Here is a 72089-nt window from a genome sequence, read left to right as displayed (position 1 = left end):
GCATGACTTCTATGAAGGGGTGATAAAGCGCACGGGCGACATTGTTATAGAGAGAGCGAATGATTTATGAATCGACTCCATTACTCCACCAAATAGCGGCTAAGACGCATTTCACAACAGAAACGACTTTTTTTCTTTCTTTATTTCGGAAAAAAGCTAATATTTTGAAGCTGCGAAGTGGGGGGAGGGAGAGAAAGAAGAAGTCTATCGGTTTTAGCGAAGAAAAACACTTTAAGAATAAGCAAACGCGCTGGAAACACGGCAGACGAAAGTAATCGTCACATCCGGGTAGCTGGTGACATATTTGTGACTCGCGCGAGTCTTTTAAGACCCGATAATTCTTTATCGAAGAAGGGACACTTACGGCGTTGTTCCCCCGATGTATTTCGCCCCGAATAAATGGCGCATCCCTCGATGGAGCTCCCCCACACGGACGATTCGCGATTTTTCATCGCTCCAAACGAAATACGGGAACGCTGAAGTTGGGATGTCTTTATTTTTATCATCTCATCGATCTCCGCCACGATCTTGACGTTGGATCGCAGTCCGTCGGATGAAGGAGCAACATCCGGCAAAAGATTTACGCGTTTCTTGTTGTTGTTGGGTTAATAAATGGCGTTCATGGCTCTTCGAAAGATCTTTTATCAATTTTGTTTGGAGGGGACCCCAATAACGCCTCTTTACCAAACGAGTTTCAATTAAACGTTTTTGATCCAAATTATGTCGATTTCAGTGTTGGCAGATTGCACCTGAAGAAAGTTTCGTTATTTTACTATCGGAACGTCCATCGGTGTGAAGATTTTGTAGTTGAGTTAAAAGAGGGTAGTGGTGGTGGTGGGTTAAGGGGGGGTTTCAAAGCACTTCAGTTAGCGCAATTAGAGGGCTTTGTCTAATGTTGTTTCCGTTGTTTTCTTTCTTTGGGTGTGTTTGGTGTTTTGCAGGCAGCAGCAAAGGTATTTCTTAAAACGATTTTCTGTCTGTTTATTCCCTCGGCGGCTTCCCCTCTCCCCCCCCCCCCCAAGGTGCGTGAGGTCCTGTTGCCCTAAGCTGGCAGCAATTTTCTAGAATGCTTGCTTCGCGCGCTGCACGGCACGTGATCTCTTCCGGTGATGAAATCTCGATCGGTAAATAAATGAAAATTGCACGCGTTTAAAAGAAAGACAGGCAGAGAGAGAGAGCGAACAATATTCGGTGTGCCGTTATACATTCGTAATGCACTGATGACATGACCCTTCCTTCCAGAGCTTTCAATTGGCAGCAAGAGAAGGCCTTTTCTGCTCTCATTTCTCCCTTTTTTATTCCCTCTCTCTCTCTCTCTCCTTTCTTAATTTTATTCCTCTGTTCATGTTTCTTTCTCAATTTCTCTGTTTTCTTCGATATCTTTTCGTCTCCCCCATTTCTTCCCCTCTCTTTCTTCCTCACTGATTTTCTTTTTCTTTCTTTCTTTCTTTCTTTCTTTCTTTCTTTCCCTCTATCTCTCTGTTCCCTTTTGAGTTCTTTCTCTATTTTCTGTTTATTAGCTTCCTTTTTCTCTTTCTCTCTCATTTTCTGTCTCTCTCTGTCTCAATTCCTTTCTTTCTTTCACTCTCTCTCTCCATAAATTTTTGATATTCTCTCTTTCTCCATCTTTTCTCTTTGTCTCTCTCTGTCCTCTGTCTCTTACTGTCTGTCTCATACTTTCTTTCACTCTCTCTCTCTCTCTTCATAAATTCTGGACATTCTCTTTCGCTCTCTTTTCTCTTTGTCTTTATCTCCCTCTCTTTCTCTATTCCTTTTTGTCTCTCTGTCTCACTCTCTTTCTTCCCTATCAATAAATTTTTGACATTTTCTCTTTCTCTTTCTTTTCTCCTTGTCTCTTTCTCTTTCTCTGCTTTTTCTCTGTCTCAGTCTCTTTCTTTCGCCTCTCTCTCTCTTTCCATAAAATCTTGATATTCTCTCTCTTTTCTCTTTGTCTCTCTCTTTCTCTTTTCTTTGTCTCTCTCTTTCTCTTTTCTCTGTCTCTTTCTATCTGTTTCACTCTCTTTCTTTCACTCTCTCTTCATAAATTTTTGACATTCTCTCTTTCTCTCTCTTTTCACTTTGTTTCTTTCTCTCTGCTTTTTCTCTGTCAGTCTCTTTCGATAAATTTTTGATATTCTCTCTCTCTGTCTGTCTCTCTAATTTCTCTTTCTCTGTTCTATTTCTCTCCATATATTTTAAGTTTTCTCCATTTATCTTTTTTCTCCCTCTTTGTTTTTGTCTTTTATTCTTTCTCTTATATATTTCTTTCGCTGTTCGCTTCTCTTTCTTTTTCTGTCTTTCTTTCATTCACTGTCTGTCTGTCTATCTGTCTGAACGTCTCTCTGATTTTCTTCTCATTCTCTCTCTCTCTCTCTCTCTTATATTTTCTTCATTCCCGATTTCTCTCTTTTTACTCCATTTCTATTTTTCTCTTTCACTCATTCTTTCCCAATTTCTTCAATTTTCCCTTTTCGTCTAAATTTCCCCCGAGGTTTCTTTTCTGTGTCTCTCTCTCTTCGTTTAAAAACTTGCTGCTTCTCTCTTTTTCTTCCTTTCCTTTCCCCCCCCCCCATTTCTCTTTCTCTTTTCCTTCTTGTTTCTTTTTCTCTTTCTCCGTTTCCTTTTTTTTCCCTCTGTTTTTCACTCCATTTTTCTCTCTCTCTCTCTCTCTCTCTTTCACCCTCTTCAGTTTCCTGTCTCGCTCTCACATGCAAAGAGAAAGAGAGAATGAGAAAGAAATATAAAATGTTTCAAACAACTCAAGTGCCTTTTCGATGCACGTTCACATTCTAATTATAAACAAACAAAGAACATTGTGGTGAAAGACCCAAACGAACAATTCCCCCCCCCCCTCCGTTCTCGCTTGGTTAGTAGCTCCGAATGAGTCACCCATCCCTCCTCTTCCTCCTCCTCTAGAAACCCGAAGAATTAGCAACTCGCTACCAATCGGAGACCCGAAGAAAAAAAAAAGGGCCTCCTCCTCCAGAGAGCTTGTTATAAAGGAGGTGAATGTGCACGAGCCGCTCCTTAAGTAGAGTAGTAAATAATCAATTGTCGAAGCAGAATTCAATTCTGAGAAACCAACAGAATTAAAATCTAAACTCCAACTTCCAATTAAGCCCTTTTAATCTCTTCGATGGCTTCTTCTCCTTCTCTTTCAGTTGGCAGCGGGGTCAGAAGAAGAAGAAGAAGGCAAGTCGAGGGGAGGGGGAGGGTGGACGGACGGGGAGGGTTGTTTTTAATTAAAATTACTCGGAACCGGATTGGGAAGCAGCATGTGACAGACGCGTCTGTAATAAATTGGTCCCGAAGAAGGCAGAGAAAGAAATTAATTCAACTTCTTCGAGATTATCTTATTTATGTTTTTCTTTCCATCTTTAACCCTCGAAGAAATAGATTCCAATCATGTATGCAGAACGCGCGCGTTCGTGTCACATGAAAGCGATCGCTCGTCCGAATAAATAACTCGGCCACGATTTAAGCCAACACGACTTCCAGGGCCCCAATCTAAAGGGCCAATCACTTTTGCGCATTTATTAAAAGTCATTCGAAATTGTTCCAGACGCGATTAAATTCGAGAATAATTTGGGGGTGGCGCAAAAATTATCATATTCGCGTTGCAGACGACATCCGGTTTGATGGAAAATTGAACTTTCCATTTAAAACTCAACTTCCTGAAATGGACACGTAATTAGATCCGGGTGATTCATAACGGGGGGGGAGACGATCGGAGCGCCCTCTCGTGTTTCATTTCGTACAATTCTTCGCAAAATTAAAAAAAAAAAAAAAGCCGGCGTTGTAGAAAGTGGGGAGGGTTGAGTTATGGGTTTGTGGAAGGGTGAAGAGGTGTGGTGCACCGGAGGACCTCATTGAAGTCGCCGATCCTCATAAAAAGTGAATGAATTAATAAGCAAAGTTTCCGATGGACGGACGAAGTGGTTTTCCAGACGGTGTATCGGTCGGAGAGGGGAGGGGATGGGGGGTCATTGCGGTCATTAACATTCTCGAGCAGATGTTACTTGGGCCATGGAAGTTTCCAGCGACCCGGATGCGTGGGGGTAATTAACCTATCAGAGAGCGCGGTGGTGTTGTAATGACGTGTTAATTGCGATCTTCGCAGGCGTCAGAGTGTGTGTGCCGCCCCTCCTCGGTTTATCTTGCGAACCCCGTCATTGTGGGGTGATAAGGGAGATTAAAATACTGACAGCTGTCATCTGCGCGATGCCAGCGAAACAGGCACGCCCTTGATCGTATCGCTGTGCGACAGGATGTTGATGGTGGCGGCGATAGCCCTCGGAGGGACCCTGCCGGAGCGTGGATGATTCATTTTTACACGCGTCTGCTTTGATTTCCGCCATTTTGTTTGTCCTAATGGTTTTCTGAAGCTGCGATCATTGGTGGTTGAAAGTGTCCTCTCCAAAATGAGGATTCGTCTCAAGATTTCTATGGAATTGTCCGTTTGAATTGCTAATCGAGTTGATATCCCCCGCTTTCTTTCTCTCTCTGTCTCTCCTAAATTTTCTTCTGCCTATATACCTTTTGTTTCCTTTCTCTTCCTTTCTTTCTATCTCTTTCTCTGCTTATTCATTTTATCTTACACCAGTCTGTCTCTCTTTATGACTTTTTTTGTCTTTTTTTTTATTTCTGTCTCTTTCGCTCTTCCCATTCCCTCTGTTTCGGTTGCTTATTCTTTCTTCTTTTCATTCTAAATATTTCTGTTTTCTTTCTCTCTTTCTTCTTTTCATTTTAAATATATTTATCTTCTCTCTCTCTCTCTCTCTCTCTCTCGCTCGCTCTCTTCTTTTCATTCTAATTATTTTTTCTCTATCTTTTTCTACATGTTTCTCCCTTCTCAATAACTCTCTTTCTTCTATCTATTTCCTCTGCTTATCTATCCCTTTCTCTCTCTCTCTCTCTGTCTGGTTCTAATTTTTTCTATCGTTCTACCTTTCTCCCTATTTATTTGTTTTCTTTCTTTCTTTCCCTCTCTAGCTTATATCTACAGTTGCTTTCTCTTTCTCTCTCTCTCTCTCTCTCTCTCTCTCTCTCTATATATATATATATATATATATATATATATATACCTCTCTTATCTTCTTCTGTCTATCCTTTTTTATAATCTTTTTCGTTTTCTTTCAGAGAAGGACCTAACCAACTATCAGAAAGAAAAGTAACCTTTCTTTCTTTACTTATTCTCATACTAACCACCAACCCTACTAATCTATAGCTGTCTCTTGGTCACTTGGTGGCACCGCTCTTGCCTCATCGTGGCGGGGCCTGAAAGCTGGGAGTTGGAAGGCACACTCCTAGGGCTAAAAAGAGCAAAACATGAGTAGTAAAGTCATAACTTCCCAAGGGACTTCAGAGAAGATCTCACTAAATCGAACTGCTGACGATCCTGAAAATACTGCCAAAAGGCAAAGGACAGAAAGTTCAAAACCAACACCAATGCCCTCATTCCTAATCACTCACTGGAGAAGAGACATTGGGAAGGAAATCCCCATTAGTTTTTACACTTACTCCAAGCAAAGCAATAAGATGGACATGAGAAAACAGTAAACACGCTGATCTCAATCTCCTCAGACCTTGCAACAGTGTAAGAGCAATGAAGGACCAGGAAATCATGGCCCTTCCTCCGAATTTATGGAATTTGAGAAAACAGGGAAGTTAGACGATGAAGCGTTGGAAGTCCATGCTGAAGAAGAAGATATGGATACAGAAAACCGGTATTTCACAAAAGAGATAGAGTAAGGACAAAAACACAAAGGACATCCACCCAACGAAAACAGCTCGAGGGGCTGGGCAAATACAAATAATAGATAAAATTATTCAGTGGAACTCTCGAGGATTACGCACTAATTTTGACGACGTCCAGTATCTTGACGACATAACCCTTTGTGGGGATGCTGAGACTACAACAGAAGAGGACGCATCATTGAACAACTGCTAGATAACCACAACCTCTTACTTCTTAACGGGGATTACCACACTTGCTTCCACTTTCCAACTGGAACCACCACAGCTATAGACCTTACCACTTTACGCAGCATTTAATTGGGAAGTATTCGAGGATCCTCTTGGTAGTGATCATTATCCGGTCATATCCACACTGGTAAGTGGACATCCATATCATACCAGAGGAATCCCCGCTGGAAGATAGAAAAATCTAATTGGGAAGCATTTAGGAGGAAAGCGCTTTTCAACACAGCATCATTCAGCAGGAAACAATAGACGTTGCACTAGCACATGCCACAGAAACCATACAAAACGCAATCAAACTAACGATCCATCCCGAAGACTTCATGAAGTTTCCCAAACCATCCGAAAACATGGTGGAACAGTGATTGCACTGAAACAAGAAAACAACAAAACAGGGCATGGAGCCGATTTCGCAGATACCCCACAACAGACAATCAGATTGAGTACAAAAGAATGCGAGCTGCAGCACGATTCACTAGGAAGCAGAGTCGAAGAGCAACGTGGATCAAATTCACATCAACAATAAACAAAATGCTCATCTAGGAAAATGGCAGGCAAATATAGAAATAGGCCATCACCAATACTGGTCTGCGATGGAATTAAAATAAAAATAAATTTTCTGTTTATACTCCGGGACGACCAAACGGTCAGAGGAGTTTACAAGATACACAGAATACAAGAAACAGCACCGTATTCAGCAGTCACGGGCATTAGTTTGTCCGAACCTACCGTTATTGCAAATACATTGGGGGAAATCTTCGGAAAAGTATCAGCGAAATGTTCATACCATCCCGAATTTCTGATCCAAAAAGGAAAGACAGAAAAGCATAAGATTAAATTTAAATCCAAAAAGGTAAGGGCCCTGCAATCAAACATTCACAATAAATGAATTTTCAGACTGTCTCAATATACATATTTGGGTCGAAAACAGACACTTTACTGGAGCAGCTCTCTGTCTGCTCTCTTTCTCTCTCTGTATCTCTTCTGTCTGCTTTCTCTCTTTCTTTCTCTCCCTGTATCCGTTCTGTATGCTTTCTCTCTTCCTTTTCTGTTTTCTCTCTCTCTCTCTCTCTCTCTCTCTTCTGTCTGCTTTCTCTCTCTCTCTCTGTATCTATTTTGTCTGCTTTCTCTCTCTCTCTCTCTCTCTCTCTCTCTCTCTTCCTTTTCTGTTTTCTCTCTCTCTCTCTCTCTTCTGTCTGCTTTCTCTCTCTCTCTCTGTATCTATTTTGTCTGCTTTCTCTCTCTCTCTCTCTCTCTCTCTCTCTCTCTCTCTTCTGTCTGCTTTCTCTCTCTCTCTCTCTCTCTCTCTCTCTGTATCTATTTTGTCTGCTTTCTCTCTCTTGCTCTCTGTATCTCTTCTCTCTGCTTCGTTTTTTTTCCCTGTGTTTCTGTGTGCTTTCTCTCTGTCTCTCTTCTGTCTTTCTGTCTCTCTGTTCCTCATCTGTCTTTCTGTCTGCTTTCTCTCTCTCTCACTCTCTGTATCTCTTCTCTCTGCTTTGTCTCTCTTCTTCCTGTGTTTCTGTCTGCTTTCTCTCTGTCTCTCTTCTGTCTTTCTGTCTGCTTTCTCTCTCTGTATCTCTTCTGTCCTTCTGTCTGCTTTCTCTCTCTCGCTCTCTGTATCTCTTCTCTCTGCTTCGTCTCTCTTCTTCCTGTGTTTCTGTCTGCTTTCTCTCTCTCTCTCTCTCTGTATCTCTTCGGTCTCTCTGTCTGCTTTCTCTCTCTCTTTCTCTCTCTGTATCTCTTCTATCGCTCTGTCTGCTTTCTCTCTCTCTTTTTCTCTCTCTGCTTTTTCCCTCTCTTTCTCTCTCTCTCTGCTTTCTCTCTCTTTTTCTCTCTCTATATCTCTTCTGTCTCTGTGTCTCCTTTCTCTCTCTCTCTGCTTTCTCTCTCTTTTTCTCTCTCTATATCTCTTCTGTCTCTGTGTCTCCTTTCTCTCTCTTTTTCTCTTTCTGTCTGCTTTCTCTCTCTCTCTCTCTCTCTCTCTCTCTGTATCCCTTCTGTCTTTCTGTCTGCTTTCTCTCTCTCTCTCTCTCTTTCTCTGTATCCCTTCTGTCTTTCTGTCTGCTTTCTCTCTCTCTCTCTCTCTCTCTGTATCTCTTCGGTCTCTCTGTCTGCTTTCTCTCTCTTTCTCTCTCTCTGCTTTTTCCCTCTCTTTCTCTCTCTGTCTGCTTTCTCTCTCTCTTTTTCTCTCTCTGATTTTTCCCTCTCTTTCTCTCTCTCTCTGCTTTCTCTCTCTTTTTCTCTCTCTATATCTCTTCTGTCTCTGTGTCTGCTTTCTCTCTCTCTTTCTCTTTCTGTCTGCTTTCTTTCTCTCTCTCTCTCTCTCTCTCTCTCTCTGTATCCCTTCTGTCTTTCTGTCTGCTTTCTCTCTCTCTTTCTCTCTCTGTCTGCTTTCTTTCTCTCTCTCTCTCTCTTTCTCTCTCTGTCTGCTTTCTTTCTCTCTCTCTCTCTCTCTCCCTCTCCCTCTCTCTCTCTCTGTATCCCTTCTGTCTTTCTGTCTGCTTTCTTTCTCTCTTTCTCTGTATCTCTGCTTTCTCTGAAATGCAAAAAAAGTGCATTATTCGTTTTCTCCGTCTTGCTCCTTATTTCGCAATCGCTTTTATTTCTCTCTCTCTCTCTCTCTCTCTCTCTCTCTCTGTGTTCGTCTATCTCTTTTTTTCCACCCCTCTTCCTTTGTATCCGCTTCCCCCTATTTGCTCCTCCCTCTCCATCTGTGTTGTTCCAAGCACTAAGCCCATCTTTCGTTTATCTCACACACGCGGGGTATTTATAGAAGGCCTCTTCCAACCCCCATTCCTCCTCAGTTTCACCCCAACATAATTAATCACCTCATTTTTCCCATTCCCCCAACAAACATTCTCACATAAAACGTACATTTTTCTACTTAACTGAAATTGGATAAATCTTTCGAGCGTCCAGGAGAAGGCGCTCGATGCAACAGGTTCTGCGCGTGAGAACACATCGGCCTTCAACAAATGTTCGCTTGACAAAACACCCTCGCCAAAATACATCGCTAATTGAAAAGCAAAACACGTAACGAGCCCGTCCATAAAAATATCCCTCATTCCAAACGACGCACCCGAGCGATCAACAGCGCCCTCTTTCAACGAACAATGAAAACTTTTCAATAAATGTAACGATTGGGCGCGAGTCTAAACATCCGGTAAACAGACGAAGCTCGTTCGGAGAGACTTAATTGCGTGTAGAAAGCAAAAGTCGAACTGTCATCAAAGTGGTGTCAATCCACGGAGTGGAGGGCGCTTAGGGATCGTAATGGACAGGGACACCAGCCAGCTACGAAGACAGCGCAGATTTGTCAGTGGCTAATTCAGTTACACGCGCAAGGGAAGCCAATGAAATGTACTCTTCAAATTAAGCTTCCATCAGTTGGAGGAAACAGCAAAATTCCATTACGGACTCGACGTCAAAGGCACGCAGTTCGGGTCCAGATTAGATTATCGAAGCCGAGTTGTGCGTGTTCCTCTTATCTGTCATCGCTGTACACAGCTCGTCAATTATCGACATGCTTCAAAGACGCCATTTACCAAGACAGAACTCGAACGAAAATTTCTATTTCTGCCATCGAACTCCAATCGTCTGCTTGGACAATGCACGCGGGGCGTCTGCGTGATATTCGATTAAGAAATTCCGACAATCAGGCCACGGTTGAAGTCCGGCGATGTCCGAACAATAGTCCGTCGGTTGAGAATCCAATGCAGGTGTCATATTTCGTCGTTCTCGGATGAATGAAGACGTTCTAGAATTGATATACACTGCCCTGCCATAAAAATAGACAACAATCATTGTATTTATTTAAGCGGTTCTCCAACGTTTTGGTCTCAGGACTCCTTTACACTCTAAGGACTTCAAAGTCTTAGTGTTATTACGAAAATAGTTTTGATCTCGCGGATCCTCTGAAATGGTCTTGAAGGGCACAAAAAAGGAGATGTAGAGTGGTGTCCAGCCACCACTCTACATCGAAAGAATATAAGTACTGATTCATGACCTTCTGGTTCTACGCAGGCAGGCACCCGAGATTTATATTGATATGTCTGAGCCGATACGAATGCGTGGGACCTTGAGAGGTGTACTCATACTTATGGTCATATAGTGTGGACTGACATACCACGTGACCTAGTCATGGTCTCCTTCATTTGACGTGAGATGTATATTCAAAAGTTCCATTGTCTAATAAACTGGGAAGGTAGTGTATACAGAACAGTTGCTCCTATGATAGATCGCTTGGTAATGCATTGGACTGATAAGTAACGAGGGGGGGACGGGCCAGGGTTTATCATTGTGTTCTCGATAAATACTTTTCTTAATTTTAGATTTTCTCTATCTTAAAACTTCGTGGAGAAAAAATCCTAAAAAGAAAAAAATAAGAAAGAAATAAAAAAAAATTGAGACACGTTCCCATTAATATTCGATAGAGGGCGTATTCGAAAAACACGCCTCCACTGTCACCCTCTTCCAGTTTTTGTTGATATCCGATTTCTTCTTCTTCGGGGTTTAGGCGCACTAAACCATCGTGATGTTGCAATAAATTTAAGAAGGAGTCTTAAAGGAGCATACGCATTTGCTTATTGCAGTAGCTTGCTAGCGGGGCCCCCCTCAACCTAAGAAATATGGTTGTTCGATTTGAATAGTTCCGTCGAATATCGATTATACAATCAGCAGACGCTGTACTGTTCGCTTATAACAGACGCATTAAAATTTTAGTACAGTTATTGGAGAAAGATGCAAAGTAGGGGACCGCCTTAGGGGAGGAGGGATGATCGTTTATTTTTAGAAACGGGATTCGGTGATAAATAACACAAACGTGTTTTTTTTTTTTTTTTTCTCCCACTCCATTCCTTTATCTAGTTGATTTAAACGATTATGAAAAGAAGAAGAGGAGACACGAAGGAAGAGCTTATTTATTTCGTAATTCATAAATATTTCTCTCCTTGAACCCATAAAAAGCGCATGCGCATTTACATTTCTCTATTTTTTTTCTTTATTTAAACGCGGATTATAAATCTAAGTTTAATTAAAAACTCCTTTTGGCGATTTTTAATAAAAAAAAAATTTTAATAAATTAAATCAATTTCCAAACGACCGTTTAATATTTATGTGTCACGTGCACCAAATCGCGTGCAGCTGTTGAAATGAACGTGTTTTTTTTTTTTTTATTGTTTGAAATCTACTAGAAAGTTAATCGCGAGATTCCAACAATGGACATCGGCGCGTGAGCGCGCGTGCAATTCTCGTGTGGCTCTCGAAACGTACAAGATTTCAGTGTTGCGTAAAAAAAAAAAAGCGCAAACCAATGAAGAGTGGTGTTCTAACAATGGAAACACGCAACAAAGCTAGTGACCACCAAAAGAACTTTTCGTTGTTCATTTTTTTTTTTTTTTTTTTACTTTTAGTGTTACTAAAACTTGGAGCTCGCCAAAATGAAAAGCGTGCCTAGAAAATGGCATCACGGAACCCTCCAAACATTTTATGATCGACAAAGAACCTCAACAATCTCTACTAAGCACTTTAGGAGGTATAAGGCGTAGGAGAGAGAGAGAGGGAGGTGCAAGGGGAGAAGGAGAATACTTTCTTCTAATGACTGCGTCTGAGAATGGGTCTTCTAATCTTGTTACGCTGCACTTCAGTTTCGCCATTTAGCAGTACCTGTTATTACGTAACGGAGGAGATAAATGAAGGCGCGCAGGTGAGTTAAGGAGAGAGAGAGGAAGGAGCAAAAAAAAAAAAAAAAAAGGAGAGCGAATGGAATCACGGATGGGATATAAATACGAGGATTCGTTGAGGCGCTTTCGTGTGTTCTAAACTTCGACATTAGTTGGCGAGGGTCCGGTCCATTGTGTTTTGATGATGTCGGCAACAGATGGGATGAATCGAAATCCCCGGGCGTAATCTGAAAGTCCAAGGGGACGAAGATGGAGCGTGGAATTGTGGGTAATGATAGACACACGTGAGCAAAATGTGGTTTTAATGGCACGCGCTTGAGTATTTAAGAATTACTTTACATCGAGCGGGTATAAAAAGAGCTTCTTAAGGGGGAGGGGGTTGTTTTCAGCCGAAACCTGTTGAATGTCGCCCATTAGGGCGTTTAAGCTTCTGTGTGTGTGGGGGGGGGAGGGTATTGCACTTGTGGACTTTCATCTGGTGGTGTGCCGCATGGTCGGTACTCATTAAGCTGGTGGATGTTTCGGAAGGGGGTGGGGCGGGGGTGTTGTGGTGAATTTGGTGTCAGGAAGACGTGGATGGTGTCGAGGGCTACGAGATGTCACTTCCGAGGAGATGTGGATGAGAAGCAGTCGGTGATGAATGAAGGGTAGTCACACCTGCGTGAGTGCTGTGATCACGCGACAGAAGAGGCAGAAAGACAGAAAGAAAATGAAGATAAACTTATGGCATGGCATGTATGAAATCATAGAAAGAACAACTTTTTTACTTTCTTCCCTTCCCTTCATTCTCTCTCTCTCTCTCTCTCTCTCTCCGGTCTGTTTAATTTCTCTCTCTCATATTAGTAGTGGAGTTGGTGATCAAAAGGGTGAAAGACAAACAGGTAGAATGCAGATGGTTAGAAGGTTACGGGGAAAGAAGGATGGGATTAAGAGAGAGAGAAGTAAAGACGATCGGTTCTCCTATTTTCACCCTCTGCACGAGATGGAAAATGGGAGAACCAATGATGAGTATTTAGGCAAATGGAAACCGAATTACGAACAGCACTCAAAGGTTATGTACGTCGGCAATGAAGAAATAAAAGCGCCTAATTTTAACAATGCCCTCCATTTTGAGGACAAAAAGGGAAAATCATGAAAAAAAAATCTTTACTGTGGTATCTGAAAAAGACATTTATAGCTTATTGAGATGATGGTCACTTGAAAATCGATACCTACGTAGGCGTTTCTTCACATTTCCCATTGAAAATGCATCTTCACTGGAAATGGATCTTCATTGGGTTGCACGTTGACCGGCAATGGATCTTCGTTGAATTACATTTCATTGGAAACACATCTTCATTGGTTCGAATCATCACTGAGAATGCATGTTCATTGACTTGATTGAAATATCACTGGAAATGCATCACCATTGGATTGCATCTCCATTGAGAATGCCTCTTCACCGAAGGGCATCTTTATTGGGTTAATATTCAAAGGGATTGCATCTTCATTGAGTTGCATCTTCACTGGAAATTGAACTTTCTGGCGTTATCTTCACTAGAAATCCACCTTCACTGGGTTGCATGATCATTGGAAATGCATCTCCATTGGGTTGAATCTTCATTAAATTGCAACCTCATTGAGAATTCAGCTTCATTGAAAGGACTGAAACTTCTCTGGAAATGCATCATCATTGAATTTCATCTTCTTTGAGAATACATCTTCATTGGGTTTCATCCTCACCGGGAATGGATTTCATTGAATTGTACTTTTGCTGCGGTCCTCGTGGGTAGCACAGTTGACAGAATCGCCATCCTTCCCACACCGGATGGAAAAGACCCGAGTTCGAGTACGGTCGATGAAGGGAGAAATTTTTATGGGCCTTTTTCACAATGTAGCTGAGTTAGTCAGTCTCAGGCGAGAGTATCATGGTTTTTCTCCGAAAAACTCGGGTTTTTCATCCAGTAAACAGAAAATCGACCAAAGGCGTCCAACAGATGCATCGGTGATAATTTTTACCCTTCTGTCGGGGTGTTGGATGAGTTCTGATCTCATATTTGTAAACATTTTCTATCATCAGGTGCCATATCGAAAAAGAAACAGTCTCCTCTCAAAATGGCGCATCAGGAGGAACTCAGAAGAACGAATTGTAATTACTAGTAAACACAGTGTTTTGGTTCACTTCAAATGCGCCTGATTAATTTAAAATGAGTCAGAGCAGGAATTAAAACATTGGCGATGAGGCACGCGCCTTTAATTAGCTCTCCTTCTTGGCTTACTACATGAAACATAATTCAGAAGGAGATGATGAAACATCATTAGAAAATCCCGTCTTGGATTTTAATTAAAAAGTGACAGTTTTTTCGCTTTTTCTTTCTTTCTCTCCACACGAAATTCTAGAACAGAGAGAGAGAGAGAGAGAGGCTTAATAAAGAGCAAATCTATTTCTTTTAGCAACTGGAATTACGCGCTCAGAGACAAACATACGCGCGCGCGCGCGCATAGATTTGTTTTCCATCAATTATGGCCTTGTAGGATCACGTTTAGCTTTGTTCATTTCTTTCTTTCTTTCTTTCTATCTTTCTCCTGCGCGCGTGCAAAAAAAAAATAAAATAGGAGCACGCGAAATTAAACGTAACAATGCGTGCGTACTGTTCGAGGCACGGGGATCTCCTTGTTTAATACAGCGCGTCTTAAAAGATAATTAAGATTTCATAAAAATCTCAGTGTTCTTGAAAACTTAATTTGTTCCGTATGAGGGTACTCCTGTTAACGTTAATTGTCGCGCGACGTGGGTGGTTTCGAGAGTGGCGATTGCCTAAGAGACGCTACCACCGCGTCTCTTATGGTTGTCACCGCTTCCCCCCCCCAAAATAAAATAAAGGTTACAAAAAACTCGTTTAAAAGATGAGCCCAACTGCTAACAAGGTGATGCAGTTAATGTTACGCTCCCATCCATAGCATAAAGTGCGCATGCGCAAAAAATAATTTTCCCCACGATCGTTTGTCTTTTAATCCCTTTAAATAGGCACAGGTGGTGCCCTCTAGTGGATCTTAATAGTTTCGTTTTGAAACGTAACGTTTACTGACTTTGTATACACTGCTTACCAGAAATATAGGACCTCTGTAGAGTTTTGATGTTGTGTAGCTGAGTCTACACGTACACTACTCAGCAAAAATATTGGCCGTCCCGATGGCTTTGCTCAACGAACCGTGAATTTCGAACACAGACGTGTAGACGCTTTTAAAGCCACGTTACCTGAATCAGTATACACTGACGACTAAAAATATTGGATAACGCTCCATTTGAATGGTTTTTGGCCCATCCGGAACGGTTGATGTAGGATCTTAGGCGCATGAGCCGTGTATAGTTTCTAAATGGCATATGTTTTATGGTCGATTTGGCTATTTGATGAAAAACCCAAAATTCCGACAGAAAAAACCATACAACCTTCACCCGAGACCTACTAACTCAGCCACTTGGAAGAAGGTGATAAAAATCTTTGTGTCATTGACGAGTCCATTGCGCATGCGCTATGGACTCATCAAAGAATTTCCCCTTGATCCTTTATCTTTTAATCCCCTTAAATTGCATTCCTTCACACAAGTGCTGCCCCCTAGTGGATCATAATACTTTCGTTTCGCAGTGTAACGTTTACCGACTTTATGTACACTGCTTACCAGAAATATGTGACTTTCTGCAGAGTTCTAAAGTTGTGTAGCTGAGTCGGCGCATACACTACTCACCAAAAATATTGGACGTCTCTCAATTCCCGATGGATTTGATCACATATAACTGTGAATTTCAAACACATTACGTCTAGACGCTTTTAAAGCCACTCTTACCTGAGTCTGTACACACTGACCACTAAAAATATTGGATAACGCTCCATTCGAATGGTTTTTGGCCAATCCAGAACTGTTGTTATTGTAGGATTTTAGGCGCATGAGCAACTTAAAACCATATTGAGCCGTATATATTATCTGTGATTTATGGTAGATTTGCCTTTCTATGATTTATGGTAGATTTGCCTGTTTGATGAAAAACCGAAATTCCGGGAGGAAAAAACCATGCATCCTTCACCCAACTACCTCAGCCACGTGAAAGAAGCCCATAAAAATCTCCTTGCGTCATTGACAAGTTAATCTTACCCTTCTGTCCATAGCATAAAGTGCGCATGCGCAAAAAATAATTTACCCCATGATCGTTTATCTTTTAATAGCACTGCTTTACAGAGGTGTTGCCCCCCCCCCCAGTGGATCTCAATAGTTTCTTTTCGCAATGTAACGTTTACGGACTTTATGTACACTGCTTACCAAAAATATGGGAACTCTACAGAGTTTAAGTGTTGTGTAGCTTAGTCTACGCATGCAACAGTTACCAAACAGAAAAGAAAAACAGTGTACAAAGTGAATGACAAGGCTTTATTTCAGACACTGTTAATGAACTGTACATTTGAAAAGAGGTTTGTGATCAGGCGTCTTATTATTATAATTTTTTTTTATTTATTTTCCAAAATAAGCTATGCGAGAAAAATCATAAATAATTACAATAATGCAAGCAATTTCCAACAATGTATACATACGTGTGTGCAATTCACACATATGTATACATAATATATTATGTACAGATTTCTCGGCATTGGAAGGTTCAAATAAACACCACTGTGCACTCTATTGTTTGGAAGGTGCAGAAGACGAGGCATGAGTGAAATCAACAATGTAGCTTCGAACACGTGGCGCGAGATCTGATCGAGTGCATTGTTACAAACGTGAAACAAGAAATCTCTTGCTCTTTTTTTTTTTTTTTTTTTGTTAAATTCACGTGCGTTGCTATGGTTTCCTTTGTTGGAAACGTGCTGGAATGTTGGCGCATATTTTTCCATGTAAAACGAATGTCTTTTGGTTTTCTTTTTTTTTTTTTTTTTTTTATTCACGGAAAGAATTGCGGGAGAAAAAGCCATGTACAGTTGTATTGTCCAATGCCTGCATCAGAGTTCATACCGGCATGTTGTGAAGACAATTTCTTCTTCGCCTTCCTCTTTGGTGTGGCAAAGTAACTATTGATGGTACTTAGGCGCATCTAAGATCTAGAAAAGACCTATGTCATCCTAGCGTGTATCACTTCATCCGGGACTTTGAGTTCAAGGTCCAGACGTCATCGTATTAGCGTCACAGTTCATTTATTTTATTTTTTTGCACTAAGATTTGAGTCAAAGCCTAAGTGTCACTGAACTTCCCGAATATATGAGTTCTAAGGCCCATCTTTGGTCACGGAGAATCCTTCAATCTTTTGGACTCAGGCACCTAGAGGCAACTGGGTAAGCGTTTCTTTGTGGAATGCGGTGTACTCTTTCCATATTCTCAGTCCTTCGATGTATCACCGACTTTCACAGTCCACCTTCAACTGGTGCGTTCCACTTCGTGGCGCTTTGAACGGTCTGTATCACCACTGTGCAAAATCATTATTTCCACGTGCATGTCCAAGCTGCTGGAGCAACTTTGTAAAACCACACGGTGAGGAAAGATGGAGGTGATAAAACCCGATAAGTCAGCAAACTATCAATAGTATTAAGATGGTCCCTAAAGTCCACCATCGTAGTAACGTCAGAACTCCATTATGAACTAGAAAAAAAGAAAAAAAATCAGTGTAAAAAAACTGGGCCAAAATATTAATTAAAACAAGCAATTATTATATTTGTGGCCATAAAAAAATTTATTTAAAAAAAAAAACCTGAACTAAATTGAACAAGTTTCATTTTTGGGCTCATCTGAAAGTTGCATGGTGCAAGAGCAGGGATAATCAAAATAATTTAGAATTCTCATAATTTTCGCTTTAATTAATACATTACAACGAATCTAGAAGGCGCTGTGTACCTGATATCCTATAATAATTTCTTAATGAGGAAATCAATAATTTGAGGATAAGAGGAATTCCCATAAAAACTAATACAGTGGCTGAAAAAAAGGCTAAATTTCATTCATAACTATTAAAGGAAGATTTTCCATCACCCATTTATTCCTTCACCAACAGTATTGGATGCCCTGTGAACTACAGAAAAAGTTCGTGAAGAAATGCGGATAGAAAAGAAGTTAAAACAAGGTGTGACAATGAAGCCCCCTTACCTGATCCCCTATTTACCGGCACGTGCAGACCAGAGCTTCGATGATTACCGCCTGCGACCGTCTGCACACTACTAGTGTTGATGATTCGTGATAGAGTAGCCGTACATTTCATCCGTATCTCCTCGTTCCGAAAGTGCTCTTCTTGAACTCTGAACCTCATTCCCAGCACTGATGACGTCAGACCATCAGGGTAGACTAGCGGACGGTGATTGACTAGGTATTCGGGTGTTACCTGCAAGGAGAAAGCGACAGCTGTAAGGAATCGCGATAGAATCCAATCAATAGTCCAAGAATTATGTCGGTTTGTTTGTACTGAAGTGTTCTTTTCTTCTTTTCGTCTGCGTTCTTAATGTTACCATGCGCAAAATAATAAAAGTATATACTTGCGATAGGCGCATAAAGAACACATTAACCATGCTCTATTGTTTTAGAGCTATATCTTACACATTGCCTTTTGTCTGCTAGAAAGCGACAATAAACATGCCATTTTAAACAATGAGGAAAGTAATTTTAAACAATGACTTCCGTCTGCTAGAAAGCAACAATAAAAATGTCATTTTTAACAATGACTTTCGTCTGCTAGAAAGCAACAAGAAAAATGTCATTTTGAACAATGGTTTTCGTCTGCTAGAAGGCAACAAGAAAAATGTCGTTTTAAACAATGAGGAAAGTCGTCTAAAATGACATGTTTAAACAATGACGAAGGTAATTTTAAAAAATAACTTCCGTCTTCTAGAAAGCAACAATAGAAATGTCATTTTTAACAATGACTTTTGTCTGCTAGAAGGCAACAAGAAAACTGTCGTTTTAAACAATGAGGAGAAAAAGCAACGAGGAGATTCATTGTTTAAAATGACATGATTATGCAATGACTTTCGTCTGCTAGAAATCAACAATAAAATGCCATTTTAAATAATGAGGATAGTCATTGTTTAAAATGAGATGATTAAACAATGATTTCCATCCGCTAGAGAGCAACAAGAAAAATGTCCTTCTAAGCATGAATTTCGTCTGTAGAAAGCAACAATAGACAATGACTTTCGGCTGCTAAAAAGCAACAATAAAGAAGCCATTTTAAACAACGCCTGCTTTGTTTAAAATTGTCTATTGTAGAAAGCAACAATAGACAATGACTTTCGGCTGCTAAAAAGCAACAATAAAGTAGCCATTTTAAACAACGCCTTCTAGAATGCAACAATAAAAATGTCATTTCATAGAATAATATGGAAAGTCATTGTTTACAATGACATGATTAAATAATGACTTTTGTCTGCTGGAAAGCAACAATAAAAATGTCGTTTTGAACAATGAGGAGAAAAAGCAACGAGGAAAGTCATTGTTGACAATTACGTGATTAAGCAATGACTTCCGTCTGCTAGAAAGCAACAAGAAAATTTTAAAAACGAGAAAAGTTCTTTAAAATGTCACGGTTGAACGATGGAGAAAGTCATTTTAAACAATGATTTTTGTCTACTAGAAAGCAAGAATAAAAATGTCATTTTAAATAATGAGGAAATCAATGACATGATTAAGCAATGACTTTCGTCAGTTAGAAAGCAACAATAAAAATGTCATTTTAAACAATGACCTTCATCTGTAGAAAACAATAATAAAAATGTCATTTTAAACAATGACTTTCGTGTGCTAGAAAGCAACAAGAAAAATGTTACTTTCCACATTTTTAAAACGTGGAAAATCATTGTTTAAAATGACATGATTGAACAATGACGAAAGTCATTTTAAACAATGACTTTCGTCTACTAGAAGCAAATATAAAAGTCATTTTAAACAATGAGGAAAAATAATGATATCATTAAACAATGAGGATAGTCATTGTTTAAAATGACATCATTAAATAATGACGAAAGTTATTTTAAACAATGACTTCATTCTCCTAGAAAGCAACAATTAAAAAAATGCTCATTTAACTTTATTCTATCCGCGCAGCACATGAGTTAAGCAACAATGAAACATGTGCAGCAGAAAGACATACTATGTACAGGGTGGTTATAAAATCGTTTCCCAATTTTAAAAATTAAAAAAAAAAAGAATAGTTCCAAGTTCGACGATGGGGGGGGGTTAAGATTTATTCACTTCAAAAAATTTTAAAAAGTTGCTCAAAGACAAAGCAGTTATTACACTTAAGATTAAAGATTGGAACAGCAAAACTATCAAAGCCGTCGTGACTTCCCCCAACAGACGATTGACACAGTTGAGCTGGATCCAGAATGGTTATTTAGCATCGTATGGATGGACGGATGAAGCATTAAGCACGTTTACACCTTGATGGATCTATGCTAACCACCAGATTATAGAATTTGGTGTACAGAAACTCCTATTTGCATATTGAGGAATCATTCCACCCATAAAAAGTATACGAGCACTTTTAGTGTACTGCGAACCAAAATTATCCTAGGGATTAATGAAAGTTGTTTAAATGGAAGCATAATTTTATGCGTGATGGCGGTGCTACGTCAATAATAAAGTCAAAAAGCTCCAATGAAAATCCTTCACGAAAAAGTGAATTATCAGTCGCCATTTTCTGCATTCCTGTCCTGCAACATCGTCCGAAACACAATATCCTGTCTTGATTGTTCATCATAAATATTATTCATCAATAAAGATTGGTGAATAATTTACGGTTTTGTTATTTTTCCAAACTAATCATCCCCCCGTGGTCAAATTTCGAACTAATTTTTATTGTTTAAAAACTAATTTATGGTATTAATTTTATTCTACAAGGATAGATATACTGATCTCAATAATAATTCGAATTTTTTACATTTATGTATTCAATCATAAAAAAACCAACAGATTTTAAAGTCGACTGTTAAAGCAAGAATAAAAGATGTCGCATGTTTCATGAGTTTTTCTATCAGTTACAAGGATCAGCAGACCCGTGAGGTTGCTGTGTGTGCGCGCGCACACACACACACACACACACACCTAAGGTAGCGTCTTATAAGAGCTTATCTAGAAACAGCAGATCCATTAAAAGTTAAGAAGACGTTTCCTGAAACGAAAACAAGACATCCATTTGAAATTAGGCACAGACGAACAAATAGTTAACTGAAAAAAGTTGGCCTCCTCCTTGAATGAACGCAGCCAAAAACCAAGACAAAGTTTAAATTACTTTAAATAAGTAAAGATGGTTGTTTTGTTGGGCATTTTAAATTTATCAAGGATGTCAGAGGTTTCTAACCATGTCAAAAGAAAAAAAAAAAAAAGCTGATTTCTTTTTTTATATTTATTTCAATTTTATTTTATTGTTATTTCAAATCTCGAGAGTTTTCATATACAAACACTTGTTCATTTCACAGAATAAACACTCGCGCGCGGACTAATATCGACAGACGACACTGACACGCGCTTGTTCATTTCGCAACACGTGCGCGTGCTACAAATGAAATCTGACATTTTTTTTTTTTTTTCAATCGTCTGCTACACGCGCACTGATTACATTGTTACATTTCATTGTTCGCAATTCTTTTATTCCACGCGCGCTCTTTGATTTCATTGTTACATTTTAGTATACATTTTAATATTCGTAAATTTATTTTTAATTTTATAATTTTTTATTGTTATTCATTTCACTAAACCTTTTGGACCGGGAAAACAGATTTTATTATTATTTTTAAAATCGTATGCGTTCCAAGCGCCTTGTACCGCGCCTTCTAAGTTACACAGTATTCTATTTTGGTGCTTAAAATTAATAATCTTCTGCACTTCGTGTTTGTTCCCCCCTCCCGTCGATCAACTCTTTGCCTAAGCTACTTTAATTAAGTCTATAAATCGTTTGGCAGGAATAAATTGTTGGCGTTGAACTGGGCGACCTGTTGCATAATTACTTCTTTTATGCGTGTCGCTTACTACACTTTTATAGTTTACAGCGCATGTTTAACGGCCTTATTCGGTTAACTTTGCTTTTTCTTCTGCTTTCTCTGAACTTTGTTTACACTGTTTACCTACGCTCTGCTGCCGGCCCTATATTATTTATTCGCAGACGCTCTTTTCGGATGTATCATTTGCTGAAGGTGTCTTATTATCTCATAATTTATAGCTAAAAGCACTGCTAAGAAACGCCGGCAGATGGCAGTTAGATTTATTGCAATCGAGAAATAACGGACATGGCGTCTGTCTTGCAACACGCAGGTGCCACGAGCTCTGGAAATGAGACATTTTTTTTTTTTTTTTTTTTTTTAATACTTGTACATTTCGCAGAATGAACGCGAGACGCTACTGACACGTGCATGCGCGTGCTCGAAAAATGTAATCTGACGCTATTTTTTCAATTGTTTGCGACACGCTCTGTGATTTCATTGTTTACATCTTTAAGGAGCTTCTGTCGTTTGGTTTGAATACACGGCGTCTGCTCACTTGCTTGTTTAGAGATAAAAGAACGCGAAGGAAACCGTACTTAAAAGAAATACAGTTCTTCGGAGATGCGCTCGGGGGCCCTTTTGGAGTCAGAAAAACAAACGCAGCGAGTGAGTTCCGAAATTGCTCGCATAATTTACGAGCGGAAACGATAAATTCAAGAAAGGATTTCGGATGTTCATCTACACTACCTCGTAAAAAGTATTGGGACATTTTTCATATTCCGATTGCTGTTAATGGTTGTGTTTTTTTCTTGACGATGATTGCGTTTGATTTCTGTAAACGTCGTGCATCTGTCGAGACGCACGTAAATGCCCGCTGTGAGACGACCTTTCGGATGTCGCCTCACGTAGCTTTCACTTTCGGGGTCGCGCGAGTATCTGCATATAAGAAATTGAAGCAAATTGAAGAGGGAAGAAAGAAAAGTTTGTCTAACACGCGGGTAAACAATAAGAGCACGAGAGTTGGCACTTACTTCCTGGTCGTTGATGTACCACCTTAAGTCCGCTGTCTGAGTCGATTTAGCGGAAGTACAATTGACATCGACGATGTCTCCTATCTCGTATTTTGGAAGATCGCCAGTTATTATAGGTCCTTCTTCACCTGGCGCCACGTGTGACACTGGAGACAAAAGAAAAAACGAAGAGAGAAATAAGCATTTCTTAAGTAATAAGAAACAGTGCAAAAGTGTCTTCTGCTCGTATTGCAAAAGTATTCTTCTGTTCCTTGTTTTATGAGAAACAAGAAACGGAATAAATCTCTCTCTCTCTCTCTCTCTCTCTCTCTCTCTCTTTTTCTCTCGTACTCGTATATTTATGTATATGAGAGACAATCGGAGATAAACAAAAATATAAATAAAAATATAAATATATTTAAAGGAGGCCGAGCCCTAATAATAATTGGACTCAGCTGGTGGCCATTTTGAAAGATATTTGAAGTGGAAGATTTCTCTTCTTTAAATCGGTGTTTCGCTGTAGTCAAAGAAGATGTGATTTCTGAGAAGCCAGTCCGTCTGAATTGGTGCATTGAAAGAATGAAGATTCTTTGGAGGATCCCCTCTTTTACCACCTCTAAACGATTAATCTGTGAGGGGGAACATCGGCTTCTGATTCTCAGGTACTTTTCGACACTGCCTAGCTACAATGAAGGAGACTGATAATTGTGAGGCGCCCCTCTCTTGAAGGAGCTAAGGAGAAAGAGGACATACCGACAAAGTCTGAAGGAGAAGTATTGAGAAAATGGGAAGAAATATGGGTTGATAAATTAAGAGGAAAAGGAAGGGGCGAAGGAGAGAGAGAGAGAGAGAGGTGAAAGGAGAAAGGGAACGAATAAGAACATGAATGAGAGAACGAAGGAGGGAGAGAGAGAGAAAATGAGGAATGAAGAGGAAAGACAGAGAAAGAGAGGAGTAAGGGGAAAGAGGGAGAGAGAACGAAGAAGAAAGACAGGAAATGAAGAAGGAAAGAAAAGAGAAAGAGAAAGAACGAAGGAGAGAGAAATGAAAAAGAGAATGAGGGAGGGACATAGAGAGAGAAAACGAATAAGGGGAGGAAAGAGAGAGATAAAATGAAGGATAGAGAGAACGATGAAGAAAGACAGAAAATGAAGAAGAGAATGAAGGAGGGAGAGAAAGAGACAGAGAGAGAGAAGGAAGCGAGAGAAAAGGAGAAGGAGAACGAAGGAGAGAGCAAGAATCAGAGAACGAAGGAGGGAGAGAGAAAACGAAGAATGGAGAGGAAAGAGAGAGAGAGAGAGAGAAATGAAAAAGAGAATGAAGGAGGGAGAGAGAGAGAGAGAGAAATGAAAAAGAGAATGAAGGAGGGAGGGAGAGAGAGAGAGAGAGAGAGAGAGAGAGAGAGAGAGAAAACGAATAAGGGGAGGAAAGAGAGAGAGAGAAAACGAATAAATGGAGGAAAGAGAGAGATTAAAATGAAGGATAGAGAGAACGATGAAGAAAGACAGAAAATGAAGAAGGGAGGAAAGAGCAAGAGACAGAGAGAGAGAAAGAAGCGAGAGAAAAAGGAGAAAGAGAACAAAGGAGAGAGCAAGAATCAGAGAACGAAGGAGGGAGAGAGAAAACGAAGAATGGAGAGGAAAGAGAGAGAAAGATAGAGAGAGAGAGAGAGAGAGAGAGAGAGAGAGAGAGAGAATGAAGAAGAAAGACAGAAAACGAAGAAGGAAAGAAAAGAGAAAGAGGAAGAACGAAGGAGAGAGAAATTAAAAAGCGAATGATGGAGGGAGAGCGAAAACGAAGAATGGAGTGGAAAGAGAGAGAATGATAGGAGGGACGGGGAGAGAGAGAGAGAGAGAGAGAGAGAATGAAGAAGAAAGACAGGAAACAAAGAAAGGAAGAAAAGAGAAAGAAAGAAAGAAAGAAGAGAATGAAGGATAGAGAAAGAAAGAAGACAAAGAAGAGAATGAAGGATAGAGAAAGAAAGAAGACAAAGAGAGAAAGAATGAAGGATAGAGAAAGAAGAACGAGTACGAAGGAGAAAGGCGAAACAGAACGAAGGATGGAGAGAGAAAAGAGGTGCAAAGAGAGAAAGAAATCGGAGAATAGAGAGAACAAAGAAGAAAGAGAGAAAACGAATAAAGGGAAAATAGAGAGAGAAAGAAAAGAGAGAGAGAGGAAAATATAAAATGCAGGGTTATATACACGAAGGGAATGTTTCCACACTAATATTCGACACGCTGTCCCCCTAGCGGTGAAGTCCGGAACCCTGGCATCCGTTGTTAAAGAGATAAGCAAGCAAGATGAGGAGGAATTTGACGCTAATCTGCGCACCACTTAATAACGATAAGAGGCGCAATTAAGAGCCATTTGTCAACATGCTTCCGACATTAATGTGGTGATGGCTGCTCTGCTGTCCTCCACTCAGCAACAAAGAAAGAGGGAAGGAAGGAGCACGAGGCGAGCCAGTTCATTACACACAATCGCCCGGAGGATTGGCAGAGTTCACCAACTTCGGATCATTCGTCAGCCGGAAAGAGACTCATTGATTTGGAATTAAGAAACTCATCTGGCGGTTGTCTCTTTCAACAAGAAACTCCCCCCCCCTCCTCCATCATCCTTTCCGGCCCTCGATATTACCTCATAAATGAAGCAAAACGAAATTTGCACAGATCTCCTCCAAGGAACCATCATCGAGGTTAATAAAATCTTACGTTTTTATTGTGACTCATGTACGAACTATATAACAAAATCCGTCGGTGTCTAGCCATCCACTGGCTTTGTCGGCTGCTATTTCTCCTTCAGTGACAAGACAAGCCCTAAAGACGATTTCGAATTCCGTTTAAATTTATATTTCTTTTAGATTTTCCTGAAAAAAAAATGAACGCAGTAGAAAAAAAGTGGCAGATTATTAATAGAAAAATAAAAGAGGAACTATAAGTCTGTTAGGGTTGCACAACCTGCATTTGTGGCCCTGTTTTATTACGCGGAGACACGCCAGTCATACAGTTAATATTTGATTTCGTTTCCGAAGAACACACCCAGCGTCTTTGTGGTAATTCTGTTCGGAGTAATCAATCGGTTGCCCCCCTTTGACGACGGACATTTCTTTGGCTTCTCAGACACAAATCTCTTCTCTCGCAAAGAAACTTTCCTATCATCAAGGCTCTTTAGCTTCTTGCGTCGACAATATCCAAGAAGCACACACACACACCTGCCTGTTCTGTATCACTGCGCGAAGGTTTTGCTCAGGTGACAAGCTCAAAAAAAAAAAAAAAAGAAAAAAAAAGGGAACTGGGTTTGTTGCTTCGAATCGATCATCCATTACAAGAAAAATAGATCGATGAGTTTTTTTTTTTTTATTCCCTGTGGTACGTGGAAGCCTTTTTTGGCGTTCCCTTTTTTTCCATCGTCTGATTGTTTTAACTTGTAAGGGTTCTCTTTCTTTCTAGAAGTTTGGATCACGCAGAACTTCCAGACATAGATCTTCATTCGGGAGAATTGACTTTCTTTCAGTGTACCAACCACTCGATGACGTCATCCACACTTGGTCGTGTGACTAAGGCAAAGTAAAGCGTTTTTACTTTGATTCGTCTGTCCAATTATGGGCACATTTTAATAAGAGTGCCCATCTGAATGACTTTAGAAACAGCCCAAGACTCATTAAATTTTAATAAAGAAAGAATTCACTGCATGCTTTCCTTATTTCAAATGGCAGATGAAGTTCCATCATGTCCAGAACTCAGTAATACACCGGAACCAACACCAACAATTGTCTCAGTGCCGTCCAAGATGAACAGCAATTTCACAAGTGGCTATCAAACCTGAAAGAGTCCACCTGTACCACGTGGTTCCAACATCCAATTGGATATACGAGTTCATCACTCGTCTAGGTGGTGTGGCCATCTTTTTAAAACTCTTTCTGATCAACTGATTCACCAATATTCAATTACTTTTCCCTTTAATGATAATGTGTATCACCTTCACCATTCCAATGGACTGGACCTGCTTAAGCAAATCCCTTTAACCTAAAATTAATTGCCTAAAATTAAAAAAAATAAGAAAGCCATGCATCCAGACTGTATCGTGTCCACCACTCAGAGTGATATCATGGAATGGAGTGTGTTCTCTTGGCACGGACTGGGTTTGCTCATACAGTCAGAAAGCCGTGTTTCCTCCAATGAATATCTTTTTGTCGTATTGGTAAAAATGATGCATTTTACAATTCGATGGATTCTTTCAAGACAACTCAACTATCCACCGTTCAAAAATTGTATCTGAATGATTGGAGCAACTTTCCCAAGATGGTCAAAATCTACTCTGGTCGTTGAATTCTCCAGATCTGAATCCAGCTGAGAATGTCTGGGATATGCTGGAAAGGGCAAATATCCTCACGAAAGAATGATTAAATCAGGAGCCAGACTCCTTCACACACCTAGATCCATACTACATCGAGTACTGGCTAGAATTCGGGCAAAAGGTGCCCCTACTATATAATGAACAAAGATTTGTAACTTTTTGGCTAGTGAATGTAGTAAACAACTATCGAAATACCTAGAAGGGATGCCTCCAGTATTCGTGAGAGAAGTCACTTCTATAAATTTTCCTTGTGCTGTAAGACATCCTATACTCCTGTGAAAGTTTATACAATCGAACTCTTCCTTGGTTTTCCAGTAAGGTTACCAAGTTTCATCATCCCTCTCTAGAGTTATTAATGAAGATCGGCCAACATGACATTTCCTTTAGTTTAAATCGCTGCATGTTCTCTCAGCCTGATCGACAACCTTAATACAGTTTGATTTGTTGATCCATCACCGAAGTGTTATTGGAATCTTCTTGGAGCAGAAACAATTGAATTCCCACTTCTGTAGGATTCAATGTTGCCAATGATTTTATACTGTGTGAAGGAATACACGTTCAGCTGTCGAATATATACACTTAGTTATCACTGAATTATGACCAAATACCTAACACTGTGTTAGCTCACCGTTAGTCTACCCTACCCTATGGAGTCCATATGTCTGAACTCCATAGGGTAGCTATAATTCAGTGATCGAGTGCAAGTTTTTGTTTATGTAGAATGATGCTTGTACGAATCTTCTTTTTTACCTGGTAGAGCTTCTTTTTAACCTGACAACGAATCGACCAATGGTAAATTGAATCTAAATCCAAAGACTAAACATATTTGACCCAATTCTTGACAGGAAGGCCCTCTTGGGTAGCACAATTGGTAAAAACCCTGTCCTCTCCACACCGGCTGGAAAAGACTTGAATTCGAGTCCCTTCTATGACGGGAGAAGTTTTTATAGGACTATTTCACAACATGGCTGAGTTAGTCAGTCTGACGGGAGGGTATCGTGGTTTTTCTTCTGGACAGTATACATGGAGCAATAGGGCCTTAGTTGCCGATGCTCCTAAAACCCTACAACAACAACAGATGTAATTTAACCAGAAAGGAACCGTGCATTTAGGTAGATATTTGGTTGAATTCTCTTTTTTTTAATTTCCTGGATAATTTTTGGATCAAAGTTTCCTAATGTTATGCAAAAATCGCTTGTAAATGACATATGCAATCTCTCAATTGATTGATTGAGCCATTTTAAATATCATTCTCTCGAAAAGAAACCTTAAAGTTCTTCCAGGACTCAATTCATATTGAGATCTGCTTCGATCACTATTCCAAACCTTTATATCGACTTGATTTTTTGGAGAGAAATTTATTGAGTTCTCTCATAAATTCTTCAGAAAATTTTCGAATTCCGTATTCACCATATTTTTGGAAACAAACTTGGTTATCTTTCTTGAACTGATTTTAGAACCTTGTTCGAATGTATCCGTGGAACTGCTAGTACATCAAGTTCTATTACTGCAAAGGTTGTCCAACTTTTCAAATGACAATTATAAAGCCAAATCTCTTGGTGTTGGCTAAACGACTTTGGCGTTTATATATCATAAAAAAATCTCAGACCAAAGCGCGGAGGAACCTAGAAGCATCCCTTGTTAGTCAAACACATCATCAATCTTTATTGAGACAAACTCAATAAATGCTTCATTGAAGAATATGGCTCGCTTTCAGAACCACTCAAAATTTCTCAAGCATTCTGTTGTATATATAAAAAAACATAATTTTCAATAAGTAAATTGAATCAACTTACTTCTTTGGGGATCGATGCCCGAAGTGCTATCACCGACTATAATCTCTTCGCTACACTTGGAGTAAATCTGGGATATGGACGCTACACATTCAAGACTTAACGCTCCTTGCCATAGATGGCTGGGATCCACTACAAAATTCAGTCTGACCTCGCTGCTGTAGAGGTTATGTTTTGTATCTATTAAGTGCCTCGTGCCTGGATACTTTGTTGTAAATGCTGGTGGAGCCTATAAAAAAGAAACACAATCGATAAATGTGGATATCTTCCAAAAACGAAATCAATAAACTTTATTTGAAATTTAAGCCAACAAAGATTTAAAATCCCAAAGATGGCAATGGACGCTTGGACTTACAGCGTTAGTTTGCTTTCATCTCGAGAGGTGGAGCCACCGTTCCAAAGAACCGACATTGGACACGAGAAAGTGGTCCATCATCGCGAAGTCCTCGAAAATGGTAAGTGCACGGGAGGCAAATTATCCCGTGGCGATCAATTTGTTTTCTCAGTGTACAGCCACTGTACCCTACCCTCAAATAAGGGACCAATACGGTTTAAAATTATTATTATGAAAAGCAAGTGTGCGGGTAGCCCGAGCTCCACCTAGCTGTCAGTGTGTGAAAGTACCGATGAATTAAACATGGAGGGGAGTAAGTGATCTTGCAGTCCACACACATACACATGCATGCGATCGATCTTACATAATCCTTTCGTGTCAGGATCGGGGATTACTGGTCGTGCGATGTTGAGTGTGGCGTGTCTTTCCAAAACAATCACCGATAGAGTTTGTGTTCCTTTGCGTGTACAATGCCCTTCCTGAGTGGGCAAGCTCTTTCATATTTTTCTTCTTCAGATATATATTTTTTTCTCAGGTGTTAAAATAAGAAAAGTACCCCTTTACTTCAGGATGTGAATAAGTGTAGGTTTATACAAGAAAGGGCGTGTTTAAACTGAGATTATAGATTGGTAAACGTCAGCCTGTAGGGTTCATTTCTTTTAAGAAATTTCCAGTTTGTGAAACATATCCCCGAAGTGAATTAATTTTACTCGAGAACAATGTCTTGTTTATAATTTTCATTTGTGAACGATGTCTTCTTTCTATTTTTAATTTGTGAACGGTGTCTTGTCTCTAATTTTCATTTGTGAACGATGTCTTTCTAATTTTTATTTGTGAACGGTGTCTTGTTTCTAATTTTTATATTTGAACGATGTCTTATCTCACCTTTAAACGATACACTGGTTTTGGCAGATTTTAATAATTGCCAAATCCATTACGATAGGCGAAATTAAATTTATAAACAGTGCCTTAGATGTTGTCCTCAGACACATTAAATGTTTATCATTAATTTCAGATTTTTGAATTAGTAATTAAAAGAAAAAAAATATATATATATAAGCCACGTGACCTGTCTTAATTCTTGAATAGATTCTAAATATTTTGGCTAAATATAAATATACGTTCACAAATTAAAATTCACAAATTTTAATTTGTGAACGTATTCCTAATAATTCGGCCAATTTTAATTTGTGAACGGAGTCTTAAACCATCTCCAAATTGGATCTTGGACGTGGTTTCTTCATTGTTGCTTATTATTATTATCTTTTATACGTATTCAATGATCTCTCTTTGAACACTTGCTCAATGATGGTTACTGTAATAATATGATGCTTTGCCCACAGCACTCCAATCAAGGGTCATAAATGAATGCACTTTACACAGAGTAGTTCAATATTCGCATGAACACAATTAGTCCCTGATCTCTCCCCTCCACCTCCTTTCAAGGATCACTGGCGCGGTTCCAATCAAACACTTCAGTGGAAACAACGTTCCTCTAATTATTCGTAAGATGGGCTTGGGAACTCCAAAATAAATTGGTTATTGGCCACTCTTCTTAGCTGGGGAAGGAAGTGACTTTCTCCAATTATAAACAATGAAGTTCTCAAGAAATTCTTTGAAATTGCGCAGATCTTGCACACGCTGAAAGCCATATTTTCGTTTATTGGTGTATAAAAAGGGTTTTTGGGTTAGTCTGATGGTGATTTTTATGGTAGATAAAGAAAGATACAAAATTCTGTACAAATAATTCTATCAAAAATCTATTTGCTATAAGCAAAGCATCTTGGGTGATATTTTAACCATATCGATCTCGACCCATAATTAGTGCAGTTTAATTAAAACCGCATGACGTCATCTGGTTGATCTGTACATTGTGGAACCAACTCCCAGGCTATGTTGGGTGGCATCTACGATGCTAAGTGGCAAATGAAGGTACGGGCAGGAAACTATGTCCACTTTTTTTTTTCAAAGGAAGATGCTTCAGAGGTGGTGTCTTTTGAGTCCCAAGGCCACTTATCCCATTATAGCTAAGGCTCTTTGTTAACATTTTTCAGAAACTTTATCGAAGGTTGTCTCTCTATGGAGCTATAGAAAATATTGATAAAGGCTCCGCACTGCCCGGGGTCCTTTGAATGCGTTTAGGGATTGAAGCTAACTTGTAATACTGTACGGGACATCAATAACGATAGATAAATAGCCCATTACATAATTAACTATCTCCTTGTTCAGCTATTAATTAATGCCAGTTAATTTAGATGGGCAACGAGGATGTTCGTGATCATGTTGAGTCGAAGTGAGTTTCTGAATGCGCAAGATAAATGGTGGCGAGATTCGAAAAAGCAGTAACCTCGACAATTCTTATTAGCCGTACAAGTAGTCACTTTGAATATGCTTAAATCTAAAGTATTATTGGATTACTACTAGCAATCCAATTTAACATTTACCAACTTGCATTCATGAACAGGCCCTTAATATTGAAACCAAATTTAAGATTGGTTTCAGCATTAACCAAATTTCAACCAAATCAAACTAGATTTAAGAACACATCCTTAGTGAAACCAATTTTAAGTTTTGAACAGATCCTCGTTGAAACCAATTTTAAGTTTTGAACAGATCCTTGTTGAAACCAAATTTAAGAATACATCCTTCTTGAAACTAAATTTAAGAACACATCCTTAGTGAAACCAATTTTAAGTTTTGAACAGATCCTTGTTGAAACCAAATTTAAGAATACATCCTTCTTGAAACTAAATTTAAGAACACATCCTTAGTGAAACCAATTTTAAGTTTTGAACAGATCCTTGTTGAAACCAAATTTAAGAATACATCCTTCTTGAAACTAAATTTAAGAACACCACATCCTTAGTGAAACCAATTTTAAGTTTTGAACAGATCCTCATTGAAACCAATTTTAAGTTTTGAACAGATCCTCATTGAAACCAATTTTAAGTTTTGAACAGATCCTCATTGAAACCAATTTTAAGTCTTGAACAAACCTTGTTGAAACAATTTTAAGTTTTGAAATGGTTTCAACACATCCTTGGTGAAACCGATTTCAAGTTTTGAACAGATCCTCGTTGAAACCAATTTTAAGTTTTGAACAGATCCTTGTTGAAACCAAATTTAAGAACACATCCTTGTTGAAACTAAATTTAAGAACCCATCTTTAGTGAAACTAATTTTAAATTTTGAACAGATCCTCGTTGAAACCAATTTTAAGTTTTGAACAGATCCTTGATGAAACCAAATTTAAGAACACATCCTTATTGAAACTAAATTTAAGAACACATCCTTAGTGAAACCAATTTTAAGTTTTGAACAGATCTTCATTGAAACTAATTTTAAGTCTTGAACAAACCTTGTTGAAACAATTTTAAGTTTTGAAATGGTTTCAACACATCCTTAGTTAAAACCAATTTCAAGTCTTGAACAGATACTTGTTGAAACCAATTTTGAGTCTTGAAAAAACCTTGTTGAAACAATTTTAAGTTTTGAACAGATCCTCATTCAACCCAATTTTAAGTTTTGACCAGATCCTTGTTGAAACCAATTTCAAGTTTTGAACAGATCCTCGTTGAAACCAAATTTAAGAACGCATCCTTAGTGAAACCAATTTTAAGTCTTGAACAGATCCTCGTTGAAACCATTTCAAGTTTTGAACAGGTACTTGTTGAAAAATTTTAAGTCTTCAACAAACCTTGTTGAAACAATTTTAAGTTTTGAAGAAATGCTTTGTGAAACCAATTTTAAGTTTTGAACAGATCTTTGTTGAAACCAAATTTAAGAAGAGATCCTTGGCGAAACCAAATTTAAGAAGAGATTCTTGGCGAAATAAAATTTAAAAAGAGATTCTTGGCGAGATCAATTTTAAGTTTTAAACAGATCCTTGTTGACACCAATTTCAATCTGCGAAGAGATCCTTAATATTTGGATAATTTTGTAAGATGGTAGATATTTATACAATTTTGAACGGATCCTTATGTCTAGACTAATTTCAATTTGAGTGATCACGCAAGTTGATATTGAAATTGATATTTATGCCGATTTTTATCTCCAAACGAATCCTCCTTGTGCATACATATTTTTATTCATAAACGTCGTCCGTCTTTACCTCCCACATATTGCCACGCCACTCTTCCGGCTTCTCTGTCCTCGCAAAATGTTACTCCTACATGCTCGCAGGTAACAAATTAAAGATCCTTTTTCAATCTCCATTGCACGAGTTGTCATTTATTTCTAAAGATCCATTTTCAAAGACATCCAGTTTTTAATTTGTAAAAGATTCCTTACAATTTAATAAGAAATTACGTCTGCAGTTGTTGCCACTGATAAGGCACGCTTTCTATTTTTATCTTCCAAGCTACTCTCAAGTATTTTTTCAATGACTGAACTTGTGAACAACGTCTTTTGAGGAATTCATTTACCATCAAACCTAGATGATTGAATCTCAGGTTATACTTTGTAACAAGAAGTTTGGAAACTGTTTATCATCCATGTCAGGTGATTCCTGATAGAATTTTATTAGTTTTTTTTTTTTTATTAGCGAGATGACTTCGAAGTTTAGTTGGTGAGCGGTCCCTTAAAAAGTACATTAAAGCTGCCTCGATGCTGCTTGTACAAAACTGACGGGACATTTAATATCAACATTTAATTACAGTCTATTAACTGGACGTAAATTTAGTAGCGCCACCTGTAGACGGAATAACGATTTATGTAATTAAATTTTGATGGACAATATTTTTTTATGGAGGTTAAGATTAGCCTCGCTCGTTCCATGATTGATTTTCCCTGAAAATAGTTAACTTGGTTTGCCAATTAGGGTTAATGAAAGTCGCTTGTCTGGCACTTGATGATTCATTATAGGAAAAAGAGCTTTGCAATTCAGCATACGACACTCGTCGGGAACGGGACATGCGGGGACACTTTCCGACATCTGTTTGACCTCGTGTCTCCATGGCGACACAAAATTCCTTTCGTGATAAAAGTGCGAGGTGTGAGTACATGTGTCGGTGAGAGCCGGAACAGTCGGGTCCAGCCTATTAAACCACAGTCGGAAGGTGTGGTCTCCTTTACGTCACCAACAGGATATTCACGCGTGCGTTAATTCTTCCCACGTTTTATATATCACCTGCACACATCGTGGAAGACTCGTCCACTGCCACCATCCAACTGTGTTAAGATCGGCCATAAAACAAACGGGGAATTCGTTGGATGAGCCACTTGCCGGGGCCATTTGTTTATCTTCCACGGGACACAACTACCGACTCGTTTATGGAGATTTTTCTCTCGCGCATCGCAGTTACACTGTGCGTCTCCGAAATAAACGTTATCCGTGGCACCGAGTCTTGCGATGATGCTTTATGGGGTTGTAAAAATATGGACACGTGAATTGGAGAAGCATTGCCGGTGAAATGCGTTGCATACAAACTCCCTGTTTAATTTTTCCCCATCCGCGTTCAAGAGCACAAAAAAGTACGTTGGGAAAAAAAAAAATCCACTTGTTCTTCAAATATGTCCATACAGATACGCGTGTTATTTCTTTCACTCACTCTGTTTCTCTACTTGCCAAACGCACTGTAACTCTTATTTGTTGTTTGTCGTGCATTCCAAGTTTTTTTTTTTTTTTTCATTCTCTGGGTCTTTTTGTACAATGGCAAACTACATTAGATTAAATGAAACGAATAATCAATTTGAAATATATTTTGTCTCATTTATTATATAATGCTTATTATTCGTGCACAAGTTTTAATTAGTGAAAGACTCCTTAATGTTATGCCAATTTTTATTTGTGAACTACTCTAATGTGTATGTCAATTTTTATGCCAATTTTTGTTTGTACGGATTCTTAATACTTTTTCCAATTTTTATTTGTGAACGGCTCCTTGATGTTTATGTCCGTTTGTGTTTGTGCACGCCTCAATGTTTATGTCCATTTGTGTTTGTGCAAACCTCCTTAATGTTTATGCCGATTTCTATTTGTGAAATTTTTGATGTTTATGTTTATTTAATGTTAATGTTTATCTCAAAATTTCATTGTGAATGCTTGAATTATTTCACTGTTTATGCTTGTTTTATGAGAGTTTTTATTTGTGAACGGTTCCATTATTTCAATGATAAGGCTCATTTTATGCCAGTTTTTCATTTTGTGAACGGACCTTTATTGTTTATGATATTTTTTATTTGCGAAGAGATCCTTGAGGTTTATGATAATTTTTATTTGTGAACAGATCCATATTTGTTTATGCTGAGTTTTGTTAATTCTTAACGTTAACGTTATGTTAATTCTGATCTGTGAATGGATATTTAATGGTTTATTCTAAATTTAATTTGTGAGCAGTTATTTAATGTTTATTTGCGAAGGGATCCTTAATATTATGCTAATTTTTATTTGTGAACGCATCTAATGTTTATGTAAAATTTTGAAAACAATCCTTAAGTTTATGCCAATTTTTGTTTGTATCGATTCTTAATAATTTGCAAATTTTTATTTGTGAATGGTTCCTTGAAGTTTATGTCAATTTTTATTTGTGCACGACTCCTCAAGGTTTATGTCAATTTTTATTTGTGAATGAATGACTCCTTAATGTTTATTTCAATTTTTATTTGTGAATGAACGGCTCTTTAATGTTTATGCCAATTTTTTATTTGTGACATGTTGAATATTTATGTTTATTTAATGTTCATGTTGATTTTCTGTTTATTTAATGTTTACCTTTATTTTTATATTTATTTAATGTTTATGTTGATTTTCTGTTTATTTAATATTTGTATTGATTTTATGTTTATTTGATATTTATGTTTATTTTTATGCTGGTTTGTTGTTTTAATTTATTTAATGTTTATGTTGATTTTATGCTTATTTAATGTTTATATTGATTTTATATTTATTTAATGGTTGTGTTGATTTTATGTTTATTTAATGTTTATGGTGATTTTATGTTTATTTAATGTTTATGTTGTTTATGTTGATTTTATGTTAATGTTTATGTTTATTTAACGGTAATGTTTATTTCAAAATTTCATTGTGAATGCTTGAATTATTTCAATGACCAGTCTTCATTTTGTGAATGGATCCTTATTGTTTATGACATATTTTATTTGCGAAGAGATCCTTGAGGTTTATGACAACTTTTATTTGTGGATAGATACATATTTGTTTATGCTGATTTTTTCTTGTGAACATGCTCTTAACGTTAAACTAATTTTAATTTGTGAACGGTTATTTAATATTTGTAAACGTTCGCTTAATATTTATGTTAAACGGACATCTGCACAACTCATTAATGCTTGTAACCCTCGTGGGTAGCGCAGTGGTTAAAATCATACTGAGATTGTTTCTACCGGGTGAAAACAATCTCAGTTGGAATCTGGTCAGTGACGCGAGGGGCATTTTTTTCTCAAACTGGCTGAGTTAGTCAGTCTCAGAAGTTTCTTTGGTTTTTCATCCAAGAGACCGGACGGAGTTTATCGTGCAAGCAACAAACCGACCGAAAAATGCACACAACGAAATATAGAGACGCCTCATAGCCTTAGTAGCATCGGCCCTTTGTAGTTGGCTCAAATTGAAATTTGTAAACCAATCCTTAAGCTTAATTCGCACATAAATGAAGACTCATTGTGACCTTCAATGTCTTTCATAGCAGTTCCCAACGTCTTGTAAGTGTTTGATTTGGGATTTAATTGATGATAAATCATTAATTAATCTCCTGGTACCAATTTATTAAGCGTTGCGTGAATGTGCTAATATTTTCTGCACAGTAGTGTACTTAAAAAAAAAATCGATTCTTCTATTTCCAGACAAAGACAGTCAATGAATGATGCACACGCAAGAAGATCCATTTAATTGGGATTTTCTTTGTACGGTATGACTATCCATTTACCCGTTCATTACTTAATAATTTAAACGGAGAGTCGCAATTACTTCTAGTCGCTCATTAAAAAAAATATTGTAAGAAAGAAAGAAGAAAAAAATTCACCCATTGTAGCAATCCTCTTAGCTTTGTGTAGCCAATTATAATTAGTCTGTTAACAAGAATTTTATGTCCAAGAACTCTTTCTTATTCTTCTCTTGGAAAAAAATCCCAAAAACTACAATATAATTGCTTTTTTTTGTGGGGCTTTGTTTTCTTGGAGGTTTCTCGTTGATTTTGCGTGAGATCTTTCTTGGTTAACAATGAGGAGGAATAAAAGGGGGACCATACCGCAACAACGGAGGGGGAAAGGAAGGGACGGAACTGTCAATTGAAGTTCTCCTGGCTGCGTTTTGTCACGACTGGCGCATTATTATAATGTGTTATATTGAGAAACATTTTTTGGTTAATTCCATTTGTTCTTCATGAAAGGTTTTTCATCTTTAAAAAGCTGCGCAACAAAGGACGCTGTTCGTAGGAGAAGGGCCCCGACTTGAGCATGCATTGTTTAGCTTTCTTTTTATATTATAGCGACATTTCTGTTTAGTCTTTTCCAGCTACTTAAGTCCTGGTGGATAGCACAGTTGGTAGGATCGCCATCCTCCCTACACTGGGTGGTAAAGACCTGAGTTTGAGTCCCTTCGATAAGGTGAAGAATTTTTATGGGCCTTTTTCGGCCATTACAGGTAATAGCCGAGTTCACCCAAGTATCGTCGCAAATAGTGCAGAGTATGAACTTGTTGCTGTAGCAGGGCTTCAGGCGCACCAGGGACTAAGGATGAAAAACCAGGACGGCGATCCCACCAACTGTGCTATTCACCAGGGCAATAGGAACATGTATCATAGAAGAGTGTAACAATAACACCTGCAATGCCTGTGCGTTTCTATTGGAATCCACGCCCAAGATTTCTTCTCTCATTGCCACTACAGATTGACCTACATGCTTTAAAACATGTTGTTCGAAACATTGTTGGGGAAACGGAATGAGAGATGACGCTGGTCACCAAGAGGATGGTCACGATGATGGAACTGACAGTAAGTTATAACGTGAGACAATCCAGAGCAGTTTGTAGCAGCTTACTCAATATACTTTCCATCAGATGGAATATTAGAGCAGACGACTGATTCTACACCCCATTCCCTCCTGACAGCAATGCACTGATTTCCGCATCCCACCTGCTGCCATGAATGTCTTCGTTGGACATCGGATAACTGCGAAATCTTAATTCTTCAGAAACATATGCAAAGACGTTTGAAGGAAAAGACCTACTGGATCATTATTTACGACTACAAGTTGATGCCCCTGGTACCATCTGCTCCACCCAATTTCCCTCACCTTAACCTTATCGAATATCTGAAGGATGATGTCGAACGATCTGCCTAACAACGTGTAGATCGACCTCCACACTCCCTCTAGATGGCCGCTTAGAAAAAAAATTCTATTGTCGAAAGGGGAAAAGGATGGAAATAAAGTAAAAAGCCAATTTGTCCATGGAACCGTATAAATAGAACTTAAAGATTCCAAATTTCGAATTATGTTACGTTATATGAAATGAAATGTTTCGCAATCAGACCTTAACAGCCAAATATAAGATCATCTCCTGAAGCTCTTCTTAAAAACTCTTAAGAGAGTGAGACTAACTAGAACGTGAAATGCATAAGAGATAGAAGGTCCAGAAATGATGAAGGGAGCAGGAGCATAAACAAGAAGCGCAATCCGTGTCCATTGTTGGCAATGCCCACCCGAAACACTTTATGCGAATATTATCCCACGTCTATTTCCAGCAGCGCGTTCTCTTCGCACGAGAATCCGAAGATGCCTGCACGCGTGGGAGCACTTTTAAGTGGGCCATGATTAACCGTAGCTGAATGCAAACATCTCCCGCGCGAGCAGAGTATGTGTCACACGCGCGATTCCACCTCTCCCTCCCTTCTAATTTGAAGCCGTTTCCCATTGAGAACCAGAAGTGGGCAAGTGGCCCGTTTCGCACGTAATTCAACTTCCCTTGTACAACAGGGACCCACCATTTGTATTCCGACCCTAGACACGCGCCTTATATACATGTACTGCACGTCAGCTTATGGGGGAGGCACCGCATGGAAGCACGCGCTCTGCTTTCCCATTTCCATTTGTTAATGGCCAACTTCCAAACTTACAAATAAGAGAAAGTGGCGGAAAAAGAGAAATAATTAAGACTTTCCAGGAAATTATTCAGACAAACGCGAACCCTGCAGTCCAACTGCCCCCATTCATGTGTCTAACACAGATTTCGTGCTTGGAAATTAACCCTTTCACGAGTACGGCAAAAGAGATTCTCCCAAACATCTCCCCAGAGAGATAAATGATGCAGAAATGACTTTGAAGAATGCTTTTAATGCTTGATGAATTTTCGGAACTACCCCCACCACAGTTACTGCTGGAACAATAACCAACCTGTTTATTGTTGATGAACCATTTGAGGGTCGCTGTGGGTTTGGACGGACCAGATAAACAAGATACGTTCACCTCATCTCCAATTTGATAACGGGACTGTGCGCCTTCTATTACAGGATCCTCTGGCGGCAGAACTGTAAAACAGAAAACATAAACAATATTATTTTTCACTGCTTATGCTAACTTTATGCTAATTTTTAATTGTGAACGGCTCCTCAATGTTTATATCAATTTTTACTCGCAAACCGCTGCTAAATGTTTACGTAAGAACTATAAGAGAACACATTTATATTATTTTCCACTCTTTATGGTAACTCTTATGCCCATTTTTATTTGTGGGCGGTTCCTGAATGTTTTGTCAATATTTAAACAGTTTTGTTTATGTGAAATTATATTTGTGAACTAATCTTGAGTTATTTCAATGTTTATGCCAATTTTTATTTGTTAACGGCTCCCGAAAGCCTTTCATTTTTTTTTTTGTGAACAGATCGAATGTTTATGTTAACTGTTATATTTGTAAATGAAATCTTGTTTACAGTTTTATACCAATTTATATTTGTGAACAGTTCCTCAGTTATTTTAATGTTTATGTTAAATTTATGCCAGTTTTTATTTATGAACGGATCCATAATGTTTGCCAATTTTTATATGCAAATTGTTTACGCAGAGACCTAAAACAAAAAATGCATTTGATATTATTTTATACTGTTTATAGTAAGCTTATGCCAAATTTATTTGCGAACAAATCTAATTTTTATCCAATTTTTTTTAAATTTGTGAACGGTTCCTGAATGTTTATGTCAATTGTTTTCATGAACAGGTTTATGTCAAATTTATGCTACTTTTTATTTGCGAACTTAATGCTTATGTCAGAACTAAAACAGAACGCACATTAAATATTAATTTTCGCTGTTTTTGGTATGTTTATAACCAAATTTTTATTTGTGAACGGCTCATGAATGTTTGTCAGTTTTTATTTTTTGAATAGCTCCTGAATGCTTATGCCAATATTTATTTTTCAATAGCTCCTGAATGTTTTTGCCAATTTTTATTCGTGAATGGCTCCTAAATATTCGACTGTTTATGTCAATTTTTATTTTTGAACGGTTCCTGAATATTTGAATGTTTATGTCAATTTTTATTTTTGAATAGCTCCAGAATGTTTATGCCAATTTTTATTCGTGAATGCTTGAATTGATCCAATGTTTAAGCTAGCTTTATTTTTATTCTCTAAACTGCTCTGCGCATGCGGATTCCTAATCATTAGGAGCTGTTAAAAATCTGTAAAAGAATATGCAAATAAATTATTATTGTGGCCTGATTAAAAATAAAATCGCTTACCATAAACCCTTAATTCCTTCTCTGCTTTGACTGTTCTAAAAGAGGGCGCTTCTGTCGATACTTCACACCCATAGGTTCCTTCCGTGTTTAAATCTGTTTTATATAAAAGGACGTGTGTCTGGTTGGAATGAGAGAGCTGGAATAGACAGAAAAGAACATTATCTTTATCATTTCTTCATTCGTAGCAGCAAATAAACTATTAAAAATGGATTCGTTTAATTTCCAATTAAATTTAAGGGAAGGAGGCATTAATGCGAAGTCGTATGTTAATACCGTTTTCAGCGCCCTCTGGGAGCAAATCGAGAAGTTTGGCCTTCTCAGAAGTGGAAAGTTTGCTATTTTTTGTACGCGTGTGCGTGTGAGGGAATTTTGTTTGGGCCTGCAACAGAATTTTGGCTTACCTAAGGGTTTTTCTTTTTCCATTTTTTTTTTTTATTCTTGGTCCTCTCTGTGATGTAAAGCCTGGGGGTGAGGGTGCACGACACTTGTGAGTGGTGCGAATTTTGATAAAGCTCAAGAAATGCCCCGAAAATCGACCGTTTTGTTGAAAGTTTTCCAAAAGCAAAGCTACCTTTCAGGAAAATGATTGACACCTGGCAACGAACACGAAGCGGCCAAAAAAAAAAAAAAAAAAAAAAAATAGAAAAGAAAAAGGAAAGAAAAACTGAAACCACTAAGTCACCCAAGACGCTTTTACCTCATGTACACGAGTTAGGAGTCACCTGAGCGATTTCTCCCTATCTGAAGAAAAATTAAATCCTCAACAAGAAAAGTAATTTCAGAGAAATATGAGAAAATAAATCTCTGAACAATATTGATGCGAAGAAGATAAGCTCCATCTACCGGCAGATAAACATTTGAAAACCGATAGGACTATTGCAATAAGATTGTCCAAAACAATGATTTTTATGTCTACTCGAATGCAGCGCCCTCTGGCACTAATATTGATTTCAAAGAGCTTTAAAAAAGAAACGAAAATAACTGTTAATTTCAGTGAGCTCTAAAATATGAAACAAAATTAATTGTTAATTTCAGTGAGCTCTATAAAAAGGAACAAAATAATTAATTTTGCACAGCGCTAAAAAATGTCTTTTACTTTCACTTAGCTCTAAAAAAAAGAAACGGAAGTCTAAAATAAGAAATAAAAATAATTGTTAATTTCAGTGAGCTTTAAAAGAGAAACGAAAATAACTGTTAATTTCAGTGAGCTCTGAAATATGAAACAAAATTAATTGTTAATTTCACTAATAATTGTTAATTTCAATGAGCTCTTTAAAAAAGAAACAAAAGTAATTGTTAATTTCACTGAGCTCTAAAAAAGAAACAAAAATCTAAAATAAGGAACAAAATTAATTAATTTCACTGAGCTCTAAATATAGAAATAATCTGATTGTTAATTTCACTGAGCTCTAAATATAGAAACAATTAATTGTTAATTTCACTGAGCTCTAAAAAAAAGAAACAAAAATCTAAAATAAGGAACAAAATTAATTAATTTCACTGAGCTCTAAATATAGAAATAATCCGAATGTTAATTTCACTGAGCTCTAAATATAGAAATAATTAATTGTTAATTTCAGTGAGCTCTAAAAAAAGAAAGAAAAATAATTGCTAATTTCAGTGAGCTCTAAAAAAAAGAAACAAAATTAATTGTTAATTTCACTGATAATTATTAATTTCAATGAGCTCTTTAAAAAATAAACAAAATTGCTAATTTCACTGAGCTCTAAAAAAGAAACAAAAATCTAAATTAAGAAACAAAATTAATTGTTAATTTCACTGAGTTCTAAATATAGAAACAAAATTAATTGTTAATTTCACTGAGCTCTAAATATATAAATAAAGTAATTGTTAATTTCACTGATAATTGTAAATTTCAATGAGCTCCTTAAAAAATAAACAAGAGTAATTGTTAATTTCACTGAGCTCTTTAAAAAAGAAACAAGAGTAATTGTTAATTTCACTTAGCTCTAAAAAAAGAAAAAAATAGCTACTAATTTCACTGATCTATAAAAATGAAACAAAATAAGTGTTAATTTCAGTGAGCTCTAAAATATGAAACAAAAATAAGTCTTTTAATATCATTGAGCTCTAAAATAAAGAAACAAAAGTCTAAAATAAGAAACAAAAGTAATTGTTAATTTCACTGAGCTCTAAATATAGAAACAATTAATTGTTAATTTCAGTGAGCTCTAAAAAAAGAAAGAAAAATAATTAGTAATTTCAGTGAGCTCTAAAAAAAGAAACAAAATTAATTGTTAATTTCACTGATAATTATTAATTTCAATGAGCTCTTTAAAAAAAGAAACAAAATTGCTAATTTCACTGTGCTCTAAAAAAGAAACAAAAATCTAAATTAAGAAACAAAATTAATTGTTAATTTCACTGAGTTCTAAATATAGAAACAAAATTAATTGTTAATTTCACTGAGTTCTAAATATAGAAACAAAATTAATTGTTAATTTCATTCAGTTCTAAATATAGAAACAAAATTAATTGTTAATTTCACCCAGTTCTAAATATAGAAACAAAATTAATTGTTAATTTCACTGATAATTGTTAATTTCAATGAACTCCTTAAAAAATAAACAAGAGTAATTGTTAATTTCACTGAGCTCTTTAAAAAAAGAAAAAAGAGTAATTGTTAATTTCACTGAGCTCTAAAAAAAGAAAAAAGAGTAACTGTTAATTTCACTGAGCTCTAAAAAAAGAAAAAATAGCTATTAATTTCACTGAACCATAAAAATGAAACAAAATAAGTGTTAATTTCAGTGAGCTCTAAAATATGAAACAAAAATAAGTCTTTTAATATCACTGAGCTCTAAAATAAAGAAACAAAAGTCTAAATTAAGAAACAAAAGTAATTATTAATTTCACTGAGCTCTAAAAGAAACAAAATAACTGTTAATTTCAGTGAGCTCTAAAATATGAAACAGAAGGTCGAGTAAGTCTTTTAGTTTCATTGAGTTCTAAAAAAGAAACAAAAATAATTGTTAATATCGTTGAGCTCTGAAATAAAGGTTTTGTTAATAGCAAAACAGGGTTTACGACACCATCTAGTGGCAAATAGCGGAACTACGCCGGAAATAATTTGATCACTGGCCAAAAAAAAAAAAAGATGTTATGCAATCGTTTACCCATATTTCTTCCATGGGGGCTGCCTCGCTTAATTATTTACTCACCACTGCCGCATATGCAATAAACGTACGTCATTTCGGCTGGGCCGGCATTAGCCGAAGAGCACCGCGTTTCATGCTAAGTAGAAATCAGCGGCGCACCAAGAGGGCCGGCTCAGGGATAAACGACCAGTGTTTCGGGCAATCACGTCCATATATAAAAGAAGAAAACCGAGATGTTTAAATATTCGATGAGTTGTATCAACATTCTTTGTAGTTGGGGTAAGTGGGCCGAGCAGGCTCGTGGTGTGGCTGTCGGTGGAGGTACGGACGGGGCTTTTCTTTCTCTCTCTGTTTTTCCTTATTTACGCGTTCTGTGTGTTCTGTACGTGTTCCTTTTAACGGCCGCTTGTATATTACCACTCGCACATTTTGGAAGTTTCCCCCCTGATCGGATTATTCGGGTGTTTTCGTGAAATGTTTATTGGCGCATTTTAGCACGCTCCGAGGCTCGGAAACTGCGAGAGTGGATTTCGCTTCAGTCGCTGTTGTTGTCGCTTACGGATTTCGGGGCTGTCACCAATAAATATGTCGCCCATGCACGGGATTAATAAATGAATGGCGCGAGCTGGACGATGTCATTATTACAGGTGAAGTGAACACAACAAGCGGAAATATGCTTTTGGCTTTCGACAGGGTGCTCAGGATGCGCAGACGAAAGGAGAAAAAGAGGGGAGGAGCAGGAGGGAGAACGTCAGAGAGACAGAGAGAATCGGTGAGATAGCAAGAAGAGAGAGGGAGAGAGAGAGAGAAAATGCTTTTGTAATAAAAGAGAACGAAGGAGAAAACGAGGGAAGTCAGAGAGAAAGAAAAAGGAGAAGAGAGAGGGGAGATAGAATCAAGGAAAATCAGAGAGGGAGAGAAGGAAGGAGAGAGAATCAGAGCAGGAGAGAGAACGCGAGGGAAATCAGAGAGAAAGAACAAAAAAGAGAGAATGTAACAGTAATCACAGAGAGAGAGAGAGAATGCGATAGGAGTAAGTGGGAGAGAGAACGAAGGAGCATCAGAGAGATAGAGAGAGAGAATGGACAAAGAGAGAATGCAGGGTAAGTCAGAGAGAAAGAGAAAAGCAGAGCGAGAACGAAGGGAAGTGAGGGCGAGAGAGAACGAAGGAGAGAGAGAATGCGTGTAAATTCAGAAAGAATAAAGGAGAGAGGGGGGGAGACAATGAAGGAGAGGGAGAATGGGAGAGAAATCAGCGAGAAAGAACGAAAGAGAGAGGGTAATGCAAGGGAAATAATGGCGTGAGTGAACGAAGGAAAGAGTGGAGAGGGGAAGAATGAAGGAGAGCGAATCACAGAGAGAAGGAAGGAGAGGGGGGAATGCGAGGGAAATCAGGGATCAGAACGAAGCAGAGAGAGAGAGAGAGAGAGAGTGAGAGAGAGAGAGAGAGAAAGTGTGAAGAAAATCACAGAGAAGAACGGAGAGAGAGAGACAAAGGGAGGGGGAAATCAGAGAGAAAGAATATCTGTATGATTTTCCTCCGAGAGAAATCATAGAATGAACAAAAAGTGAGAGAGAGAGAGAAAGAGAGAGAATGCGTGCAAATTCTTTCTGAATTTGCACTCATTCTCTCTCTCTCTCCCTCTCTCTGATTCTTTCTCTCCTTCGTTCTCTCTCGCCCTCACTTCCCTTCGTTCTCGCTTTGCTTTTCTCTTTCTCTCTGACTTACCTTGCTTTCTCTCTTTGTCCATTCTCTCTCTCTCTGATTCTCCTTCGTTCTCTCTCCCACTTACTCCTATCGCATTCTCTCTGTCTTTCTCAAGAAAAGCAGAGGGGGGATGTGGGGGAAGGGAAGAAGAGGGATGCACCGTACCGTAGTATTCAATTGAAATGAAAGTCCGGTCTTACGAGAACACGGGGGTCATTCCAAGCAGACAGTGTCCGTTATCTGAACTTCACCCGTCCTTTTAAGTGGGTCGCTATGGAAACAGAGGCCCCTTCTAATCCCCACTTCGCGCTGAAATATGTCCGCATCCGCTCGTGTGGGCAAAAAGCCTTCCGAAGCAGCGGCCGATGAACGCCCCTGCGAACTGCTTCTAAATGACGCCGATTACGGAGGGCAGCCCATCGGGGGAGATGCGACATCTCTATTAGGGCCGCACAATGGCTCCCCTCGCCACCGCCAAGAACAATGACACCCGCGCGCTGCGAGAGAGAGAGAGATCGCATTAGGAAGCCGCACTTCACACGCCGCAAATCCGGCTCGTTCCGTTCACATCGCCGCTGTCTCCCGGTGAGAAATGTTGCACTCTAAGCTTATGGCTCGCGCGATGTAAGCGTCCCCACCCACTTTAGGAGGACATTGATGCCCGCAAGAAGAGCTTCTTCGCAGATACGACAAGTTGTTGGGGGCCCATTTCTCTCAATCCCGGAGAAACAGAAAGAAAAAAGGTCACTCCAATTGCCTCGAGGGTCGTGCACTCTACGGGCGTCTCCTTAAACGAAAAGTGGGAGGGGGGAAGTAATAAAGTTGAAGGGGATTTCATCACTTGGAGGCGCACAAAATTACGCGCTCGAGTGGTCAAAGTTGGATCATTAAATCCCCACACTTACCGGACATGGCGTCATACATATACCGGATATGACGTCACTGTTTGTAGGCTAGAACGGGACTCATCAGAGAACAGAACTGTACCATCTTTTCTACCTGTTCTGTTAATTTTGTCGAGCAGTGTACTTTCTACAACACTCTGGGAGAATCTAACATAGATCTAACAGCATCTGTCCAGGCTATTGCCTTTAACATTTCTCTTGGATCTTTAACGGGCTTGAATTGGTCTCCACCACAGGATATGGTCCTACTCAATCAAAAACATCGAGTGGAATAATTTCTGCTCGTCTATTGGACATGACTTCTCCTCAGATATATCTTCTTCCCTGGTTCAGAAATGCATAGACTTAAAAACGTATATCGTGACTTCCAGAAGAGGTTTGTAAAGGCCATTGCTAATCAAAAACTTGCTTGCTTCGTGGCAAAATCTTGTTCAAACAGTTGGTAACTCTGACCCATGACATAAACTCAATAAAAATAAAATCCACTCTAAACTCTAAATTGACAGGACACCTTTAAACCTAGACTGGATAGGCTACTTCCACACGATGATCCATCCATTGATTCTCCTGAGCATTGTCCCATCAGAAATGAAAAGGAAGACAAGGAACTCTTTCACCCAATTTACAAGCCCTCTTGTGTAGAACAGTTGGTAGGATCAGAGTCCTCCGGACATCGGGTGGAAAAGACCTGAGTTCGAATCCTATCAGTGACACACAGAAATTTTATTAATCTTTTTCACTATATGGCGAAGGTAGCATGGTTTTCACTCCCGGTTTTCATCCAGCAAACAGGTTCATTGTTTGATGATTGGGAGATAAAACCATGAGATCGACTAACTGAACCACGTTGTTAAAAAAAATCCATAAAAATTCTTCGCCTTAGAGACAAGATTCGAACTCAGGACTTTTCCACCCGATGTGGGGAGGATGGTGATAATACCACTGCTCCCCACGATGACCCCGCAAACAGAAAGTCGGACAACCTTTCTGCACGATCCTCAATATACATAGATCGAATTAATCCAAAGTCGCGTAGCTGACCACTTTTCCACATGCATATAAGTTGGCTAATTTATTTTGGCACACCCTGTACATAAGAGCTGAAATGAAGAGAGAGTGGAGAGATATTGGAATAACATTGATTGTCAAGACTTAAGACATTAATGGATTAATTCCTTGGCGTGTTGCGGTAACTGTGTAGATTACGAGCGGAGTATTCGTTAAAGAAACGCTCGGAAAAATCCGGCGTCGATTGCGCAGCGCCGTCATTTATCTCGCTGTCGGTATCGCTTTAACTCCGTTCTTTACGTCGCCATCCACATTAAGACAGAATGCCATAATTGGCTCGACCATGGCCCTCGCTGAACGAGGGAGGATATACTTAGTGAAAATATTTATTGATGATTTGGTGGGTCCACCTCTCATTTCCGGTTAATTTGATCCATTCGTTTTGGTGGAGTTATGACTGCTCTTAAGTAGCCCATTAGGAGTTGATTTCCTTACTCCACCCTCCATTGTTCCACTCCAGCTTCTACGCGTGCTTTCCCAACTTTGAGTGCGCCTCGATAGAATAAAACAACACCGACAAGAGTGCTTTATGCTGATTGGGTAATTTAATTTGCTGCGCAAACGCATTTTTAATTTACTTTCAATGTTGATGGGTGCATTACAAATGGGATTCGTCTAATAAATATCGCCAATTCTTTTACAAGAACGCTAAACGAGCTAATTCGAATGCGCCATCTTTAATTTTGGCTAATTGACAAACGAATTTCTTCTTATAGAGCGCCATCTGTTGTTAGACGAATTTTTGATGGAGGCAGTTAATATCGATAAAATAATGCTTCTGTTGAGAGAAAGAAAGATTGAATGAAAGTAGTTGTGGTTATTTAAAGGGACCTGTGGGATGCCACTTGTAATCCGATCGCAAACAGCAATTTTTCATTAGATGCCTTCTTGTAACGTTGCCAAGATGGCTACAGGAAGCGGCCATTTTTATGATTAACGCATGCGCACTTAGAGATACATTGAACGATCACGATTTTTTTTATTAGAAAATGTGACGTTGAAATATTTTTCCTAGTTTGAAAATAAAAGAGAAAAAAAAGGATTTATTTTCGATTCACCGGGGACTAAGGGGATGGGCGAAGTGGAACGAGCCTGGGGGCGTAGTAGTACACGCGTTTGAGTTAACGGTGTGTTCGATTGTTGTCGTTGTAGGGTTTCAGGAGCATCAGCGACTAAGGCCATATTGCTCCGTGTATATTGGCTGCAAATTGCGTGTTCCGAGGTCGATTTTCTTTTTACTGGATGAAAAACCATGCTACCCTCGCCTAAGACCGACTAACTCAGTCATGTTGTGAAAAAGACCCATATAAATTCCTCACGTCATCGATGGGACTCGAACTCGGGTCTTTTCCACCCGGTTTTGGGAGGACGGCGAGTCTACCAACTGTGCTATCCAGGAGAACTGGTTCGAGTGCATGTGACTGCTAAATACAGTTAATTCTTGTCAAAATGATTAGCTGTAACTCCCCTACGTAGTCGTGGTATTAAGAGAACGATTTATAATATCTACTTTCAAGTGTGCCAGAATCGAGCCACCTTCTGACTGTTGTATGTAGTGACCAGTATGATCGATAACTAATAATCGATTACATCTATTATAGCAAATCATTAATTTTCATAATCGAATAATTAATTTGATTATGAAAAGCCATTTACCATGACAATAGTCATTTACTATTCGGTTACAGAAATCATTCGATTACGAAAAATCAATCGATCATAGATAATGATTCAATTATGACAAATCATTCGATAATGGAAACTCATTCGATTATTTCGTTTGAATGATATAATCGAATCATTTCACTCTGCTGATATGTTTCAAATGAAAAAAATTATTTCATTCGATTATGAAAAATCATTCGCTTATTTCATTCGATTATGAAAAATCATTCGCTTATTTCATTCGATTATGAAAAATCATTCGCTTATTTCATTTTATTATCGAAAATGATTTGATTATTTCGAAGCGATCAAATGATTTATTCGATTACGGAAAATGATCCAATCATCACAAATCATTGGATTGGAAAATCATTGGATAATGGAAAACTGTTCGATTGCGATAAATCATTCAATTATTTCATTCTTCAAATGATATATTTCAAATAAAAGAATTGTTTATGAAATGATAATTTCATTCGATCATGAAAAATCATTCGTTCCTTTCATTCAGATATGGAAAACAATTTGATTATTTCGACTATATTCATGTCCTTCAAATGATTCACTTGATTACGGGAAATGATTCAATTATCAGAAATCATTCGATTATGGACAATCATTCATTTCATTTCATTCATTTTTAGAAAATCATTTGATGATTTCGTTTGATTATGGAAAATAATTTTATTATTTCGATTATATTATATCAATCAAATGATTCATTCGATTAAGCAAAATGATTCAATTATCTCAAATCATTCGATTATGGAAAAATCATCGGTTAATGGAAACTATTCGATTACGACAAATCATTCGATTATTTCATTCTTCGAATGATACATTTTCAAATGAAAGAATTGTTTATGAAATGATTGTTTCCTTTGATCATGGAAGAATCATTCGCTCATTCCATTCCTTTTTAGAATATCATTTGATTATTTCATTCGATTATGGAAAAGTATTCGATTATGGAAAAATCATTCGCTTATTTCATTTGATTATCGAAAATGATTTGATTGTTTCGATTATATTCATATCCATCAAATGATTCATTCTATTACAGAAAATGATTTAATTATGGCAAATCATTCGATTATGGAAAATCATTAGATAATGGGGAAAAACTATTCGATTATTTCATTCTTCGAATGAAATAATCGAATAGTTTTATATTTAAATGAAAGAATTTATATTTAAATAAAAGAATTGTTTATGAAATGATTATTTCATTCGATTATGGAGAATGATTTGGTTATTTCGATTATATTCTTATAGATCAAATGATTCATTCGATTACGGAAAATGATTCAATTATCAACAAATCATTGGATTGGAAAATCATTGGATTATGGAAAACTGTTCGATTGCGAAAATCATTCAATTATTCCATTCTTCGAATGGTACATTTCAAATGAAAGAATTGTTTATGAAATGATTATTTCATTTGATCATGGAAAAATCATTCGCTCATTCCATTCCTTTTTAGAAAATCATATGATTATTTCATTTCTTTTTAGAGAATCATTTGGCTATTTCATTCGATTATTGCCATTATCGAAATTACCAATCATTGTTTATCTCTCTCTCGATTATGGAAAATCATTCGAATTATTCCAATTATTCAAATCATAATCGGATCATGAATCATTTCAATTCCTAATCATTCGATCATGGAAATCATTCGATTATGCCCATCACTAGTTGTATGTGTTCTCCTGGCAACTGAGTAAAAGGGTAGCAACAGACCAAACAACTCCTTTTAAAATCTCGTGGGATGAAAAGCCGAAACCTGTTCCTGTGAGGGGTGGTGTACTTACATCAACGAATACTCCTTGGAGGTTGTACTTTTGCGCCGATGGTTTATCGCTGGGCAGAAAGCGGTAGAATTCGACGTTGTTTTTGTACCATTTCACGGAGTACAGTTCGTCGTCTTGAAGGTCGTATCCGCAGTTCAACCAAACAGGATCGCTTCTCAGAATGGATCCGGGGACTCCGAGGTATGCAAATCGGACAGCCAGACACACTGCAAGAAAAAAAAGAATAAAATAAATAAATAAAAAACCACAGCCTTCAAAGATCATTGGACCGGGCATAATTGATCCGGCCCTGATCACAATCGCGCAGATTACGGCCTGCAAACGGGCCACCAAATTAAGCGACATCATTCACGCGCACGATACCATCAAGAGTGCCATATTGGCGGATAATCCGCGCATACTTCGCTACCCTCCTCCGCTATTTGTGCGCAGATGCCCACCGGGGGGCTAACTAAGACACCGGGCTCGTGGCGAAGTGTGAGAAAAGTTTATAAACTCGCGTTAGTTTATTATTCATAAATAACCCGATAAGGCATCTGTGCGGGCCAGACGATGGCTCATTACGTCGGCGGGGGTTGCCGCTCATAAACCCCTTTTAAACCGAACATCCCGCGGTGTCCTCCCTCCGGTACCGGAGTTTAACCCGTAGTTTTACGGTGGCAAATTACCAGTTCCTCTCCTCCCCCTCTCCCCTGTCCGGCCCTCCCCTTCGGAGTTTTATCTCAGGCATCAAACGGCTTGTCCTTTGAGGTCTTCGAGGGAGTCTTCGACATTTAGCGCGAGACATTACACTCGCAAACATCTTCGCCGACGATCTCCAGAGGACCGTTGCCTTGGTTACCCGCTGTCTGACGACGAATTAGCGGCGTGGTGTTCGCTTTGAGTTCCGCCGTTTGCGCTCTTTTCCGTTTTGCCCGCTCTTCGACAACGGGGTCGTACAACTGAGTGCGGTTATTACATCGTGATGGGGTGGTTTGGATATTATTATTAGATCTGTTTCAATTTCTCCGGCCCTTTCTGGTTCCGATGCCTGATGGAAAAGCAATTAAGTTCTCCGGGGATGAATCGAGAGAATTGCTTTGAAGAAGGAACGGGCGGGTTGCAAACGAAATGGGTGTCGATGTGGGCACACACACCGGCGCCGTTTTCTTTCTTTTTTTTTTTTTTCTAATTTTCGAAAGTCTCTGATCTTTCTCCTACTTGGTCTTAACCCCCTAGTAGGATTTTAAGTTTTATTTAAGAATTCTTTGCGAATTTTTAATTTAAATTCAGCAAATCTCACTCGACAGTGTTCGGCCATTTTAGTGCTAGAACCGTTCGCCGGCATTGGTAAAAAATGGAACGAAGAATGAATAAAATTTCTGATTACACTCCGGGATGACTACACGGTCAGAGGAGCTCAAAATATGGAGAGAATACAAGAAACAGCACCGCATTCGGCAGTCAGTGGCTCGAACCCCTGTCACTCGAGGCACCCTCGTGCCTAGTGCAACAGAAATTCCTATTTTTAAAGACGTACAAATGAACGTTTTCTGGAGTATTGACACTTATTTTTGTCTTTTAAAAATATACACTGAGAGAATAATGAAATAGAACCACCTATATAATATCGATTGGGGCCTTCATGGGGCCCCTAAAAGGGATTATACACGTCGTAATGGATGGCATTGCTCATAATATCCATAATTTCACAACTGTCCCACATTGAAGTGTGAGCGAGTGTACCCTGGTACACAACAATGGTACGTCGGGACAGATGCGCCCTCATGGAAATGGGCATTTCCTCTCCCTCCTAACCTGGCACCAACAATCGTACATTGATGAAGGTCTGTCTTATTGTACAATTTATTACTGTTGCACGTGGAAGACTACTGTACAAATTGGAGCAGTATGGCATTAAGGGCAAGTTGCTAGAATGGATAAAAGGATGGTTGAGTGGAAGAAGACAAAGAGTGGTAATCAATGGACGCTACTCTACGTGAACTAATGTTATTAGCGGAGTCCCCAAGGGGTCGGTGTTGGGCCCATTGTTGTTTTGTATATTTATCAATGATATTGATGAAGGTATATCAGGTTTAATGTCCAAGTTTGCAAATGAGATGATACAAAGGTTGGCAGGGTTGTTAATGACAGTGCGCTACTTCAACTGGATCTAGATAAGTTGGGGAAATGGGCTGAGAAGTGGCAATTGAAGTTTAACATTGAAAATTGCAAAGTACTGCATATGGGTAGCAGTAACCCAAGAGAAACGTACCAACTGTGTGGTACTGCACTCAAGGAAGTGGAAAGTGAAAAAGACCTGGGGTAATCGTGCAGTGAAATATGAAGTTCGTCTAATTTTAGGAAGGATGTAGAGCTGCTGGAACGAGTACAGAGAAGGGCAACAAGATTGGTGAGAGGAACAAAGGGGTGCTCTTACGAAGAAAGGTTTAAGTTCTGCAAGTTGCAGCATCTGGCGATAGGCACCTGATAGGAGACTAGGCCTTGAATGGATTGAGCAAGCTCACTGCTGATGGGATTCTTCATCTTGCTCAGATTACAAACCTGAGGGGACACAGATTCAAATTGAGGAAAGACAGTTGTAGGATAGATGTGCGGAAGTTTGCCTTTAGCCAGAGGGTGGTTGATTGCTGGAACAGACTTCCATCTTTTGTTGTGGAAGTTGAAAGCTTAAATAAATTCCATGAGGTAAACTTTTAGAGAGAATGGATTAGTGAAATGGAACGGCATTTTATTTTTGTTTGTTTGGCTGATGCTGTGTAAGCTTCCATGATATCATGGACACTCCCCATGCTCATTCGATGAAAACTACTTGCTAACTCTACTAATGCCCACGATTAACTGTTCACTGCGTCCACCACTCGAGCTGCTTATTCACATTCCACTCACTCCAATTAGAGTAGGGACATAATTCAATGGTCCTCTCAGTGTACACGAATATATTATTGGTCCCCAATGATCACAGCACGATTTAGGAGTTCTGCTTAGAAAGGGGCCTACCTATTAAACAAAAGAAGTTTTTTCCAACCACCCGATAGTAAAAGTGAGGTAATATAAGCCGAGGAAGCGATTTATTCCACCCCCGTGACTCTCTAAGGTCACGAGAATGATGGTAAGAGTGAAATAGTCGCCATTTCCTCGTGACTTCAAAGAAAAGGGTGGCCAGCAGCCACGTGCGGCTATGTAAAATTCAAAATTTAACATCCTTCCATGTGACCATAACTCTGGACTTTACGGCCGACATAAACGACGAGAGCCAGCTCGTGCCGACACTGGAAGCGAGGCAGTTTCGACGTCCGGCCACGTTCCGATTGCTCCCCCTTCGAGGGCACGCGCACAGCGGAGGAGAACTTATTCGCGAAAATGGATCCAACAGGTCGCCATTACGGCATGTAGATATTTCTCTCGATTGCCTCAAGTGGGCCGTAACCATGGCAACCGATTCATCGTAGTCTGGACCGGAGGCTAGGTGGGGAGGAGTGGATTACGCCGGTCTAAAATTGAACGCTGTTAAGATTGCTCGACACCAGTAATATCTGTCATAATGTACTTTGGTCAAAGGAAGAGTCACAAAATCCTGTTTTTCAATGGTGGTATTAATTAAGGTTTTAACCACCGGAATCTTTGGAATCTTCGTTTTTAGAATGTTTATGGTTTCAGAAAAAAATTGATGTCCCTCTGATGGGATTTATGGCTGTTAATTAATCCCTGTGGGTTGTCATAGACGTTCTTCCAGGTTCATATCTGGAAGGTCTAAAAGGGTGATGGAACTAACATGCAGGTCCAACCCATGAAATCGATTTCTGGAAAAGTGCGGTTTTTCTACAACAACTAAATCCTCTTCTTGCATCTTCATGATGGTGGGACTGTTGGTAAAACCCCATATGCTGAATTTGGGCACTGAGGTGTGAAAGAACCAAAGTAAGCAGGGTCTGTCTAGGAGTACTATCCACATAGAAAGGTCAGATTAGCTGTGCCACCTGGGATACTGGGTGGTAGATATCTAGCGTCACTATGGGAAATACCACCACTTTGCTTATTGGAATGGTGAAACTCATATTTAGTCTCAAGAGAAAAGTTCAGCAATCCCTCCTTCCATCTCTCCTATCATGCAGTATGAGTTGTAAACCTCCAGAATCTTCTTGTTTCTTTTCAAAAATACTCCTGGCCTCTGTCAGAAATGGTCAACTCACAGTGATGTCCATTTCCTCCTACAGTCCACCAAGCCACGCCTACTTTATCTGACAGAATCCAAATTATCGGTTGATTCAACCACTGCTCATCTGAGTTGTCCTAATTATTCGCTGAACGATTCCTTTCTCGTGAAAAGTGGTACTTGTGGATCTTTCTACTGTGATATTCCTTGTTAGAGACTTCCACTTGCAATCTACTGTGGTTTAAAATCTCTCTATCCCATTCTGTCAAATTCATGTGTTGCCCCTGTCGTTCTTTTAACTCCACTGATTGAGTTATCAGTGGAGTTAGAAAAACGATAGTGAAGGCATAGTGAAGGTGTGGAGGAATTGGCACGAAGAGGGACCCACAACCAACTAAATTGCTGGAGACAGGGAAATTATCACTGTTTAACAGTCAATATGAACTGCAGTTGGCATGTGCTGTCCAAGACAGCAGACGGATTATGATCCCTCAATTAATGGCATACTGCAATCAGGGCGCTGAGAGAAACGCTTCCAATAACTCCATGGAAGAGGGAAACACCTACAGAGTAGGCGACTTGCCTCACTGCCAATGTTGATCGACCGTCATCGACACTTCGCCTAAGCTGGATGAAACCAGGCCGGTGGCGGTGGTATCATGGTTTTGGAGATGTTTTCCTGGACATCACTTAGTTCCCTCATCCTCATTGAACACACCCTCACCGTCAGATAATGTTTTGGCACATGGGTCTAAAAGTTCTAAGGGTGTTGAAGACAGTCTTGCATATCGTAATCGTTTGTGACCATAAATTCAGCTTCTCTGTCGGTATGGATTCTGGTGGTTTCAATCTATTGGTGATAAACTGCTTTCAAAACGATTTCATTGAATTTGGTCAAGGGTGGTATTGGGGAAAATCGAGCAGTAGCTCTTCACATATCCACGTTTGATCGTTTTTGGCATAAAGGTTTTCTAAACAAGCTCCCATCTTATGGATTACTGACTGTTTTTGCAAATGGGTGTCCAGTTTTCTCTCTGACAGCTCCCCGAAAGTGATGATAGATGGCGCGCTGCCTTTTAGCTTCTCAATCAGGTCAATTTCCCAACCTTCACTGTTTCTCGCACTTTTTCCTATTCTATATTAAGGACCCTATCTCAAACGATCCCAAATCTGCCCTACCATGCAATATTGTTCTTACATCTGAGATGATGCCCCTTAGGTTAATTAGTGGCCCATCTCTTACGGAGTCTCTTCACTCTCTGTCTCATAGATTCACTCTCTGTTGCATTCCTTTTCTGTAGATATTTCCATGGTCACCCTTCTTCTGAACTGTCATCTGCAATTGCACTGCTCTCTTCCAAACCAGTCCGAGTACACGTGTCACAAACAATCATCTATTCTCCATCCATCTTCAATCTTATAGATCCAAATTTTCCTCTTCCTCATTTATTCCTTCTTCAGTTTCTTGGATCCATCTTCCTTCTGATGTATTTCCCGAAAATTACAATGCACAAAAGTTGAAGTGAAATCTCAACAGGAATCTTTTTTCGTCTTCTTACCCTTCAATCCACGCACGGTACCAAGTGGAGTAGGTTTTAATACCTTTTGTGTTTGGGTTTCGGATCCCATAGGAGATTAAAGGAATTCTCAAAGGCCTCAATCGGGTTCGCAGTTAACTGAACTCAGATGAAAGAAGTAGGATTTTCTTGTGATTTTGTTTCGAATTTTTCGGCCCTGATAAAGTGAAAATGGTTCTGTGAGAGTACACATCTTGGATGTTAATACACATGAAACATATCCCGGATGATATCATGATCCCGGATTGGACACTGTGCGCTTAATGTTCACATTTTAAGATTTACAAGGTAATTAATAAATAAACAAATAAATAATCTCTCTCTCTCTCTCTCTCTCGTGCTCTCTTTATCCATCCGTTTCCCCTTTCTCATTTTCACCTTTCTCTGATTGTATCTCTTTTCTTGTCTTCGTTTCCTTATCGTTCTGTTTCTCTCTCTCTCTTACTTTCTTTCCTGTCTGCTTCCTTTATCTTCTCTCTCTTTCTTACTTACTTATGATCTCTTTGTATATTCGTTTCCCCTCCTCTCTTTTTCCTCTTTTCCTCATCCTCTTCTTCTCTCTCTCTCTTTCTCACTTTCTATTTTGTCTTTTTTCTCCTCTCTGTCTTTCTTCGCTGGTCTCTCTTTTCTTGTCTTTCTTTCATTCTCCTCTTCCTCTCTCTCTCTCACTCTCTCTCTCTTTCTTACTTTCTCTCCGCTGTCTTTTTCTCTCCTCTCTCTCCTGTATCTCTCCCATTTTCTTACGTTCTCTTCTCTATCTTATCTCCGTTCTCTCTTTTTTACTTTTTCCCGTCTTTCTTGTCTTTTTCTCCCCTCTCTCTTCTCCCCTGTCTTTTTCTATCTTATCTCTCCCCTCACTCTCTCCAGTATTTTTCTCCCCTCTCTCTTTCTTACTTTCTCATGCTCTCTTTGTCTATCCATTTTCACCTTTCATTGCCTGTCTCTCTTTTCTTGTTTCTTTCATCCTCCTCCTGTCTGTCTGTCTGTCTCTCTCTCTCTTTTTCTTACTCTCTCTCCTCTGTCTTTTCCCTCCGTCTCTCTGTCTTTCTTACTTTTTATGATCTCTCCTGTATTCTTCTCTTCTCTCTTCTCTCCTGTGTTATTCTTTCATCTTTCTCCTCTCTTCTGTCTTTCCTCTTTCACCTCTCTTCTGTCTTTCCCTCCCCTCTCTCTCTCTTTCTCTCTTGTCTTTTTCTCCCCTCTCCCTTTCATACTTTCTCATGCTCTCTTTGTCTATCCGTTTCCACCTTTCATTACCCGTCTCTCTTTTCTTGTCTTGCTTTCATCCTCCTCCTATTTCTCTTTCTATTATTTTATCACGCTCTCTTTCCTCTCCCCTCTGTATCTTTCCATAATCTGTCTTTTTTTCTCACCGCATCGTTCTTTCTCTTTCTCTCTTCTCTCGCTCTGTCTCTTTCCTCCATTTTCTCCTTTCTCTTCACTTATACTCTTCTATCGCTCTTTTTTTTGTCTTATTCTCTCTCTCTCTGTACATATTTCTAAAATTGCGCCTTCACATTATCGTTCCTCAGGACCCCTCTGTTCTCCATATTATGCAAATGACCTCCTTACAGCGAGAGTGCAGATGTTTCTCACGCCATGGCCTCGACGCTAGCTTTATCAAACCCGAAGTGCGTTTCTCTGGCCAAAAACTCCCACCATCAGGACATTACCAGAATGCCACCTCGACGCACTTATCCTTCAAAGGAAGATTCCATCTAAAAATCCTTGGAGTAATTCTTTTTTGACACCGTGTACATTTTGTAGCATCTCATTGAGCGGTGAATTATTCTCCCACGTGAATGTCAATTGAGTTCGAGGAAAACTCGAACGATCGCGCGAGACTCATTGCTAAGCACCACCTTACCACTCTGGTGGAATGGAATTGTCATTCAAATGCGCATTGTTAGGCGAATGAAACGCTTCCATCAAAGCCCCAATCGGAACTCTCGAAGAGTGGTCGTTACCAAAATGAATCTGGATCGATTGAAAACCGTTTGGGTGGATGTAACGAAGCGAAAACTTTGTGCATTAGAAGATATTCCTTATTTCTTCGGCATATCTTAAGGAGCTTTGTGATATCGAAAGTGAAATACGACTTTAAGGTAAGAGGGGGAGGGGCTGGAACCCGGAATCAATTGTCTGAGCGTTATCAGACAACCGAAATGCCTCGCAGCTTAATCAACTGTCCCTTGTCTGACTGAATCTAATAAAAAACAGTTGTAGGGCCGGCGATAGCGTGCCTGCTGCTTAATAAGCAGGAAAAGTCAAAAAAACCTATCGCGATCTGTCACTGCCACGTTATCAATTGGCATGTGTGGGCAGACTTTAGCGCGTGCTGCCCCCTGGAAATACGTCATCTTTCGTGACTACGAATTTGCGACAAAGATCTCCAAGGTGAACTCATATTTCTTTCTTTCTATCCTTTTTAAAATAAACGCTGCCAAAAATAGAAATGTCATTTTGGCATTTCGCATTCGTCTCTGCTTTTATGATGGACCCACACGACACAACTGAAAAATTTATTTGTGTTGGCCAACCTCAGAGCATGGACGTAATCTGCCACATGCGCAACTAAAGAGAGCGTTCCTATCAATCGCCGGTCACGTGGTCGTTTCTATAGCAGCGGGGTGATGAATTTGTTCTTTCCAATGAGTCAGACCCAAAACATGGAATTTGAACAAAAATTATAAGATTCAGTTCGTGGAAAACCCCTCGAAATATTAAGAGATTCTTACAGCACAAAGGACCAATCTTAAATTCAAATTGGAATTTGGTAAAAAAACAATTAGACACCTTTGCAATTGAAGTCAACAGATAATTAAACTTGTGGTCATAGATGACCCCAAGTTCTTTGGTATCAGAGAGTACAGAGAATGGTCTTCAGCGCAACCATTCACCATCTCCAGGGCTGCACCAACCTAAATATCACTCCCATCCAGCAATATTCTTCTTTCTCGGAAACTCACCGGTGTGATTGACGCCCCCATTCTTCAAGGTCTGATCTCTACTCCACGTGATCTGCTCCCAGCACGTGGAGTAGAGATTCATCGGCAATAGACCGTCTGAGATGCTCTGAAAGCAAGCAAGAAATACAGAGTGAAGAGCTTATCTGAAGCCCACAGTATACTTCACCTAAATAATTGGAGCAACCCTGATGAAAATCCTGGGATGAAGAAGATGGAACGAAATGTAATACTATAATTAAGAAGTAATGTCCTGTAACAAGTGACAACATCAACTCCATCAGATACTCTGAATCACCGAAGAGTCCAACTCTGACATCGGGTTGCAATTTGGCCTAGACAAATGAGAGACCCACGGATTACATCAAGGGCATCCAGTCAGAGTAAAACTACCAGCTTAATACCGGTAAAGAGATGGAAGCTAAGACAGAGAGGGGTCAGACATCTGGGGATGCAGGCCCACCAGTTGGAAAACAAGGAGATCAAGGCCTTCCTGACTGAAAAATACCAAAAGGGACTGAGACGCCTGCTAAAAGCTGAATGGCTGGAACATGGTCACTGCCATAAACACTTATGCAGTCCCAGTACTAAAGTACTCCTTCGGGATTTAAGATTGGACCAATACCGAGCTGTAGGAGACTATGAGATCAAACCGAATAAAGACGAACATGAGCCACCAACACCACCGGAAATCAGCCATCGAGAGACTGACCACAGACCATAATGGACGAGGGAGGGGATTGACTGACCTCATTGAACAAGAGGGCGATTAAGAACCTGCGCAATTACTTCCAGGAAAACACAGTACCAATCTACCATGCCACAAAAAAGATAGACAAACGGCGCACAATACTCAATCTCAACAAGGAGACCACACTCACACAGACAGAGAAACAAAGACAGAAAGATGGGTGAGAAGACACTCGACTGTGGAACAGTGGAAAGAGACGATGAGGTCTGACGAGTCTCGATTTATATTTTTTGCATCAATGGTAGGGTGAAAGTATTGCGTGAAACTTATGAAGCTATGCATCCAACTGTCTCCTGTCCACTCCAGCGATGGAAATAGCATAATAGGGATGTGTTCTGTTGGTAGAAAATTGCATAGTCATCTTGTCAAGATGATCACGCTACTGTCCACAGGGCAAAAATTTTATCTGATTGGTTCGAGGAACATTCCCAAGATATCCAAGGTCTACCCACGCCGCCCAATTCTTCTGATTTGAATCCAATTTAGAATGTCTGGAATATGAAGGAAAGAGAAGTTTGGCTTCGCAGTTCTCTACCGATCACAACACAACAGGCGACAAATATCCTGATGGAAGAATGTCCAAATCGGGACAAACATCCTGATGCAAGGACGTTCAAATATCCTGATGGAAGAATGCTCAAATTGGGACAAATATCCTGATGGCGCAATATTCAAATCGGATGAAAGAATGTTGAAATCGGAAGCTAGACTCCACCATGATACTAAATAAAGCTTTCTAATTTTCTGGCTAGTAGTGTAATAATTAATACTTATTTGAGCAAAAGTTAAAATCAAAAGATGTGCAACATTTGCCCAAGAGTTGGAAAATATTCTAAATTTAGTAAGATTATTATTAAAAATACGTTTTCGATGGGATGCAGCATAATATTCATTTATCACTAATGAGGCGTGCGACTTCAAACGCGGATTGTGACAAACATCAAACTTGAAATGCAAAACCATCAACTAGATTCTTTTATGAATTCCCCAATATTCACTCCATAAATTTCTTCTTTCTCCATGTCCACTAAGGTTGTAGATCCGAACATATAAATTGGGGTGTTTTGATCCATTACTTAAGAGACATCCGCAATCCGATACACGAATCAAGACTGTCTCGCTGAGGGTTAATAAAATCAATGCTGACCCTCATATATCCATTAGCTCTCCTCATTGGCAGAAGAAAGAAAAAGCAGAAGAATGCAGAGGCAAATAGACGCTCTTCCAAGTAAATTATAAGACCCAGATGCCAGCAATTGCATTATGGGTGAAGTCGAAAATTACAGGCCGGGCTAACAAAAAAAAAAAAGAAACAAAAAATCAGAGAGAGAGAAGAGTTTCTTTCACGTGTTAGTCTTAGAGAAATACGGTATCAGTAAGACATAGCGTTCATCTGCTAAATTAACGTCCGGAGATTTTTCCGAGTCCGCAGGGAGATAGAGGACCAAAAGGCCGGCCCTGTTCAGGGCGGATAGTCTGCACCATCATTCACTTAATAGATGGGTAATCGCGAGCCACTAAGGTAGCCCATTTAGTAAATTGTTTGCTTGTGGAAGCAAAGCAATGATTCTGACATCGATAATACATCATGGGAATGCAGGGAGGGCCCCCGACATCCGAAGATGACAAGTCATGCCGGAAGCATACGTGCCAGAGATAAAGAGAAAAAAATGGAATGAGAAAGTAAAGAGATATCTAAGACTGTATTTCATTAGCCCAGTCGATTTTGATGGTTTTGTTTGAAGTACCAAACAGGTTGGGCAGAAGCAAGAGTGGAAGACAAATATTTGTTCAATGGCTTTAAACTAAACTACTCTCGGGTAGATTAGTTAATGCGCGTGCGTGATTTGGGGAAAAATTTTTAAACAAAAAGATAAAGCAATTTCTTTTTATTACAAATACTTCAGTGTATTTATAATAAAAAATACGGTTCACATCAATATGAAGGGTGTGTCTATGAACAGGGCGTCCGAGTTGTGGTAGGGAGACGAAAAGATGGCGAATGCCATCTTGGTTAACGTTGAGTTCACCTCACTGACCTCTAACTCAAAGAACGCGTGTTATGATTTGGAGGTCAGTGAAGTCCATCATATACTAATTGGGCAATAGATCTGAGGAAGGTGCAGGCCAAGGTAGCCAGTCCATGGCACAATTGGGTTTTGAAAGTCGTATGTGAGTAGCCACATACTGAGGAGAAATATCCCAATTTGTCTGGAACGTAAAATAATGAACCAATGTGTACTGAATTTTCTGAGTGAACCTTGGGCACTCAGCAAAAAATGGAAGAGAAGCTGAGAACGACAGAGCGAAGAATGGATCGAATTATATTGGGAATCAGACTGTTAGATAAGAAGAGAAACACGGATTGGGCAGCAAACTCAAGTAAAGGACATCGTTATCAAAACTAAAGAACTGAAATGGACTTGGGCAGGACTCATAGCTCGAAGACATGATGATAGATGGACTGAGAAAATAACAGACCCAAGAGAAGCTAAAAGAAAACCTGGAAGACAACAATGGGAATGGAGAGATGAAATTCAAGACTTCGTAGGCAGTAAATAGCTGGCCATTGCACAAAACAGAAGGAGTTGGAAAGTTGCTGGAGAGGCCTTCATCTTACAGTGGATTGAAAATAGCTGTTGATGATGACGATGTGGGTAATTACTGTCCTGCTGAAAAATAATCTTTGGGATGGAGTGAAGAGAGAGAAGAATTTTTGCTCTTAGAATGCTTTCACCATAAAATCTTCCTCGAAACTTTCTTCAAGTATTGCAAAGCGTGATTTCGGGTACCGGCGTGGTATTTTGTGATCCTTCTGGATTACCCCGGTCCCTAGCTTGTCTCCAGCCGTGCATAAGGCCACCAATGTATTCCTAAATGGAAACGTTATTGGCCACTGAAGACGACACTATACCATTCTTGTTCCTAATTGACATCAGAGGCAGACGATGGAATGGAGACCACTTCTAAAAATTGGTACTATCGTTCAATGATTAGTCATACTTACCACAGGTCACGGGTCATAAAGTTCTTTTACCGTGGATTGGAACAACTCCCTTTTGTTTGTAGTCTGCTGAAGAGACATGGCTTCATATACTTCTTTGTTGCCCATTGTACGAGGAGCAAAGATTAAACTTCAAGAACCCGGTCCCTTCACTTCAAAAAGAAAATGTAGTTCATTTGTGACTTTTTCTGCTTCCAGAAGTCCTGAACCAAGGGGACGCATGTATTCGTTGGTGGCTGTGGATAAAGGATTTGCAGGTACTCACTGGTATAGCAGTTCCTCCTGTGGGTGCGGGTTCCCTTTCTACTTGTACTACAGCCGGCTTCCACCTCGAGGCCAGGACGAGTAACGTGTGGCCCTCTAGCAGCCACAAGAAAGTCTGGGTCACCCCAGAATGGCAATGTGTCAGGAGGGTGTGAAGTAAAAGGAACATAAATGCAGCAGGCCCAAAAAAGTCCACGTGATCCTCACAGATTCAATGGCTGGTAACAGCTCTCAAGGATTTCTTTTTTGTAGGGCTTGTCCTCACCGAACTGATCGGGGTGGATGCCTAATTTATTGTACATCTGGAGTCTATGATGGTTCTCCCCTGCAGTCATCGTACTCCCCACACCCCATACTTCCCAGACTGCCGAATATCTGAAAGGAAGGATCAATTTTTCCTCTGCTTTTTGAAGTCGCTGTTCTGTACAGACCCACCCTCCAAACCAGCAGTTTTCCGAACCACTTAACGCAACCCCCGTACTACTCGCGAGCGAGTGAACTGCAAACGTTCCACTTCTTATACTTTCACACCAAATGTGAACTGATAAATGCTTGCGAGAGTAAGATGGATTGAGTGGAGAAGGGATTTTTAAGATGGATTGAGTGGAGAAGGGATTTTTAAATGTCTTCTTTCGTTCAGCGTGGAATATTTGATGATTTTCTCAGCTTTCTCTATATATCTACTCGCACCTGAAATCTCTCTCTCTCTCTTCTATATTTCTCTCTCTCTCTCTCTCTCTCTCTCTCTCTCTCTCTCTCTTCTATATTTCTCTCTCTCTCTCTCTCTCTCTCTCTCTTCTATATTTCTCTCTCATTATCTCTCTCTCTCTCTTTCTCTCTCTCTCTCTCTCTCTCTCTCATTCTGTTATTTTCTGTCTCTCTGTCTTTTTGATTCCCTCGTCTTCTCTCTCTGATTCTTTCTTCTCTCCCTGTCTCTCCAATTATTCTTCTCTCTCTCTCTCTCTCTCATTCTCCCTCTATCTCTGTGATTCAGTCTCCTTCCTTTTTCTCTTTTATTCTGTCTTCTCTTCTCTATTATATTGTCTTTTGTCTCTCTGTCTTTCATATTCTCTTTTCTCTCTCTCTCTCATTCTCTCTTCAGCCTTTCTCTCATTCTCATTTTCTGCCTCTGTTTCATCCGTTCATTCTCTTTCTTCTCCGCCTCGTTCTGCCATTCTCTTCGTCCCCTTCTCTTTGTCGTTTCTCGCTTTCTTTCGCTTTCTCTTTTTCCCACTTTCTGTCGCTGTCAAATCGTATTATTTTCTTTCTTTCTCTCTTTCTCTCTCTCTCTTCTCTCTCTCTCTCTCTCTCTCTCTGTCTTCTTTGTCTCTCTTCTCTCCCTCTCTCTCTCATTCTCTCTCTCTCTGATTCTCTCTTCAGCCGTTCCCTCGCTTTCTCTCTCTCATTTTCTTCCTGTTTCATTTATTCACTCATTCTATCTCTGTCTCTTCTTTCTTTGTTTCGCTTTCATTCTCTTTCTTCCTTTCTCTCTTTCTGTTTCCCTCTTTCTCTCGCTCCCGAACTCTATCAGTTATTTCTTTCTCTCTTTCTATCAGATTCTCTCTTCTCTCTCTCCTCTCACGCATCTAATTTTTGTAATTAGCTACCTGGATTTTTTTCTTTTTCTACTTCGCTTTTTTGTTGAGAGACAAAAAGTTATAGAAAAGGCAGAAGGGGCAAAGAATCGCATGGAAAGAAAGAGAGAGAGAAAAAGAAACATTTAGAGGAGAAAACAGTAACTTCGTGATGCTCGAGAAGTATGGCAAAGAGAAAAGAATATAAAGGATTAAAGGAATGAATAAAGACATGGATTGAAAGAAAAAGATGCAGAGAGAGAGATGAAATGAGAAAAATTAGAGAAACAGGCGGGAAGGGCTACAAGAGCAGGCACTCAGGCAGGCAGGTAGGCAGGCGCAGGGTTTTGAGGTGCACCTCCTTCTCGAAAACGGTGTTCACGCAAGAAGAAGCGGCGGAGGAAGATGAAGTGGGATTGAGGAAGGGAACCGGACACGTGAATAGATAAAGAGAAGGTGAAAGCGATCCCATTAAGGAGTGCGCGAATTGCGCGCATTATGGCTGCCCGAAGACGAAAAGAAGAAATTGATTAAAAGCGGAGAGCGAAAGATTTAGAGTCGCCTCCTCGTGTTTCACGTGCACGTTCTGCTCAACGGGATGCTCTCCGTGTTGATGGAATTTCATGTCGCGTCTTTCTGTCGTTCCCCCTCCCTCCCTCTCTCTCTCTCTCTTTCTCGTTTAGACATTTTAGCGAAGTACGTTAGCGCGTGTACCCTGCATGATTTACACCTGAAAAAGCGGCCTTTATCGGCGGCAAAAGCGCAATTTGCTGTCGACGCTCCGACCGGAAAGATGAGTTGCAATTGCGATTTCGTATTTCTGCTCTCCAATAACCTGTTAGCGCAAACACCCACTGACTTCGGACTGCTCGTTCCAAAAGCAGCCGCACGGTGGCGCCACTGCTCCCCAGACGTTTATACCGTCTTCTCGTTGGCGTAAAAGTTCAGCCGCAAAATGAGCGCCAACTGCACTCGCGCATAAATACTCTTAATTACTTATTGCACTATTTTTCACACGTCACAATCAGTTCGCTCGCAGATGAAACATACGTCATCATCTATGCACAAGGTAGAGATCTGTACAAGTATATCATTTATACACGTCATCACCTATACCCATCATCTATACACACATCATTTATACACGTCGTCATCTATACGTCATCACTTAAACGTCATCGCCTACACGCATCATCTATACGTCATTACCTATAGGTCACCATCTAAACGTCATAATGATAAAATCAATCAACTAAACGTCATCATCACACACCATCATCTATACGTCATCATAACACGTCTACATCATATATCATATGTCGCAAACATACGATGCGTCATCCATACATGAGGTATAGATCTATACACAGGTATATCATCAATACATCATCATCTATACGCCATCACCTACGCACATATCCATATGTCATCACCTATACGTCATCATCATGTATATATGTCACCATCTATACATAATCATCTATAGTCACCACCTATACGTCATAATCTATATGTAAATGATAAACTCAATCACCTGAATATCATCATTACATGCCATCATCTATACGTCATCATATATACGCAACACCATATATTATCATCATATGGGGCAAACATATGCATGCGTCATCATCTATACATCATCACATATACACATCATCAATACGTCATAATGTATATACGTCAAAATCACATATACGTCATCATATATACGTCATGACATATACGTCACCACCTATACACGGCAGCTATACGTCATCACTTACACATTACCACCATACGTCATAATGACATGCTATCATACGTCGTCATCTGTACTACAACATCATGTGTCATCATAATACGTCATATATACGTCATAACTATACACAACTTCCTATCTCTATAAGCACATCCCCAATATCGCTTCCTCTGCATCTAAAAAACTTGTTTTTCTGTTTTCTTTTGTGCTGTCACTTTTCTTCCAAACAGCTGTTCACTCTGTACAAATCTCGAATCCGCCCTGCCATGGAATATTGTTCCCACATCTGGGGTGGTGCCCCCAAAACCTCTCTCAGACTTCTTGATTCCATTCAGAAGAGGGCAGTTAGGTTAATTAATGACTCATCTCGAACAGAGTCTCTGCACCCTCTGTCGTTTTGTTTCTGCTGCATGCCTTTTCTGTAGATACTTCCATGGGCACTGTTCTTCTGAATTGGCTTCTGCAATTCCTCCTCTCCATTCCAAAGCAGTCAGAACACGTGCCACAAACTTCAAACTCACAGCATCAACTTTTAATCTTCCTCATTTATTCCTCCAACTTCCGTTTTCTGAAACAAGCTCCCTTCATTCGTATTTCCATTACAATCTACAGGAATTCGTGTCCAATGTCAACAAATACCTTCTATCCTCTTTCGATTCAAAAAACCTGACAGGATCTTAATATTTGTCTCAGTACTGACCAACTCCTTTGAATCAATGCTACCATCAATCCCTTTTGTCCACCCATTTTAATTTCGTAGGAGACTGCTATTTGGGGATTAGGACAAACCCACCTATCTAATTAATGCAAAGCTTAATACTATATCCGTTTTCCCCCCATATTTTTCTTAATTCATTTTTCCACCCCATCATTAAACCAGCAGGTGAATCATTTCCCTGGAAAGTGCGTCCAACTATTGAAAATTATGTCCTCTTAAGAAAACAAAAATGAGACTCATTAGAACCCTTAGAGTCTCATTTAAAACCCATAAGGAAGAAGTTCTGCAACATTAAAGGAGAAAGCGATTATCGTTCTAATTGCCACAACCATATTGTTTGTGGAGAATGTTTTTTGTTTCCCAGGTAACCCCCCTCCCTCCCTCCCCCTTTGAGAGCACGAACAGACTTCTTTAAGGATTCATGAAGTATATTTTATGTAAAATTATACACCAGGTTTTTGTTTTAAGAAATAAAACAAAAAAAAAAAATATAAAAAATGTATATAAACATAAAAGTTGCTGTTTCATCTCCTACAATGATGACAGCTTCTCCTTCAAGCTTCCTTGTCATGCGGGGCCGCGCATTTAAAGGGGCGCATAATTGGTGGAAACAGAAAACGTAATTGTGGATGAATAGAATCGTTCTTTCTTAAGAAAATTCATTTTATTTCTTTCTTTCTTCCTTCCTTCCCCAGAACGCTCCAAAGTCATCAAGCGTACATTATCCTTCACAGAACGCTGCGTTTAAATATTTTCGAGTGATTTAAGACGAAGGCTATTTTTTAAGAAGTTTTCTGACTCAGTTGTTTGGAATGGCTGGTTTTGCCCTTACAATGGCCACTCCAGAAAAGCATTGTCATTAAACAGCGTTCCCATGAGTGATGACGTCATAAATACCCCCTCCATGATTTAATTTTTGATCCCTATTTGAATTACCACAAACGAAGTTTGGGAATGAAAAAAAAAATGTTGTTTGCCTCTTCATCAAGGTGTGCACTTTTCGTCTGCTTATTTTTAGATAAGCATTGTTATTAAACAGCGTTCTTATAAGTGATGACGTCATTAGATTTCATTTTTGATATTTGAATTACCACAAAAGTGCTTTAGTATGGGAATTTAAAAAAAAAAGTGCTGTTTCGATCGTTTTAGGTCTTCGTCAGGGTGTGGACTTTTCGTCTGATTATTTTTAGAAAAGCATTGTTATAAATGATGACGTCATAAAGACACTCTCGAAGATTTCATTTTTAATCCCGGTTTGTAGTACATGAAAGTGCTTTAGTTTGAGAATGATGAAAATATGGCGTTTCATTCGTTTTGGATCTTCGTCAAGTTGTGCACTTTTCGTCTGATTAGTTTTTAGAAAAGCATTGTTATTAAACAGAGTTCTTCTGACGTCATAAAGAAACTCGCAAAGATTTCATTTTTGGTACCTGTGTGAATTTACCCCAAAAGACTTTGTTTGAGAATGAAAGAAAATGTTGTTTTGATCGTTTGGATGTTTGTCAAGGTGTGGAATTTTCGTCTGCTTATTTTTTGGAAAAGCATTATTATTAAACATCATTCTTATAAGTGATGACGTCATAAAGGCAGTTGCAAATATTTCCTTTTTGATCCCTGTTTGAATTATCACAGATGAAAGTGCTTTAGTTTAAGATTAAATAAAAATGTTTCGATTGTTTTGGGTCTTCGTCAAGTTGTGGACTTTTCGTCTGATTATTTTTTTTAGAAAAGCATTGTCATTAAACAGCGTTCTTATGATGTCATAAAGACACTTGTGAAGATTTTATTTTTGAAATATTACAACAAATGAAAGTTCTTCGGTTTGAGAATGAAAGAAAATGTTGTTTGGATCGTTTGGATGTTGGTTAAGGTGTTGACTTTTCGTCTGATTATTTTTTGGAAAAGCATTATTAACAGCGTTCTTATAAGTGATGATGTCATAAACGCAGTCGCGTAGATTAAAGTGCTTTAGTATGGGAATTTAAAAAAAAAAAGCTGTTTCAATCGTTTTAGGTCTTCGTCAGGGTGTGGACTTTTCGTCTGATTATTTTTAGAAAAGCATTGTCATTAAACAGCTTTGTTATAAATGATGACGTCATAAAGACACTCGCGAAGGTTGCATTTTTGATCCCTGTTTCAAATATTACAACAAATGAAAGAAAATGTCGTTTGGATCGTTTGGATGTTTGTCAAGGTGTGGACTTTTCGTCTGATTATTTTTTGGAAATGCATTATTATTAATCGGCGTTCTTATAAGTGATGACGTCATAAATACAGTCACAAAACCTACATTTTTGATCTTTGTTTGAATTAACACAGATGAAGTGCTTTAGCTTGAAAATGAAAACAAAAATGTTGTTTCGAACGTTTTGGATCTTCGTCAAGGTGTGGACATTTCGTCTGATTATTTTTTCTTTTTGCTTTCTTCATTTCTGGCTGTCGGCTTCTTTCTCCTCTTACTGCTGGCTGCTCGAAGGCGTTACCTTTCGGCTGTGGGCATCCGATAGTCGTCGCGACGCTGCGTTTCTGACCTCATTTTGCAGACGCACGGTATGAAACATTTGTTAGCTATTTACCTGAATATTCTATCAAAACAAGGTGTTAAATAATTCACGTGGCTTAGAAATTCGGCGCGTGGGACTACACCGCACTTGCCATTCTCAATAAAGTTTTCGCTGTTTCCTCTTTCTATCTATCTCCCCCCCTCCTCTGTCTCTCATTTCAAAAGCACGTGCCCAGCGGGGACACACGCGGATATAAACTTCGTTAACGTCAGGAACGCCTCCACCCTCCCAGCAATGAAATAGAAGCTGCCAACCGACCTCGCCTGGCCATAAGAGCAGAAGGTGCTATCAGAGGTGCGCGTTAATTATTGATTTCTGTAGCAGACGTTAGGGGGCGCTACTGGAGATTTTAAAAGGAAATAGAATACGTGACGCCTTTAGAAACATCTGTGTGGCGACATTGGGGAGTGTCTTGGGAGATGTTTATCGTTTTTCTTTTGAGTTTTTTCTTTGGATTATTTTTTTCTTCTGTCTCTTCCAAGTAGGTAGGTAAGGGATTAAGACAGAAATAATCCGATTAGAAGAGTGATATATTCGGCCATCTTTTTAAAAATTCCTTTAATATTGGTTTAAGCGCTGATATCGAATTCAGCAATCAGGGCCGGGATTTTTCTTAAATAAGTTATTTCGGGCGGAGCATAAATAGGTTATGTCACTTCTGTCGGAAAAGTAGAACTTTTAAAATGGGGCGAAGGTGTCACCGCACCGAAGGTCAATGTGCGTAGAATGTCAAATGATTATACGCACTTCTCGGGTTCGAATCTCCTCACCACACACATCCACTGAAATTTTGGAAAATTTTTAAAATATTTTTAAGTAAATTGTATAATAAGCGTGCGGATGGACGGACAGACGGACAAAGAGATTCAGATATGCGGCGAAATGTCTTTTATGGGCATTTTTAGATAGAACCGTTGACAAAGAAGAGAAGTGAGTACACTGAAGAAGATAGAACGAATATCTTGTGTTTATTTCAACGGATATTTCGTTTTTCTTTCTCTCCGTTTGCAGATCGACTTAATAAATGTGAATGCGTAATTGGATGAGCATTAATACTGGTGTTTGTTAACATCTAGAGAGAGAGAGAGAGAGAAGAAGGCGAAGCTGCAGTCAATCGGTCGTGTGTTGTCGATGAGTAATTAAAAAGCGAGTCGGCTTAGCTGGATGGATTAAAATGTGAGTTTAATTTGAAAAGAAAGTGGTGGAGTGCGAGTTGCCATCTTTCTTTGATGTGCGCGGAGTGAGACATTGGTTTCAATTTTGAGCCGGCCCGCATTAATCTTCCTCGCGCTGCTTCTAAAGTTTATTTGAATTATTCACTAAGCGGAAGGAGGGAAAGAATCGGTGCTGGAAAATTGCTCTTCACCCTCTAATCAACTCAATAATGAAAGTCCACACAATTTTCTTCTTTTCTTTTCACTAAGCGCTACCAATCTCTTTCTCTCTCTCTTTCTCTCTCTCTCTCTCTTTCTCTCTCTCTCTCACATACACGCACACACCATTTCACTGTCTCTCTCTTTTACTTTTATTCTCATTCCCTCTCTCCTGTTTTTTCTCACTTCCCTTCTCGTTCTATCCCCATCTATCTGTTTCTCTCTCTTTATCTTTCAGTGTTCTTCGCTCTCTATTTCTCATTGTTTCTCTTTCTCTCTCCCAAATGTCCCTCTTATTCTCTCTTCTTCCTCCTTACTTTTTACGCTCTTCTTCTTCTTATCTCTCTCTCTCTCT

The 72089-nt window shown here is 39.1% G+C and overlaps 1 protein-coding gene across 1 annotated transcript; it reads right to left on the bottom strand.

The window, feature by feature from the left end:
• Positions 1 to 16450: 16450 nt before the first annotated feature.
• LOC150091958 (uncharacterized) lies at positions 16451 to 56831 on the bottom strand. Its single transcript, XM_090370458.1, has 8 exons — positions 56762 to 56831; positions 51047 to 51252; positions 40765 to 40900; positions 39424 to 39557; positions 28749 to 28974; positions 22618 to 22763; positions 17766 to 17997; positions 16451 to 17264 (listed from the first exon to the last, which is right to left on the bottom strand). The coding sequence occupies exons 1-8, from the start codon at positions 56829 to 56831 to the stop codon at positions 17191 to 17193; spliced, it is 1224 nt and encodes a 407-aa protein (XP_090226584.1). The 3' UTR covers positions 16451 to 17190.
• Between the last annotated feature and the right edge of the window lie 15258 nt (positions 56832 to 72089).

Source organism: Mastigoproctus giganteus, chromosome 1 (genome assembly GCF_048544385.1).
Source record: "Mastigoproctus giganteus isolate SK-2022 chromosome 1, ASM4854438v1, whole genome shotgun sequence".
NCBI classification, from domain to species: domain Eukaryota; kingdom Metazoa; phylum Arthropoda; class Arachnida; order Uropygi; family Thelyphonidae; genus Mastigoproctus; species Mastigoproctus giganteus.
The sequence above is the reverse complement of the archived record's forward strand: the minus strand, read 5'-3'. Positions and strand labels throughout refer to the sequence as shown.

Excerpts from the sequence above, each read along its gene's own strand:
- LOC150091958 (XM_090370458.1), bottom strand. The coding sequence starts at position 56,831 with ATGGGATCCGAAACCCAAACACAAAAGGTATTAAAACCTACTCCACTT. Across the intron at positions 39,558-40,764 it reads GAAGGAATTAAGGGTTTATG|TTCTGCCGCCAGAGGATCCT; the intron begins GTAAGCGATTTT and ends TCTGTTTTACAG. Across the intron at positions 17,265-17,765 it reads GCCGGTAAATAGGGGATCAG|TTCATAATGGAGTTCTGACG; the intron begins GTAAGGGGGCTT and ends CTTTTTTTCTAG.